This window comes from Eurosta solidaginis, chromosome 5, assembly GCF_040869045.1.
Source record: "Eurosta solidaginis isolate ZX-2024a chromosome 5, ASM4086904v1, whole genome shotgun sequence".
NCBI lineage: Eukaryota > Metazoa > Arthropoda > Insecta > Diptera > Tephritidae > Eurosta > Eurosta solidaginis.
This window is the reverse complement of record NC_090323.1, coordinates 246767462-246839382: the sequence shown is the minus strand read 5'-3', so window position 1 is coordinate 246839382 and position 71921 is coordinate 246767462. Positions and strand designations below refer to the sequence as shown.

General features: G+C 36.4%; 1 protein-coding gene across 1 annotated transcript; it reads left to right on the top strand.

Moving 5' to 3' along the window:
- Nucleotides 1–47870: 47870 nt before the first annotated feature.
- Cpr62Bb (Cuticular protein 62Bb) lies at nucleotides 47871–69027 on the top strand. Its single transcript, XM_067789385.1, has 5 exons — nucleotides 47871–48005; nucleotides 48122–48322; nucleotides 54470–54566; nucleotides 55718–55918; nucleotides 68367–69027. Exons 2-5 carry the CDS (start codon nucleotides 48233–48235, stop codon nucleotides 68543–68545), a joined length of 567 nt encoding a protein of 188 aa, XP_067645486.1. The 5' UTR covers nucleotides 47871–48005; nucleotides 48122–48232; the 3' UTR covers nucleotides 68546–69027.
- Nucleotides 69028–71921: the final 2894 nt, after the last annotated feature.

The following is a 71921-nucleotide window of genomic DNA, read 5'->3' as shown; positions in this document are numbered from 1 at the left end:
CCGGTGTGACCATCCCTTACACGTGACACACTGACAAGAGTGTGACCGTCCTAAAGATATTCTTTTCCGGCAAACGCAGATAAACAATTTCTCTGAACCGGGATCAGGTAGAGGCTTGGGTCCGATACCTTCCCGGAGCACGAGAATATGGTGCAGTTTCGCGGCAAGGATGACAATTTGTAGGAGGGACGCAACAAATTAAATGGGGTTACACTGAAATGACAGCCCTTGGTGGGGAAAAATCTGGAGTCGCTCCGGTACATAGAACCAGCTGCCTTGGGAAGCGTGCCCCTCCTCATATTATTGCTCTGTAACTCTAGCAGAAGACTATAGAGACAATATAACAATAGCCTGCTATTTTAGGAAACCTTAGAAGGAATTTCGTTACCATGTCGGAATAGGCGCACTTGTCAACACCGGAAACCAACGAACCGTTTAAATGCTACATATATAATGCAACAAAAACAGAAAACAATAAAAAGTTATGTGAAATTGCTACGTTGAACCGAAAGATCGAAATTGTTAATTCGCGCACTTAAGTGTTTGGATATCTAAATATTTTTGGTGTTTTCCTCCTACTCACACTCATTTCAAGTTTTCACAAAGCTGGTGTATATGTATGTGCCTTTAATTATTTTGTATGCCACGAACTAGAGAGCATTCATACACACAACCCTAGATATTTGTTACAGCCCAACATTTAAAGGTCAGTGGTAAGATAAGTTTGCTAATTCACTTACGAGAGTTTTTTGTTTTTTACTTTGGCACAAACCATTGTTTATGCAAATTTACATAAAATGGAGCGCTGATATTCTTTTCCGGATGCAAATCATATATAAAATCTGTCGGAAGGAAGCAAAATGAAAATGATATATGTATATACCTCGTATATATTAATTTACCAAATACTTACTACATAAAAATATGAGTTCAAAAATAATTAAATTAACTGCATCTACTAACAAAAAAGAATCATCAAAACTAAAATTTTAACTAAAAAATTTATCTAATTATTATTTTAAGATTTTCATACTCGTGTTCAATAGGCCAGAGCGCAGGTGTCTTTGGCCAATCAGTTAAAATGATCAGCCATTGTAAAGGTTTAAGGGCCAATTAAACTTCCTTAACCCTAACGCCATAGTCGTAACCGTACCCATATCCATAACCATCTCCAATGTGATCGATTAATGGTGCCTTAACCTAAAAATTGTGAAAATTTCATTTGTATGTTAAATTTCTATATGGATCCCTGTCCATTGGAACGTGAGGCCAACTAGCTTTTTTTTTTGTGGAGGCTATTCGCCAGCGTTGTTCTGCTTTGGTATAAAATAGTGTATTAGCTGCAGTACTGTGTTTTGCGAATAACTTTTGAACGGGTAGAAGAACTTTACTTCCGTGGATTCTCAATGCTGACATAACTACGCGTCTTTGGATACCACATTCTACGCATTTTGTAATATTTTCGATACTGCACTATACATATATTCCATACTTAAATTATTCCAAAAATTTCACCATCATAGCAACCCATATCTGAAGTTCCGTTCCTTTTTTCTCTAACTATTGCATACCTGCATCGATCCCGATGGTAGCAAACCCGGCAATTCAATGTCAAACTCTCGTTCCACGTTGGTTTGATACTTCGGTCAGTGTCCAACGGCAGTGTTTAGAAAGAGAAGGAAATATACATGTCTTCCTTGTAAACCTATAAATGAGATTAGCCTCCACCTGGTGGAGGACCTAAAGGATTTGGGCTGATCGACCTCGCCAGTGTCCGACACGTGGTCTTATCCAGCATCAGATTTAAACACAAAAGGTACCATCAAGTTAAATGTGTGTCCCTCATTCAAAATAAACACACAGATCGTTGACGTTGAGTTAGACGAACGGCATGGCTTCGCTGTTTCAGACTAGCGTACGATTACAGGTTTTAACATTTAGTCGGACCACTGTTGTTGTTGTAGCGATAAAGTTACTCCCCGAAGGCTTTGGGGAGTGTTATCGATGTGATGGTCCTTTGCCGGATACGTATTTGGTATGCTCCGGTAACACAGCACCAATAAGGTGCTAGCCCGACCATATCGGGAATGATTTATATGGCTACATTAAACCTTCATGCCATCCCTCCCTCCCCACCCCCAAGTTCCATGAGGAGCTTGGGGTCGTCAGAGCCTCGCCTATTAGTGAAAAGGGATTCGCCGCTCGAAGGTGAGGTTGACAATTGGGTTGGAGAAGCTATATATTGCGCTACACAACCCCGGATCACTATCTCGACGCAGTGTCACCAGTTTGGTCGCCTGATATTAAAGCACACACTGGAAAAGGTTACAGGCCTGCCAAAACACTGCACTCAGAACTGCCAAGGGATGTCTGTCTATGACCCTTAAATATAACCTGCACAAAATGCTAATCAGACAGTTTTTTCTTATTTATCACAAACCTGGACATCCTAGCAAAGAACTGCTTAATATATTCCCGGCTCCAAGAGAGTTAAGAGAACATCTCCATAAGCACTATGATGAGATCCTGCACCTGCCAACACAGCCGTTTGATTCAGCACGCATTAAGAGGCTGTAGGAAATATTCACGCAGAATCGGTAAACACTTTTGTCCCGTTATCAATAAACATCATCCTACTCTTGAAGACCCGTACTCTTGCTTGCCCAAAATCAACCCCGACATACGTAATGTATGTCCTGCATACGATGTGTTCCCACATGACATCAATCATCTTTTCAATAGTAATTTGCAACCTATACCTCTAACACAAACTGCTAATTTCCTTGGACTCCCGTTAGAGGATTTTAATGTGTCTGGTCGCAGCCACTGAATGGCCGGAAGCACTGCTAGCAACAATACAAGCTAGACGTAATTTTTCCCGTCATGACCGAAAAACTCACCGTTTTCGCGGTTAAAGTTTGCCACTTTTGAAAAACACTTCAAGACATTTAAGGCTGGTTTTCTCGAAAACAGTTGAAAAACATGCACGAGTTCGTGCAACGAGGCATGTAGAATAGAAACTCTATGCTAAATAGGTTAAGGTGTAGTTTCTGAAATCTTAACAGTGGAATTTTGTACGCTAATCCCTCTTCTCTTGGCCCAGATTCGTGAATACCGACCTCCTCCTCCATGACATAAATTAAGAATTGTGAAATAGATGAACTATACGAGTATATCTATATAAACAAAAACAAAAAAAAAACATTTAAGGAAGGCTAAGTTCGGGTGTAACCGAACATTACATACTCAGCTGAGAGCTTAACTGCGTTTACTTCATCGGTTTTTCTTAGATGGTTTATAAGTGGTTTTTATTTCCATATCACATACGTTTGGGAAATATGGACCAAATTTTAGACCCAGGGTGACGTTTTTTGGACGATTTTCCATGAGCCAAATATACTTTTTCGGAAAGGGGAGAAAAAATAAAAATACACGTGTATCGGCGATTTTCATTTACACGTCAGGATTTTTTTATGTATAAAGTATAAAGCTCGTAGTGTCCGTCTGTCTGTCATAAACAGTTTAGTGTTAGAAAGTTACTATTGATAAACTACAAAATTTTTTTTTTTCAGAACGCTTTAGTAGTTTAAAAATTTTAAGTCCCTTCGAGTTATTTATGTCATTTATTTATTTATTTTATTTATTTATTTATTTATTTAGAATTATAAGACTAAGTCTTTTAAAGTACAATACAAAAGTGGAAATTCAAAAATTTCTAAAACTTAGGTCTATTACAATTCGCAAGTAACTTACAACATAAACGTAGTATTTTAAATTCAAAACTGATTTGATATTAATATTATATTTGTAATTTTAAAGTTAGAATTTGAAAAATTTAATAAAAGGAAAAAGAAAGGAAGGAAATATGTATAGAGCAAGTCAGATCGCAATCACTTTCACACTGTAGAAATAAAATAATTGTGAATTACCCTTCCGTAGTAAAATCTACCCATAACAGCTTTGACATCTTCTGGAATTGAATTCCAGAGCCTAGCAGCATTAACGAAGAAAAGCCGTGAAGAGGACAGGTATTTATATTTAGGGATTATCAGAGTTTGATGCCTTCTGCATCTTGTTAGTAGTAATTTAACGTAACGTTATGCCGAAAAAGTGAAAAAAAAAAAATAAAAAAAAAAAATTCCGGAAAAGCTGAGAATTAATAAAAATCTATTTTTTTAAAAAATTTGATACAGACATTTCCACGAGTCTGCCTCCAAAAATTCAGCTTAAAAACCCATCCAAAGTTTTTCACACAGGCGGACAGACGGACACTACGAGCTTTATAATTTATACATAAAAAAAAAATTCTGACGTGTACATAAAAATCGCCTATACACGTGTACTTTTATTTTTTCTCCCCTTTCCGAAAAAGTATATTTGGTTCATAGGACAGAATGTGTGTAACTAGGTGTTATTGATCGATTACATCAAAAAAAAATTTTGTCACATCAACTAAATGATTTTTGGACTAAGAGCTGAAAATAGATTTAACACAGAATATTTACTATCTATACTATTTTATTGTAACGTAGAAATAAAATTCTCTTTTAACAGCCACATATTGTTTCAAACAATCTTTTTTAGTTATTTGGTAACATTTTAATACATTTCTGATAAATTTAATGATGACTATAAATTTTAATTATTCAATATAGAAGGTTCGCATATCAAAGAGTGGCTTTACTTGCTTTTTTCGCTGGAAAATTTTTATAATAATATCAAAATTTAACTGTCTTGCCAAAACAGATTCAACACAAAGCGTGGCAAGTCCTGAAACTCGCTCTTGAGATGAACACGATCTATGAAAGTTTTTGATTCTTGAATGGACGCTGAAGGAACGTTCTGCACTAGCTACAGTGACAGGTATAGTGCAAAAACACAAATGTTGTGGAAAATCGTATACAGATTTTGATTATTATGTAGATTATTATGTAGATGGCATTTAGCAATTCCAATGGTGACAGACCTTTATCAAAATTTGCTTCGTAAATGTGTTTCAAGTGAATTATTTCGCATTCTAAGCTTTGAGAAATGTCCGACTTATATTTTTCGACAAATTTTGCTGCGCTCGCCCCAACCGTAGTTTCATCCATGTCTGCAAATTGCCACACAAATGAAAATGTCTCTCTCAAATTTCTCATAGCTGCAAATCTTTCAGTAATGCCAGTGATTACCGAATCAACGATCACCAGGAATGTATTGTTTTTAAAATCAGACTCTGAATCATCCGTAATCATCTCATTTAAATTATCTTCAGAACGTCTTTTGGGTTTTCTCTTTCGAAATTCCGGAAACTTTGGCGAGATGTTCAATTGAATAGCAACTGTTTTGCATTCGTTGAAAATTGTTTCCCATTGGTTCCTGATCAACTTCAAATCAGGTAATGAGGCATCTAGATGTCGGACCTCAACATCTATGGTGGCGTCTCTAGCTTTGAGGACCACATTTCTTTCATTAATGGTAGTCAGTATTTTGAACCAAATTGTGGACAGCCAGATACATTCGTACTTGTTGATGTACTTGAGAATGCCGGTAATATCGCCGTATGCTTGCGCAGTCAAATTTGGCTTTTGGCTGAAAGACTATGAAGAGAGCACGGTACATTTTTTTTGAGGATGCCCCATCCTTGTGGAGTGCTGCTGAAAATAGTAAAACATTTTTGTACAACTCCGAAGAAAGTAATTGCAGCCGTACAACATTCTGCAGCATTAACACCACATAAATTGAGACTGTGGTTTGCACAAGGCGAGTAATTCGAGTTTTTGTCGAGAATGTGACGTAGTGTTCCGTTATAAGCTCCTTTCATATTGGCGCCGTTATCGTACCCTTGTGAACGACAATATTTTAATGGGATTTCATGCTTACCTAGAGTATGGCAAATTAGGTCAGCGATTTTCTGACCAGTTTTTTAGTTACAATTCACGAAAGCCAAAAACCGTTCTTGAATTTTAAAATTTGGTGCTTTCGAATTGAAATGGAGTTAGCGCAAAATGAACGTAGTCAACGTGACTAGTATCAGTCATAGCATCAACGATAATAGCAAAATACTTGGCTTTTTTGCCTTGATCTAATATAGTTTCCCTCACGTGCTTTGCGCAAATTTCTATAAACTCGTTCTGAATGTCTGGAGAAAGATTGTGAGCTTGTAAACGTTTGTGCTGCTGTTGTGAAATCTTAACTTTCTAAAAATGATCTCTAAGTATCAGATCATATAGGCTTATAAGATTTTAGATGCTCAAAAAATGTCCATCGTTTTTCGTTCACCAAGATATATACTTTCGCCTTTGAAAGCTGGGCCTCTTTCACCCAAAAATAAAATAGTGTCCAAAATTCTATATAAAATTTCTTTCCACTTTTGAGTATCAGTGATTAGCTGCTCATTGATAAGTGTATCAATTATAGCCTCCTTTTCATTTAGATTTTGTAAAGATCGCCATTGAATATAACATGTAATGTGATCTTTAGTACTTTCTTGTGATGGCAGTTTTTCGTATAGCTACTTGCATACCTGGAATTTCGAATATCCGCCAGGACAACAAATTTTAGATCGGCTTAACAGACGACATGATAGGCAATAAAAGGCATTGCTACTCACTCGCACTCCACACTAACCAGCCACGCTCCACTTTCTCTCCATTTGGAAAGATTCTGTTTAACAAGGAGGTAGGAAGGCCGTCGGTTCTATGTACCGGAGCGACTCGGGATTTTCCCGACCAGGACTGCCATTTCAGTGTAACCCCATTTAATTAGTTGCGTCCCTCCCACAAATTGTCATCCTCCCAGCAGCTCCTTGCAGTGGGACTGATCCATATTCTCTTGCTCCGGGAAGGTATCTAACCCAATCCGGGTCCGTCTCCTGAACCCGGTCCTGAGAAATGGTTTTGCTGCATCTGCCGGAAAAGAATCTTTTTAGGACGGTCATACTCTTGTCAGTGTGTCTCGTGTAAGGGATGGTTGCATCGGACAGGTTGTTCTGGGCTAGACCCCAAAACCAGACGTCCACGTAACTTCTATAAATATTTTGTGGCTCCTTGCTGTTCACGCCCTAGGACGTCCCGTAGTCTGCACCTTAGCGCCGATTCAAGAGGCTAAACTCACAGCAAGATCTGCATTGCGGACCTGTTCTGGGTATAATTTCCACAGAAAAGATCGCGAGAGCGGAAATGGAGGCGGCCTCGCGTTTATCATGCACCACACTGTGCAATATCATATATTTGATCCCGACATCGGCGGCAGGGACAGTGTCTTAGAACGTCAAGGATTATCTGTCCGGTCGGGCGATGCAAATCTAGAAATCATCAACTTCTACATCCCTCCTGTCACCTGTTGCCGCAGTGGATACCGCCCTGATATCAGCGGCGTACTCACTAGAAACAATCGCATTATCTTAGGCGATTTCAATGCCCATCACGATCTATGGCATTCAAACTTGCGGGTGGACAATAGGGGTGAGGTGTTAACGGATCAAATAGAAGAAACGACGTTCCGCACAATAAACGGAGACACCTTCACGTATGGTAGGAAGCTGTCAAAGTTCGCCGGATATTTCAATCGTGAGCGCAGAACTTGTAAACTGCGTCAACTGGCAGCCGATGGTAACATTGGCATCCGACCACCTGCTAATACTTATTTCGCTCGAGCGTTCCGCCAACTTCATCGTCGCAGAAAAAACGCACTTTCATTAACTTAAAAAAGGAAAGTGGGACGAATACAAATCCTTTACAGACAACCGCTTTGCTGCCCTCCCTATCCCAACTGATGCCCGCCAAGGGGAGCGTGCATTCCGCAAGGTCATTGAATCCGCCTCGGTTCGTTTCATTCCCGCCGATAGAATTCCCGAAATTCGGCCCCACTTCCCGGCAGAGGCCGCAAATTTAACGAGAGAACGTGACCTTATAAGACAGCTCGATCCCGGCGACCCCCAAATAAGGGAGATAAACCAACGCATCAGATTGCTTGTGGATGAACACAAGCGGGCGAAATGGGAGGAGCACCTAAGCGGTTGTAACCTCTCTTCCGGTGTAGGCATACTTTGTTCCACTGTAAAGTCCCTATCGAATCCGTCTAGGCACAATGACAAAGTTTCCATCGCCTTTGGCGACAAAGTGCTGTCGGATGCGAAAAAGTGGGCGAGCGCTTTCTGCCGACAATATATAATGCATTCTACGGTCGACAAAAATAAACGGAGGACCAACAGACACGCACGTAAACATAAGTTCAGCGCGTCACCAATTACCATCACCGCCAAAGAGGTTGAGGATGCCATCGGTCATGCTAAATCATCCAAAGCAGTGGGCCCATACGGCATAGCCATGCCGATGCTTAAAAGCCTAGGGAAAGAGGGTTTCAAATATTTAGCATATGTCTTCAACCTGTCTCTTTCCACCTTTGTCATACCCGAAAAATGGAAAATGGCCAAAGTGGTCCCGCTACTAAAGCCTGGGAAACCAGCTAACATAGGAGAGTCATATCGCCCGATATCTCTCCTATTGCCAGTAGCCTAGACGCTTGAAGTCATTTTGCTCCCCTAATTCAAAGCAAATTTGCAGCTAGCCTGTCATCAGCATGGCTATAGAAAACTCAATAGCACCACCACCGCGCTAAATGCCATTAGCACCCAGATAAATTGGGGCTTAAATCAGAAGCCCCACCATAGAACAGCACTCGTAGCGCTAGACCTATCAAAAGCTTTTGAAACCATCAACCATGACACGTTACTGCAAGACTTGGAAGGGTCTACCCTTCCCCCATGTCTTAAAAGGTGGACTGCAAATTATCTGTGTGGTCGGCATGCATCGGTGCAATTCAGAAACGAAACATCAAAGCCAAGAAGAATTAAACAAGGGGTGCCACAGGGTGGTGTCCTATCCCCACTTTTGTTTAATATTTACATATCAAAACTACCTTCGCCACCGGAAGGAGTTACTATCGTTTCTTACGCCGATGACTGCACAATAATAGCCACAGGCCCGGGCCCACAGATTGATGAGCTTTGCAACAGAATAAACGGCTTCCTTCCTGATCTCTCCAGTTTTTTTCGCCTCGCGAAACATGGCATTATCACCAACTAAATCATCCGCGACCTTATTTACAACTTGGACGTCCCAAATGTCGACCATTTTGAACATCCACGTCGATGGCACTACGCTACCGACTGTCCTACACCCCAAAATCTTGGGTGTGACCTTTGATTAGGATCTACATTTTGGTGAGCACGGAGCCGCAATTTTTCCGAAAATCCAGAGCCGTAATAAAATCCTCAAATCCCTTGCTTGCAGTACTTGGGGAAAACACAAAGAAACGCTCATTACCACATACAAAGCAATTGGCCAGCCGTTTGCGTGCTATGCGTCCCCTATATGGTCGCCAAGCCTAAAAACTACCCACTGTAATAAGCTACAGGCCTGCCAAAATACTGCGCTCAGAACCGCCACGGGCTGTCTTCTTATGTCCCCAGAACACCATCTACATAATGAGGCGAGAATACTCCCCATCAGGGAGAGAAGTGAGATGCTAACCAAACAGTTCCTGTTGAATACCCAAAAAACTGGGCATCCCAACAGACATCTGATTGATGAGCCAACACCGCCTAGGGACTTAAGGAGTCATCTCCGTAAGCATTTTGAGGATATACGGCACCTGAGAACTCAGCCGTATGAAGCAAAAAAGCACAAGCAGGTCCTTGGTGAACTCTACAATCAGACGTCGGACCTTTATGCCGGGAATTGCCCGGTGAATCCAGTACTCAGGGAACAGTACCCAAAACTTTCGGAAGAGGAACGCATACTCCCCATGGAAACACGAGTCATTCTGGCTCAAATTCGTTCTGGATACTGTAACAGGTTAAACTCTTACATATCCAGAATCAACCCCGACATACAAAATGTATGCCCCGCTTGCAATGTGTCCTCACATGACACCAACCATCTCTTTAATTGTAATGTGGAACCAACGCCTCTAACACCCCTTTCATTATGGCCCACCCCTGTCGAAACAGCAAGTTTCCTTGGACTCCCGTTAGAGGATATTAATGAAAATTTGTGATCGGTCGCAGCTATTAGGTGGGGCGAAACATTGCTACAACAAAAACAACAACAAATGCCTCGTCATGACAATCACGTGGAAAAATAACAGGACACTTTTGGTGAGCCGACGAATTATTTCGTTGACTTATTTAGATCGCAAAAACTCATTATTCACGGTACCGATATCGAAGTCGTTTAAATAATCTGGACTTTGATACAGAGTTGGTGGTATTGTTGGAAGACTTTTTCAGAATAAAAAGGTGAATACACCCTGTGTAGCAGGACCACATAAGGTAGGTAGGTTGAACTGGCCGGTCCATGAGGACCTCACATAGACTGATTGAGTCCGTAGTGTTACCAGAAGTTTGTTTTAACGACCAAACTGAAAAACCCTATCAAAAACCAGGACCTATGTTATAAAATAACTCCGTCCTCTTGGCAAATACTAGAAGCTTCCTAGGACTTAAGCCACTTGCTGCTTCTAGATCTGACAGCTGTATCACTCCTAATAGCTGGAGTCTTAGCCTGGCAAGTGCAGGGCACGAGCACAGAACGTGCTCGATCGTTTCCTCCTCCAACCCGCACTCCCTACATCTGCTATCACTGACCAAGCCTAGTTTAAAGGCATGTGACGCCAGAAGGCAGTGTCCAGTCAGAATACCCGTCATGAGTCTACAGTCCTCTCTTTTTAATGAGAGGACCAACTGTGTTAGTCCAAGGTTGTAAGACCTACACATAATCTTCGACACTTTACAGCCCCGCGCTTGAACCCACGCCTTTCCCGCATGCTGTGTTGTGGAGAGCAGCTTTTCATCCACGTTGGACTTTATGTACACATCTATCAGCCTCTCAAAGGTTTTGAGCAAAAGTGATGTTAAGCTAATGGGTCTATAGTCTTTGGAATACATGCGACCGATCTTCCCCGCCTTTGGTAGAAAAGCCACACGAGCAGTTATCCAAGAGTGCGGTACATGATTCAGTCGTATGCACCCATCGAATATTATTTTAAGCCATTCCACGACCGCCCTACTTGAGACTTGTAGCATGGCCGGGAATATACCATCTGAGCCCGGCGATTTAAACTTAGAAAACGTCTTCACTGCCCACTCGATCTTGGTATCGCACCAAGCCCGGCACTACTAGCTCCGTGATCGAAGTGTGAGTGATGTCTGCTGGCTCCTCTAAACCGTCTCCCGATGGGAAATGTGTATCGAGAAGCACCTCAAGGGATTCCTCACTATTACGTGACCATTCCCCGTTCTCTTTCTTTATTAGTCCCTGGACTATGTTTCCCTTTGCTAGGACTTTTTCAACCGTGCTGTTTCGCTGGAGCACTCTATGTCCGTACAGAAACTTTTCCATGAGTTTCTCTTCGCCCTGGTAATTTCGCGCTTGTAGATCCTCAGTAGATCCCTGTACTCGTCCCGACACGCTTCGCTTTCCGCGGACCACATAAAAGCTTAACTCTTCTATCAAAATTAAGGCCGGAATATAAAGTTCTAAGACAATGAGTCATGTTCTCTTACTTTTTTTTGTCAGTTCATTGCGGCTGCTGAGTATAGTATCACCGCATGTCAGCTGCCTGTTCAAATCGTCCTATCTCAAAAATTTTTTCAAAAATTTCCGATTTCAGAATTTGTCACAAAAACGCCCTATATTAGAATTAGATTGAAGAAGCCACGCCCATTTTGAAATTTTCTTTTATTTTTGTTTTTTGTTGCACCATATCATTGCTGGAGTTGAATGTTGACATAATTTACTTATATACTGTAAAGATATTAAATTTTTGTTAAAATTTTACTTTGAATTTTTTTTAAAGTGGGCGTGTTCGTCATTTGATTTTGCTAAGTTTTATTTAGAACGCATACAGTAATAGGAGTAACTTTCCTGCCAAAATTCATCATGATATCTTCAACGACTGCCAAATTACAGCTTGCAAAACTTTTAAATTACCTTCTTTTAAAAGTGGGCGGTGCCACGCCCATTGTCCAAAATTTTACTAATTTTCTATTCTGCGTCACAGGGTCAACCCAGCTACCAAGTTTCATGGCTTTATCCGTCTTTGGTAATGAATTATCGCACTTTTTCTGTTTTTCGAAATTTTCGATATCGAAAAAGTGGGCGTGGTTATAGTCCGATTTCGTTCATATTAAATAGTAATATGAGATGAGTGCCGAGGAACCTACATACCAAATTTCATTAATATACCCCAAATTTACTCAAGTTATCGTGTTTAAGGACGGACGGACGGACGTGGCTAAATGATTTTCTTTTTTCGCCCAGATCATTTTGATATATAGAAGTCTATATATATATCGATTAGTTTATACCGTTACGGGGTACCGTTATGCGAACAAAATTAAAAAAAAATCGCAGCCTATTGAGAGCAATTATTGCATATATTGTGCTTACTCATTTGAAATATGACTCGAATACTAAAATATAATTTAGTGCAGAAGATCTTTTTTGCTACACATGTAGGTATAAGAATGTGGTTTTTTATGTATGAACAAGTGAATCTGAAATTGATGATACTCGGTTACTGTGCGCATGCTCATTCAATAATCACCAACTTTTCACGCAAATCAAGCAACGATGGACTCTGGTTACAAGAGCTTTGCCAATTACGTTGGTTATTGTTGGTCTAGCTTCTAACCTAAAGCGTTGGTCATTCCGCTGGCATTTCTGCATCAATACTTTCGGTTTTCAAAGTCAACTACAATAACCAATCAAACGATGCACTCACAATAAATGTCAACGATTTTTAAATAGCCTTTAATACATAACGATCAGTCCAATTATAACATTTTTCTTTTTTCTAGTTCTTAATGTCGTTTAATTAAACTGGTATTTAGCAATGTGCTCTAGATACGGTTGAGTGGAATGAAAAGGAAGTTCGCTGAATTTCAAGAAGAATCGTATCTTTATACATACAATAAAAAGTGAATACTCAGCAATCCTACAAGTTGTCTTCAGTTCTGTCTTCTTAACAAAAGCCAATACCTAGCAAGACTTTCTAGGACTGCTCGGTGTTTGGCAAACCAAAAAGAGCAAAAAATGGAGCAAAATACCTATCAGCTAGATTCAGTGCCTCATCAGACAGCAAGCAGAAGTGCAGCGCTGTGCTAGGGTTCTCGGCTATGAGCACCGGAGGGCTGACTGCTGTAAGTCGTGGTAAAACGGTCATAAAGCTTCGGTATGCACCGAATACCCAAAATGCTAGCTGTGTAGATCACAGAAGCTCAACCATGTTCTGTGTATGGAGAATGCAGCATGCTCAGAGCGGTACTAGCTGTTGGTAAGGCCAAAATATCAATTCAACGATGATTAGTTTAATTCAAGGCAACAAGAGCAGGCTTCCTGATGAGCTACTACAGCCCTTGACTATAAAGCCAACTATGTAATCACCGGCGAAGCTTTTCGAGACAAGAATTATTGGCATATCGATAACACCAACGCCTGCGTAATCTTGATGGCGCACAATGCTACCTCCGTGTAATAGCGACTACTACAACAATTGTTATGTACTACTTGGCCGAACGACAATGGACAAGCTTGAAGGTATTGAAAATCATCTGAGGGACCTAACTGATAACCTGATTGTAGCGGGAGACTTCAACGTAAGAGCCGTCGAATTGGGAATACCGCTGAATAGCACACGGTGAAAGCTTGGTCTTGAGATGACAGCCAGATTCGGTCTGACCATACTCAAACCTAGCACGTCCGCAAGATACTGAAGGCCGAGCTTTGGATACTCTATTCATAATATAACCCTAGAAAGCTTTCTGTTGAACGCTACTGGATAGAGAGTTATGGAGAACCAACACATACAATTACAACACTTCCCGCCTCAACGATTCTGGTCATATGAAGATACCGAACGGGTCACGCAAAACTTTGGCATGTGAAGCATTCAAGGTTGACGCTGCCATATTTTCCGCATCGGTAATGGAGCATGACCAACGGATAGACAATAGTGTCAATGCGGCGAATGAGGCCGTTGAATATAAAATGCTCTGTCTGCGCCACGCTTGCAAATATCTCTATGCCATGGAAAGGAACATGGAGGGGAAAGAAGCAAGTATACTATACAGAAATCACAGAATTGCGGGAAATATGCCACAGGAGACAGTGGCTGACAATTCGCGCGAATATATAACTCGTGCGTGGCTGTCATGAGGCTATGAAATGTCGAAAAAACGGGCGATGTGAGATGTCAACTTCTACCTCACAAAATGTCTAACCGGTTAAGATTACTTCCGTAAATACCTCGACAGAACGAGGAAGGTTGAAACCCCGAACTGTTTGCCTATTGCCATTTAACATACTTCTCGCCAAACACGTTGTTGGCGGCCTAGCCAATCAGTGGAGCTCACTAGCGTCCATCTGTGGATTAGGTGGAACTGAGAATAGCGCGAGCCGTGGCAGGTTAGTTTTTAGTGGGTAGTCTTAAAAAAAAAGGGTGTTCTACACTCGACAGTCTCGCAGTGCATAACCGGCTTTTAGAGCGTATTAAATAGCGAAAGTGATGATGTCTTCCTTCATTCCACCTTTCCGGCTAAGTGAATATAATATTCCAGCACCAAAAAATGGTGGAGTGAATACCTTCCGATTGCAGCATCGAAAATAACTTCTAATCTAAGATGAAATATTGTTTGAAAGACCGGACGCCATGGCGGCTTCAGTCTTGGCTGAGGATGGACCAGATTTAATAATACAAGGAATGAAGTCAATGACCCGCCAGAGTTTTATACTTCGTATTTGAAATGGGAAATTAGTTAAGAAAATATAAAGATAACACGCCAGAAGTATCTTATCGTACTCTTCATATCTGCACAACATAATGGACGCTGCCTTGGAGTATAAGAACGTTTTCTGGTAGATTTGTTGGTCAAGCCGAGAATTGAAGATTATTTTACGATGAGCTGTATGAACTTTATGCTGTCACCCAGGCTCAGATGATATTACTTGATAGTAATATCCAGGCCCGACGAGGGGGGAGGGGAATGGGGGGATTCCGCCCGGGCCCGGGGTTTCTCAAGGGGGCCGCGAGTTAGAGGTACTAAGACATTTTAATTCAGGAGAGTCGTTAGTTGTTCCATGCGCAAATTTTAAGCCAAATTTCAAAAGCAACGAATATTGATATTGATTTTTTGCCTGGGCCTTCGAACAGTGAGGAGACAATAAACACATCAAACAAAAATGTATGTTTACATGAATCCGGAATCGCAAAGTTTTCGTGGTGATACTGATGAGGGTTCATCTTCAAAAAGTCTTCTAACAATACCACCAACTCTGTATTAAAGTCCAGATTATTTAAACGACTTCGTTATCGGTACCATGAATAATCAGTTTCTGCGATCTGAAGAAGACGACAAAATAATTCGTCGAGGTCATCAAAAGTATCCTGTTATTTTTCCACGTGATTGTCATGACGAGGCATTTCATACCTCGTTGTTAAACAGAATCTTGCCAAATGGAGAGAAACTGGAGCGTAACTGGTTAGTGTGGAGTGCCAGTAGCAATGCATTTTATTGCCTACCATGTCGTCTCTTAAGCACCAATACTTTAAATCGACCTAAAATTTGTTGTCCTGGCGGATATTCGAAATTCCAGGTATGGAAGAAGCTATACGATAAACTGCCAGCATACGAAAATACTCAAGATCACATTAAAGGTTATATTCAATGGCGATCTTTACAAAATCTAAATGAAAAGGAGGCTATAATTGATACACTTATCAATGAACAGCTAATCACTGAAACTCAAGAGTGGAATAACATTTTATATAGAATTTTGGACACTATTTTATTTTTGGGTGGAAGAGGCCTAGCTTTCACAGCGAAAGTATATATCTTGGTGAACGAAGCAATGGACATTTTTTGGCCATCTAAGATCTCATAAGCCCTTATGATCCGATACTTAGAGCAACAAATTTTACAATTCAAGAACGGTTTTTGGCTTTCGTGAATTGTAACCAAAAAACTGGTCAGAAAGTCGCTGATCTAATTTGCCATACTCTAGGTAAACATGAAATCCCATTAAAATATTGTCGTTCACAAGGGTACCATAACGGCGACAATATGAAAGGAGCTTACAACGGAGCACTACGTGACATTCTCGATTACTGCTGATTACTCGCCTTGTGCAACCCACAGTCTCAATTTATGTGGTGTTGATGCTGCAGAATGTTGTACGGCTGCAATTACTTTCTTCGGAGTTGTACAAAAATGTTTTACTATTTTCAGCAGCACTCCACAAGGATGGGGCATCCTCAAAAAAATGTCCCGTGCTCTCTTCATAGTCTTTCAGCTGAAAGCCAAATATGACTGCGAAAGCATACGGAGATGTTACCGGCATTCTCAAGTACATCAACAAGTTCGAATGTATCTTGCTGTACTCAATTTGGTTTAAAATACTGACTACCATTAATGAAAGAAATGTGGTCCTCAAAGCTAGAGACGCCACCATAGATGTTGAGGTCCGACATCTAGATGCCTCATTACCTGATTTGAAGTTGATCAGGAACCAATGGGAAACAATTTTCAACGAATGCAAAACAGTTGCTATTCAATTGAACATCTCGCCAAAGTTTCCGGAATTTCGAAAGAGAAAACCCAAAAGACGTTCTGAAGATAATTTAAATGAGATGATTACGGATGATTCAGAGTCTGATTTTAAAAACAATACATTCCTGGTGATCGTTGATTCGGTAATCACTGGCATTACTGAAAGATTTGCAGCTATGAGAAATTTGAGAGAGACATTTTCATTTTTGTGGCAATTTGCAGACATGGATGAAACTACGGTTGGGACGAGCGCAGCAAAATTTGTCGAAAAATATAAGTCGGACATTTCTCAAAGCTTAGAATGCGAAATAATTCACTTGAAACACATTTACGAAGCAAATTTTGATAAAGGTCTGTCACCATTGGAATTGCTAAATGCCATCTACATAATAATCTACATAATAATCAAAATCTGTATACGATTTTCCACAACATTTGTGTTTTTGCACTATACCTGTCACTGTAGCTAGTGCAGAACGTTCCTTCAGCGTTCTTTCAAGAATCGAAAACTTTCATAGATCGTGTTCATCTAAAAGGCGAGTTTTAGGACTTGCCACGCTTTGTGTTGAATCCGTTTTAGCAAGACAGTTTTTTTTTGATATTATTATAAAAACTTTTGCAGCGAAAGAAGCAAGAAAAGCCACCCTTTGATATCCGAACCTTCTATATTGAATAACTAAAACTTATAATCATCATTAAATTTATCAGAAATGTATTAAAATGTTCCCAAATAACTAGAAAATATTATTTGAAACAATATGTGGCTGTTAAAAGAGAATTTTATTTCTACGTTACAATAAAATAGTAAATATTCTGTGTTAATTTTATTTTCAGCTCTTAGTCCAAAAATCATTTAGTTGATGTGGCAGACATTGTTTTTGATGTAATCCATCAATAATGATTCATGAATGAGACGTCATTAATTCAAATTAATCAAATGTATTAATGGATTTTTTATAGCGGGCCCGTAAATTGGTTAGTCCCGGGCCCGGATTTTCTCTCAACGGCCCTGGTAATACCCATCTGTGGCAGGTAAGGAAAGGTGAAAATAAATACTGGTTGATTTGATCCCCCTTGTTGTTTATAGTTGTCATGAATTTTTGTAAAAAATATATGACTTGTTTGATTGAAACGGCCAAAACCGCCTAAGTAATAAGGCAGTGTTCTTATGTTTTTTATGCTAAAATCGAAGCAGACTGTGATGAGTTGATTTCTCAAAATTCGAATTTGAATTTGTATAAACCTCGAATTCATAAGCCTAAATAAAGCAAAGTCTTCCGATTCATATCTAGAGCAATGTAAGAACATTATTATATATTATAATATGTCCTTTACGGCGGGTCGATTTAAAAATCACTCATTGCTCTGTGAAAATCGTATTCTAGGGTCAAAATATGAAACTTTGCCGAAGGAAACATACCTCTAAAACGAATTCTGATGTTCCCCCTTTGGGTCGAACTTTTGGGTAGGGGCAATTTCAATTCTACCTGCCGTGTCTTGTGGTGGCTTAAAAAAAACAACACAAGCAATTTTACGATCTGCAATTGTGTCACAGTGATGCCTTGGTTTTAAAAGGGGGTTGTAAAAACGCTAATTTCTAATAATTTTTTTGTAAATTCGTTTCTATTACTAAGTTAAATTCATTTTTATACTCAGTTGAGCAGAGCTCACAGAGTATATTAAGTTTGATTGGATAACGGTTGGTTGTACATATATAAAGGAATCGAGCGAGATATAGGCTTCCATATATCAAAATAATCAGGATCGAAAAAAAATTTGATTGAGCCATGTCCGTCCGTCCGTCCGTCCGTTAACACGATAACTTGAGTAAATTTTGAGGTATCTTAATGAAATTTGGTATGTAGGTTCCTGAGCACTCATCTCAGATCGCTATTTAAAATGAACGATATCGGACTATAACCACGCCCACTTTTTCGATATCGAAAATTTCGAAAAACGGAAAAATTGCGATAATTCATTACAAAAGACAGATAAAGCGACGAAACTTGGTAGATGAGTTGAACTTATGACGCAGAATAGAAAATTAGTAAAATTTTGGACAATGGGCGTGGCACCGCCCACTTTTGAAAGAAGGTAATTTAAAATTTTGCAAGCTGTAATTTGGCAGTCGTTGAAGATATCATGATGAAATTTGGCAGGAACGTTACTCCTATTACTATATGTACGCTTAATAAAAATTAGCAAAATCGGAGAAGGACCACGCCCACTTTTAAAAAAAAATTTTTTTAAAGTAAAATTTTAACAAAAAATTTAATATCTTTACAGTATATAAGTAAATTATGTCAACATTCAACTCCAGTAATGATATGGTGCAACAAAATACAAAAATAAAAGAAAATTTCAACATGGGCGTGGCTCCGCCCTTTTTCATTTAATTTGTCTAAGATACTTTTAACGCCATAAGTCGAACAAAAATTAACCAATCCTTTTGAAATTTGGTAGTGGCATAGATTTTATGACGCTAACTATTTTCTGTGAAAATGGGCGAAATCGGTTGATGCCACGCCCAGTTTTTATACACAGTCGTCCGTCTGTCCTTCCGCATGGCCGTTAACACGATAACTTGAGCAAAAATCGACATATCTTTAATGAAGTTAGTTCACGTGCTTACTTGAACTCACTTTATCTTGGTATGAAAAATGAACGAAATCCGACTATGACCACGCCCACTTTTTCGATATCGAAAATTACGAAAAATGAAAAAAATTCCATAATTCTATACCAAATACGAAAAAAGGGATGAAACATGGTAAGGTAATTGGATTGTTTTATTGAAGCGAAATATAACTTTAGAAAAAACTTTATAAAATGGTTGTGACACCTACCATATTAAGTAGAAGAAAATGAAAAAGTTCTGCAGGGCGAAATAAAAAACCCTTAAAATCTTGGCAGGTATTACATATATAAATAAATTAGCGGTATACAACAGATGATGTTCTGGGTCACCCTGGTCCACATTTTGGTCGATATCTGGAAAACGCCTTCACATATACAACTACCACCACTCCCTTTTAAAACTCTCATTAATACCTTTAATTTGATACCCATATCATACAAACTCATTCTAGAGTCACCCCTGGTCCACCTTTATGGCGATATCTCGAAAAGGCGTCCACCTATAGAACTAAGGCCCACTCCCTTTTAAAATACTCATTAACTCCTTTCGTTTGATACCCATATTGCACAAACGAATTCTAGAGTCACCCCTGGCCCACCTTTATGGCGATATCTCGAAACGGCGTCCATCTATGGAAGGTTAAGTTCGGGTGTAACCGAACATTACATACTCAGTTGAGAGCTATGGTGACAACATAAGGGAAAATAACCACGTAAGAAAATGAACCGAGGGAAACCCTGGAATGTGTTTGTATGACATGTGTATCAACCGAAAGGCATTAAAGAGTATTTTATGAGGGAGTGGGCCATAGTTGTATAGGTGGACGCCATTTAGGGATATCGCCATAAAGGTGGATCAGGGTTGACTCCAGAATTTGTTTGTACGATATGGGTATCAAATGAAAGGTATTAATGAGTATTTTAAAAGGGAGTAATACTTAGTTCCATAGGTGGCCGCCGTTTCGAGATATCTCCATAAAGGTGGACCAGGGGTGACCCTAGAATTTGTTTGTACAATATGGGTATCAAAAAAAGGTGCTAATGAGTATTTTAAGAGGGAGTGATCCTTAGTTCCATAGGTGGACATCGTTTCGAGATATCGCCATAAAGGTGGACCAGGAGTGACCCTATAATTTCTTTGCACAATATGGGTATCAAACGAAAGGTGTTAATGAGTATTTTAAAAGGGAGTGGGCCTTAGTTCTATAGGTGGACGCCGTTTCGAAATATCGCCATAAAGGTGGACCAGGGGTGACTCTAGAATACGTTTGTACAATATGGGTATCAAACGAGAGGTGTTAGTGAGTTTTTTAAAAGGGCGTGGGGGTTAGTTCTATAGGTGGACGCCTTTTCGAGGTATCGCAATAAAGGTGGACCAGGGGTGACTCTAGACTTTGTTTGTACGATATTGGTATCAAATTAAAGGTGTTAATGAGTATTTTAAAAGGGCGTGGGGGTTAGTTCTGTAGGTGGACGCCTTTTCGAGATATCGCCATAAAGGTGGACCAGGGGTGACTCTAGAATGTGTTTGTACGATATTGGTATCAAATTAAAGGTATTAATGAGAGTTTTAAAAGGGAGTGGTGGTAGTTGTATATGTGAGGGTGTTTTCCAGATATCGATCAAAATGTGGACCAGGGTGACCCAGAACATCATCTGTTGTAGACCGCTAATTTATTTATATATGTAATACCTGCCAAGATTTCAAGGGGTTTTTATTTCGCCCTCCAGAACCTTTTCATTTTCTTCTACTTAATATGGCAGGTGTCACAACCATTTTACAAAGTTTTTTCTAAAGTTATATTTCGCGTCAATAAACCAATCCAATTACCACGTTTCATCCCTTTTTTCGTATTTGGTATAGAATTATGGCATTTTTTTAATTTTTCGTAATTTTCGATATCGAAAAAGTCGGCGTGGTCATAGTCGGATTTCGTTCATTTTTTACACCAAGATAAAGTGCGATCAGATAAGTACGTGAACTAAGTTCAGTAAAGATATGTCGATTTTTGCTCTAGTTATCATGTTAACGGCCATGCGGAAGAACAGACGGAAGACTGTGTATAAAAACTGGGCGTGACTTCAATCGATTTCGCCCATTTTCACAGAAAACAGTTAACGTCATAAAATCTATTCCCCTGCCAAATTTCAAAAGGATTGGTAAATTTTTGTTCGACTTATGGCATTAAAAGTAGCCTAGACAAATTAAATGAAAAAGGGCTGAGCCACGCCCGTTTTGAAAATTTCTTTTATTTTTGTATTTTGTTGCACCATATCATTACTGGAGTTGAATGTTGACATAATTTACTTATATACTGTAAAGATGTTAAATTTTTTGTTAAAATTTTACTTAAAAAAATTTTTTTTTTAAAGTGGGCGTGGTCCTTCTCCGATTTTGCTAATTTTTATTAGGCGTACATGTAGTAATAGGAGTAAGGTTCCTGCCAAATTTCATCATGATATCTTCAATGACTGCTAAATTACAGCTTGCAAAATTTTAAAATACCTTCTTTTAAAAGTGGGCGGTGCCACGCCCATTGTCCAAAATTTTACTAATTTTCTATTCAGCATCATAAGTTCAACTCACCTACCAAATTTCATTGCTTTATCTGTCTTTGGTAATGAATTATTGCATTTTTTCGGTTTTTCGAAATTTTCGATATCGAAAAAGTGGGCGTGGTTATAGTCCGATATCGTTCATTTTAAATGGCGATGTGAGATGAGTGCTCAGCAACCTACGTACCAAATTTCATCAAGATTCCTCAAAATTTACTCAAGTTATCGTGTTAATGGACGGACGGACGGACGGACATGGCTCAATAAATTTTTTTTTCGATCCTGATGATTTTGATATATGGAAGTCTATATCTATCTCGATTCCTTTATACCTGTACAACCAACCGTTATCCAATCAAACTTAATATACTCTGTGAGCTCTGCTCAACTGAGTATAAAAACATGGGCATTTCAAAGTGGGATTTTTCAAAATTTGCCCCTACGACCCAAAGGGGGGGGGGGGGGGGAGGGACATCAGAATTCGTTTTAGAGGTATGGTTCCTTCGGCAAAGTTTTTTACCTTGATCTCTAGAATATGATTTTCACAGAGCAATGGGCGATTTTTTTGCCTCCCCACAAATCGACCCGGCCTAATGTACTTATATCATTTTAACCAGGCATGCTTAACGAACGAAACGATATCATTTCGTTACGATAATCAACGCTAATAAACGAAACGAAGTCACTTCGTCACTTCGTTTCGTTTATTAACGTTAAGATCGTCAAATTAACGTTAATTTGACGTTCTTAACGTTAATAAACGAAACGAAATGACTTCGTTTCGTTTATTAGCGTTGATTATCGTAACGAAATGATATCGTTTCGTTCGTTAAGCATGCCTGATTTTAACGCAAATAACTACATTAATTCATACAAAATGTATGTGTGTGTTATCGCTCATTATATAACTTAACATTGGTCAGTTTATTATCTCACGAATAAAAATCACGTAAAACAAGTCGTTAAATGCATGCAACCCTTTGCCCCTTAGTGACATCATAACCATATTTGAAGCAAAGTTTAAATAGCAAAAATGTACATTTGTATTGCCTAAAACTCTCTATATTACTGTCATTACTCGAAAATAACTGTAACTATTTAATTTTATTAGATTAAACCTGATACTTGTCAAAGCTACAAACGCCAACTGGAACTAATTAATTTGAAATTATAATGCAAAGAAAACGCGAAAGAGGGAACTGTGTACATTTTTTCATTGCGCGTTTGTTTCACTTTCCGTTAAACTTTTTAACTTATGTTGGTCAGCGTAGTCAACAACCACCCGATCACATGAGTTTGATAAATAGGAGTTTCGCTTGAACTTCTGCAGGATACATTCATCAAATTAGGGACATTAAGAAAAAGCTCCATAATGGAAAGTGACTGAAAAATAAGTGCAGCTAATAAAAGATCAAAAGCTTCGCTGCCTAGGTCATTGACATCCGTATGTGAAAGCAAAAGAAGGAAAGCCTATCAAATTTATAAATGCCTCCTTCAATATTGTGATGTCCTACCAAATGTTCTTCCTTGAATACCTTTTGTGTGCGTTCAGGTTCAGTCGTAGGTAGTTCTGAAATAGTCGCTGTCTTTGAGTAATTAATTTAAATTCATATAACTCAGACTTAAGCCCTGTTGGTATATGTGTTGAAAACAACTATTTCGTTCTGCACAAGATTAGCACCAGTTCGGACGTATCCATTAAGCCTTTAATTCGTAACTGGTACTTTGCGTGACTGTGTTCCATTTTTGTCACAGGATCGTTTGAAGAAAATCCTGCCTCAAAATATTTTTCAAAATCGGCGTCTCAGATTTTTGTGTGCTCTATTAACGAAGTTTCGCTTACGATAACGATTGTGATATTCATTAAATTAGTTTTAGTAAGACTAACGAGGTTTCCATTATTATAAGTTCAATTGGAAGAATAATGCAACTCCAGCTAATTCCGTTGACAATCTTAAAAGTTATCTCTTATGATTTAGCGATAATGACTGATAAAAGTTTAGAGAATATCGATAAAACGTGGTTATCGAATACCAAAATCCGTTATTGATTCGCCAATATATTTATCACGAAAATCGTTAAAAGAGTTAGTGAGTTCCAATACTGGTTTCCTACTTGTGGTCAAAATTAGGTATCTTTAGCTTTAATTGACAGGTATCTCTTTAAAAATTATGCTTAGGCGCTGCCACCAGTTTCGATAGCTCATATGTATTTCATTACACTGGTCGACACAGATTCGTTGCGTACGGTTTTGTGCATGATTGTTGAGTACTTTTTACTCTTATTTCAAATGTAGAAGCCATTTTTTTCTAGGAGCTCCATTTTCCGAAATTTTTTATAAAGTTTTTGGTAATATATTTTTTTTTGAATAAATAAACTTTATTAATATCAATTACAGTGAGTTAAATTTTCTTTTAAGAAATTTTCTTTTATGAGTTGATACTACTCTGAATGCTAAGACAGTAATCAGCTAACATGTGTGCATTTGGATACTCATGTTTACACCCAGATGTTGTAGTTAGCATCAGTTGGTCTACACGATCAGAGAATTTAGATAACTTTTCGTTTCATAAAATGTCTTTTACGACCCAAACAAACTCGTTCCATGCAAATTTTTCAAGTACTTTTATGCGGCTAACTCTGGAACACAATTAAGTTCTCATAATCCGTGGGCCATCGAAAATACCAGCTTTCACCTTTTCAGAACTCAATTTATATTGTGCGGTATCAGTCAGTCGGTTTAGGATAAATCCATTTAGAGTGATTTCGGCGGTTTATTCCCGTATGTCTATCAATAAGAAATAACAGTCGCTGTAATGGTCCTGTGATTCACGACATATCACAGGAGTTTGGTACCTGAAATTAGGTCTTTTTTAATTTACCTATAAGGGTAATTACACAAAACAACTTTTACGTAAAATACTTCGAGTTCAGGGTTTGTAATTAAATCCATATGGGGAACTTCTTTGAATATATACGCGCCACAAATAAAACAAAAAAGTTTGGATTATTTACACACATTTTCCGTGATAAACTCATAATAAATAACGCATTCCATTACAGTAGTTACCTCACTTACTATGGCAATATGTGAACTGAGAACTGTTTTTAAACGGTTTTATTTAATATGAAAAAAAACTCCAATAGGTGGCGCATGGATCGAGATATTCAAAAAAATCGTGTTTGTGGTCCGATTTGGCTCATATTTGGAACACAATACATAGGTGAATAGAAAGCGACATATGAACAAGTAAGGAGGTTAAGTTCGGGTGTAACCGAACATTACATACTCAGTTGAGAGCTATGGAGACAAAATAAGGGAAAATAACCATGTAGGAAAATGAACCGAGGGAAACCCTGGAATGTGTTTGTATGACATGTGTATCAAATGAAAGTCATTAAAGAGTATTTTATGAGGGAGTGGGCCATAGTTCTATAGGTGGACGCCATTTAGGGATATAGCCATAAAGTTGGATCAGGGTTGACTCTAGAATGCGTTTGTACGATATGGGTATCAAATGAAAGGTGTTAATGAGTATTTTAAAAGAGAGTAATCCTTAGTTCCATAGGTGGACGCCGTTTCGAGATATCGCCACAAAGGTGGACCAGGGGTGACCCTAGAATTTGTCTGTACAATATGGGTATCAAAAGAAATGTGTTAATGAGTATTTTAAAAGGGAGTAATCCTTAGTTCCATAGCTGGACGCCGTTTCGAGATATCGCCACAAAGGTGGACCAGGGGTGACTCTAGAATGTGTTTGAACCATATGGGTATCAAATTAAAGGTATTAATGAGAGTTTTAAAAGGGAGTGGTGGTTGTTGTATAGGTGGTCGCCTTTTCGAGATATCGCCATAAAGGTGGACCAGGGGTGACTCTAGAATGCGTTTGTACGATATGGGTATCAAATGAAAGGTGTTAATGAGTATTTTAAAAGCGAGTAATCCTTAGTTCCATAGGTGGACGCCGTTTCGAGACATCGCCATAAAGGTGGACCAGGGGTGACCCTAGAATTTGTTTGTACAATATGGGCATCAAACGAAAGGTGTTAATGAGTATTTTAAAAGGGAGTGGGCCTTAGTTCTATAGGTGGACGCCGTTTCGAAATATCGCCATAAAGGTGGACCAGGGGTGACTCTAGAATATGTTTGTATGATATGGGTATCAAATTAAAGGTATTAATTAGGGTTTTAAAAGGGAGTGGTGGTTGTTGTATAGGTGGTCGCATTTTCGAGATATCGCCATAAAGGTGGACCAGGGGTGACCCTAGAATTTGTTTGTGCAATATGGGTATCAAAAGAAAGGTGTTAATGAGTATTTTAAAAGGGAGTAATCCTTAGTTCCATAGGTGGACGCCGTTTCGAGATATCGCCATAAAGGTGGAGCAGGGGTGACCCTAGAATTTGTTTGTACAATATGGGTATCAAAAGAAAGGTGTTAATGAGTATTTTAAAAGGGAGTAATCCTTAGTTCCATCGGTGGACGCCGTTTCGAGATACCGCCATAAAGGTGGACCAGGGGTGACTCTAGAATTCGTTTGTGCAATATGGGTATCAAACGAAAGGTCTTAATGAGTATTTTAAAAGGGAGGAGGCCTTAGTTCTATAGGTGGACGCCTTTTCGAGGTATCGCAATAAAGGTGGACCAGGGGTGACTCTAGACTTTGTTTGTACGATATGGGTATCAAATGAAAGGTGTTAATGAGTATTTTTAAAAGGGAGTGGACCTTCGTTCTATAGGTGTTCGCCTTTTCGAGATATCGCCATAAAGGTGGACCAGGGGTGACTTTAGAATATGTTTGTACGATATGGGTATCAAATGAAAGGTGTTAATGAGTATTTTAAAAGGGCGTGGGGCTTAGTTCTATAGGTGGACGCCTTTTCGAGATATCGCCATAAAGTTGGACCAGGGGTGACTCTAGAATGTGTTTGTACGATATGGGTATCAAATTAAAGGTATTAATGAGAGTTTTAAAAGGGAGTGGTGGTAGTTGTATATGTGAAGGCGTTTTCCAGATATCGACCAAAATGTGGACCAGGGTGACCCAGAACATCATCTGTTGGATACCGCTAATTTATTTATATATGTAATACCTGTCAAGAATTTAAGGGTTTTTTATTTCGCCCTGCAGAACGTTTTCATTTTCTTCTACTTAATATGGTAGGTGTCAAACCATTTTATAAAGTTTTTTCTAAAGTTATATTTCGCGTCAATAAACCAATCCAATTACCTCACCATGTTTCATCCCTTTTTTCGTATTTGGTATAGAATTATGGCATTTTTTTTATTTTTCGTAATTTTCGATATCGAAAAAGTGGGCGTGGTCATAGTCGGATTTCGTTCATTTTTCACACCAAGATAAAGTGAATTCAATTAAGTACGTGAACTAAGTTCATTAAAGATATGTCGATTTTTGCTCAAGTTATCGTGTTAACCGCCATGCGGAAGGACAGACGAACGACTGTGTATAAAAACTGGGCGTGGCATCAACCGATTTCGCCCGTTTTCACAGAAAACAGTTAACATCATAAAATCTATGCCCCTACCAAATTTCAAAAGGAATGGTTAATTTTTGTTCGACTTATGGCGTTAAAAGTATTCTAGACAAATTAAATGAAAAAGGGCGGAGCCACGCCCATATTGAAATTTTCTTTTATTTTTGTATTTTGTTGCACCATATCATTACTGGAGTTTAATGTTGACATAATTTTCTTATATACTGTAAAGATATTAAATTTTTTGTTAAAATTTTACTTAAAAAAATTTTTTTTTTAAAGTGGGCGTGGTCCTTCTCCGATTTTGCTAATTTTTATTAGGCGTACATGTAGTATTAGGAGTAACGTCCCTGCCAAATTTCATCATGATATCTTCAACGACTGACAAATTACAGCTTGCAAAAGTTTTAAATATCCTTCTTTTAAAAGTGGGCGGTGCCACGCCCATTGTCCAAAATTTTACTAATTTTCTATTCTGCGTCATAAATTCAACTCATTTACCAAGTTTCGTCGCTTTATCTGTATTTGGTAATGAATTATCGCACTTTATCGAAATTTTCGATATCGAAAAAGTGGGCGTGGTTATTGTCCGATATCGTTAATTTTAAATAGCGATCTGAGATGAGTGCTCGGGAACCTACGTACCAAATTTCATCAAGATACCTCAAAATTTACTCAAGTTATCGTGTTAACGGACGGACTGACGGACGGACATGGCTCAATCAAATTTTTTTTCGATCCTGATTATTTTGATATATGGAAGTCTATATCTATCTCGATTCCTTTATATATGTACAACCAACCGTTATCCAATCAAACTTAATATAGTCTGTGAGCTCTGCTCAACTGAGTATAAAAAAAATCGTATTTGTGGTTCGATTAGGCTCCTATTTGGAACACAGGCGACATATGAAAAAAATCACCACCAGGTGGCGCAAGGATGGATATATTAAAAAAAATCGTATTTGTAGTCCGATTAGGCTCATATTTGGAACACATATTACATACATGAATAGAAAGCGACATATGAATAAAAAATCGCCGTTAGGTGGCGCAAGGATCGAGATATTCAAAAAAATCGTGTTTTTGTTCCGATTTGGCTCATATTTGGAACACATATTACACACAGAAATAGAAATCACTTAATGAAAAAAAAAACCCGCTAGCAGTGGCAAGGATCGAGGTATTAAAAAATTCGTACTTGTGGTCCGCTTTGGCTCACATTTGGAACAAATATTCCATACAGTCCGGTAGAAGTGACATCAAAATATTTTGGAGTTCGAGGAGGGACAAGCATATGTGACTAGTACCTAGGACCTACCGAATTATTTTCTAGCTTTAGTATTATTATTATCATGTAAGAATTGTTTTCAATAAAACCGTTTAACATAAATTTTTTTATTATTTTATTTGTATGATAATCGTATTTCAAAAACTTGAGCTGCTAGAAGAAATTTGAGGGCATATTTGAAATTAGCTACCCCAAATTAGTGGGAAAAAAAAGAAAAAACAAGGGACAGAAGTGCTATTTTGTCCATCAGTGTAATTATTAAGCTCCAAAAGCATTTTTATTATTTGCGATGAACTTGAGTGGCATTTTAAGATATTTTTGGGTAATTCTTGGAAGGTTTCGGGTAATTAAAAAAATTTTAAGCGACAACGCTTCCAAAAGTTTTTCTTGGAACTAATTAAGCAATTAAGAAGCAAACTCCTCTATTGAGCTCTATTTAAAGAAGTGTTTTCATCTTTATTTCTTTTTTATATAAAATATATATAAGAAAAATTATTTATTTTAATTTATTGACCTTAAACTGATTGCTAAATAGCCAACTTTACAATTTATATCGGAACATTTTTCATTCTAACCATCAAATAGTCAATACCTCAATCGTAAAAAATCGTAGTATTGCTAAAACGAATTTCAAATTATCAGTAATATAATAACAAAGTAGCTAAACAATAATAATCGAATTATAATTCCCGCACTTTTTTCAAAGTGACTCCATTTAAGTTTTTTGATGGCTGTCAAAACTTACAAAACCTAAATTGTTCAATCAAATAACTTGACTTAAGTAATGTAAATGCCACAATTTATTGACAATGAAATATTTGAAAATAAATGGACAATTTTTCACAATGCCATATATTTCAAAATGAATTGCTCCAGAACTAATTCGTTCGTGCCAATATCGTGCGTTTTGTTATTTTTCTTGTTTAAAATTATAGTGTTGATCAACAAGCAAAGTAAAACGTGTTGTAAAATTTTTGTATCTATGAACTCACATTAAGTAGGGTGACTTGGCGTTATTCGGACACACTCAATTAATGAGAAGGTGCACCATTATAATAAGTGACTATGTAGCATGATATCGAATTTACTAGCAAAACTAGGCGAAGTAGTTCTGTTTTTCAAATTTATGGATTTTCTTATGTAACCGCGACCGCCTTGATGCGACCCTCATGAGCCTGAGTGATGCCCTCATGAGACTCGTAGAGCTTCGCAAATTTATTCAGCTTCATGTCATGTGAGCGCAGCGACTTTCGTTTGTAGAAGAAAAATCTCATGCGTAAGTTCTATGCTCAACATTTTTCCATTCTCCTTGTACACGCATATTACTACAACAATTTTTGCTTTTGTGTTCGAAGCTCTGTTGGCTTTGTGCACCGCTGGTGTAGAGCTAATGTGCTGGCCCAAAAAACAAAACTTATGTACATTGAAAGTTTTTCTAAAACCGGTACGCCGCTCGGCAGTGATTTCGCAAGCCCATGGAGTTTTCTTCTGCAAACCTTCTCAGCATAAAACATATTAGTAGGTTTTCTATGTCAATCCGGTTTTTGAAAGTCGCCAGATGCTGGTTGGTTGGCTGGTTGGAGTGGCGAGTCCCAATTGACTCCTATTAGCGCTCATGCGCCGTTTTGTTACCACAAGCTCGTGAGTTAACCAATGAAAGGGTGTTGTAAGAAGACTAATAAACATTTTCATACGCCTCAGGGAAAACCCGTCCCCTATGTCCATCCCGTGGAGTTTATAAATTTGAGAAGCTCTCCCGGCTTAACATCCTTGAGTTCTGGGAGGCTTTCGAAAAAGGGCTTTCCAAGAAACTTTATTCTGCTTCGACAGTGTGATGGGCATTCGGACAGCAGATGCTCAACCGTTCCCTCCGCCTCCGAATGCTTGCAGCTTCGACAGGAGGTATTGTGTACCAGTCCCATCCGTGCTGCAGGTACGCCAATTGTCGAATGCCCCGTCAGCACCGCAACTACTCTGGATATATCCCTTCTGTCCATCTGAAGGACAGTTACAGATCGTTTTTTTTTATATAGTGGCCACAAGCTCTTAGAAACTCGACAGGTCCGCAACCGATGCCATCTGTTGTTGGCCTCACTCAATCAGTGCTGGAAGATGCGACCCTTGAGGAGTCCTAGGGGTGCATGGACCTCCTTCGCTCCTGAGACATTAAGAGCCGCTCCACGCCGTGCCAACTCATCCGCCATCTCGTTACCCTCTGTATGTTTCGGTGCACCGGCACCCATAGCAGGGTAACGATCTGCCGGCTCGCCAGATTCATGGCGTTCTCCCTACACTGCCCAACCAGGTCTGATGATATCGTCTCTGACCCAGGGCCCCAAAGCCTCCTGGCTATCGAAGAAAATGGCTACCCTGTTACCGTTACCATTGCTATCCATTAAGGCTTTACAGGCCTCTTAGATAGCGAAAATCTCAGCTTAAAACACGCTTGCCGAATCGGGAAGCTGCATACATAAGGACGTGGTCGGGACAGTCGCAAATACTCCCGCTCCCACTCCCCAAGCCATTTTAGATCCGTCGCCAGATGCTACAGCCGCATAAGCACGAGGAGTGACTCAAAAGAAGTGACAATCGGTTATTACTGGCCCACACAAAAATAAAAATATATTCCAATTGTATCTTTTAACCTGGAAAAATTGCTTGAATTGGTGAAGATTTACTAGATCTTTATTCATTTGAATAGGAACTTCCAAGGAAAGAACATCGAAGAAGAAAAAAATTTAATGTGATATGAAAAAAAAGAAGTCGTCAAATACCTTGACTTTTAAAATATTTCCACCAAAGTCTACACAATGGCTTAGTGCTAACTTTAGGGGACTGCTCTCTTCCATACTCCACAGTTACACGCTGCATCAAGGAATTTCGGCTGGATAAAATTGTTGGAAGACGTACATCGCGCAGGGCACATATACAAGATAACGTGAATTAATTGAAAAAATTGTATTGGCCAATGTAAGAGTGACTATCAGGCATGTAGCATATGCAGGGAGAAACATCTCGGCATTTCAAAAGGGAATATCGAAAATATCCAAGAAGACAAGGAGAATTTGTGTGACATGTTGGCCGCCGTTGTGTGGACTGCTAAAAAACAATCGTTTGTAGCAAACGATCCGATGAACCGAAATCTAAGAAATTCAAAGTTTTAAGTAAGAGCCACTCTTGCGGGAGGTTAGGTTAGGTTGAACTGACTGGCTGTGAGAACCCCACATAGAAGAAACCAGTCCCGTATGGAACTACTATCAGAAGTTTGCTCAATCACCATCCCTTGAAGCTTGCTCCGTAGGCGTCCCAATTATATTGGGCGAGATTAAGAGAAGACGTGAGGTGCACATGTTCGACCAAGCGGGAAAGGCGTGGTTTCAAGCGCGGGGCTGTAAAGTATCGAAGATTATGTGTAGGTCTTACAACCTTAGACTAATAAAGTTGCTTCTATTATTAAAAAGAGAGAACTGTAGGCTCATGACTGTTATTCTGACTGGACACTGCCCTTTGGTATCACGTGTATTTATATTAGGCTTGGTAATTGATAGCAGATGTAGGAAGTGCGGGTTGGAGGAGGAAACGATCGAGCACGTTTTGTGCTCATGCCCTGCGCTTGCCTGGCTAAGACTCCAGCAATTAGTAGTAATACAGCTGTCAAATCTAGAAGCAGCAAGTGGCTTAAGTCCTAGGAAGCTTCTAGTATGGGCCAAGAAGGCGAAGTAATTTTATAACATAGGTCCTGCTTTTTTGATAGGGGTTTTCAGTTTGGTCGTTAAAATAAACTTCTGGTAACCTAACCTAACGTAACCTAACCTAACCTTGTTCAATGACCCAATTGCAAAACATTATCAGAAATATAGACCTATGTTATTAAAAACTCCGTCTTCTTGGGAAATACTAGACGCTTTCTAGAACCCAGGCAACTTGCTGCTTCGATATCTGATAGCTGCTTCGATATCTGATAGCTGTGCCACTCCTAATCTCTGAAGTCTTAGTCTGGTGAGCGCAGATCACGAACACAAAACATGCTCGATCGTTTCCTCCTTCATCCGTGAGGCTTTCAAGCAGAACATTTGCGACAAATTGCGGTCTCACCAAGACAGCGCACAGACATACAAACTGCAATGCAATGGCTGCTGTTGAAGAAGCAGGCTTTGAATTCGTGGAACAGACTCGACTCACTATTCGCCTGATCTAGCCACCGGTGACTTCTATCTCTTTTCTAGGCTCAAGGAACACGTCCGAGCAGGACATTTACTACGACAGCGTGGTGATCACCGCTGCTAGGGATTTTTTTGAGAGGCATGATTGGCCATTTTTCTAAAGCAATTTTTAGTTTACAAAAGAAATGGACTAACTGTGTAGACTTTTAAGGAGACGATGTAAATGAGTTATTACTACCACAATAGTTTTTGTGTTTATAATTGGCGATTAATACTTTTGATCACCCCTTGTGTATGGGCATCCATTTGCATGTGATTTAAAATCGGCAAAGAAATGCTTATATCGACTAGCAAATATTTGGTTGATAGTGGGCTTGACACGTCTGAGCACATCGATAAGATCCATTCATCTCTTTGGCTTTGGGGTTCAGTCTTTCCCATAACATGCTAGGTGGAAACATACACATATGCGATATTTAGGAGATTGGTACAGAGAAAACTGGCATGGGTAGGTGCTAATGCATGCTCATTAAAAACTTTTAATCCCCATACTCGATTGGCTTCGCGGACAATATTTCATTTGCTGCTTTTGAGTGGGGGAATTGAGATTAAAAGCGACAAATACAGTCTCCGAAGCTTTTGGGGTATTTTACCGATATTGATGGTCCATTGCCAGATTTGATCTGGTCAGTTCTGAAAACAGTAACATTAAGTTACTAGCCTGACCACCTCGGGAAAGTTTTTATATACATACCCAAATCAGCCTCTCTTAACATACAAGATTCGCCGTGGGTAGATGAGTTTGGCATTTGGGTTGCAGTTGCTGTAAATTAGGCTAGCAACCTCATGAAAGGGTTACGCTACACAATACCTTGAACCCCTTTGAATCACTCTCTTCATAATATCTTAAGTTGGACAATGAGACCTTTCTTTCTCGGTGGTATTTTAAAGTACAAAACAGGTCCAATTAATAACTTAGCTCGAAAATCATACCAAATATCTACCATTTCAACCTGACTCGTGTGTGTTTCGCCATTCTGCTTCTAACAAGGATAATTCTTTTGCCTCTTCATCTCACGATACCGCCCGCTTTCACAGCGCATTGTTCTTGCGATTTTGTTGCTAACGCAGCAGAGTAATATGCCGCCGTTGCTTCATTATATATAGTAGGATTGAATAATTCCATCAGAGTAATCAGCTGTATGTTGCATGTACAACAGGCTTTCCTTGCAATCGCCTTCTCCCCACTTTCCCGCACTGTTGGCTGTGAAATCGTTGAGGAGCGCGTCGATTTCTAAATCTGGGCTGGTGCGCTTAATTGGAGAAAACTGAAGCAATTCCAACAACAAAATTCAAGGAATGTCTTCGAAATCGCAAATGAAGTAAAAAAAAATTTGTTTCGTCGCACCGCAAGCGGACTTAAGTTACATTGCATTCACGTATGAATACACTCAATTCTTCACAACAATTAATTGATATATCCAATCAAGAACGCTCATACGTCACTAGGTTAATGTGTATGACAAAACGATTTAAGAACTTTTTAAATTACTTAAGTAAGCTTGAGTAACATTGAAAATTACACCTCAACATACCACATCACCAATTTGCGACACAGAAACTAATCTTAGCATATATAGCCATACCATATCATGATACGAATACCTTGAACCTTCACCGTGGGAGTTAAAACAGAAACCACACAGGAGCGCCCATGAAGACCTACTTGTAATGCTTAAACCCTCTATTAAATACAAAGCGAACTAGGTATGTAAAGCCGCAAAAATTCTATAATACACTGAAAGGAAAAGACTGGTAAAATCGCATGTAGAGTTGCCACACTTTGTTGTTTCGAACAAAAAAAAGGATGTTTTTTATTATCTTATTAGATTCGTTCGCGTGAGTGAAAATTCGTAAAACCTTGAATAAAATGTTACTAACTTTGGAAAAATCCTGTTCGTTCAAACAAAACTTGTGCAACAAGAGGGTGCAATTTTGCATTTCGCTTGGAGGAGAAGTTTCAAAATTGTACCCCATATATAGGTGTCCCGGTATCGCAAAATTTTTTGCAGTGTTATGCACAGTAAATTCAAAAAAGGTTTTTTTCGTTTTGTATTGATAACTGAAAACTAGTTTTTTGTTGTTTTCCTAATTTGTGTGTTTTTTAGATTTGGTGGTTTTCTTAGTTTGGTGTTCTTTTTTTAACAAGTGGCACCATCGTCATAAGTACAAAGTAGAGAGCGCAGTGAGCATAAAATTCTCTTTAAAATTTGCTCATGCATTGACTGTTGTTCGCTGTTGAAATGACCAGTGAGATCAATTGTGTTAACAGAAAAATTAGTTAGATTGGTTAGGAATCTTTCAAGTTTACAGAATTTTGTTAACTTGAGAGCAAAAATTTCTCTTTTATTGAAATAATTAACTAATTTGTTCGCTTGACAAAGAACTCGGTCGAATTAACCATAATTCGATCAATTTCATCGAATCTCCGTTAAGTCAAGAACAACAGAATCGATTTGTTGATTTTACTAGCACCATTTCTTTCAGTGTAATAGCATACACAAAGTAACATATTTATATACTTACAAATATATGTACATATCAAGGTATTGTGATACACAAATATCGCTGCTAAAACCATTGCTGAGAGTTCAAGGGAGAAAAAAACACAAAGCCTTTTTAATTTTAAACTAAATTGATTCACACTCTTTACAAATTGCTTACCATAAAATAAGAAGGGCATGTGATATTGTTTTTATGCTTCAAATAATTGCAAACATGAATATATGTACATGCAATGAATCTATATATATAGAAGGAGCTTTAGAATTAACTTTGGGAAAAAGGTCGATCAGAAACTTGCTTTTCATTCATCGTCCGTATGAGTTTTAACTGAATATTGGCACCTGTGCAAGCTGGTCATAATTCAAATTAAGTTTATTTAAGGCAAAGGCATTATACTTTTTGCATGTGTATATTAGTGTGGTCCTTATAAACCAAATAAACCAGTTTTTTCAGTCCATCTTTTCAGACTGTAATATCTAGGTCAAAAATATCACATATACATTTTGGTCCTCATTATAGAATGAATGTAATGTGTCGATGTTTATCTGGAGACTTGGAAAATCGATAATTCTGTAGTTGGTTCCAATAAGAAACCGCCAAAGTGTGACGCTCAGTGATTAAAGTTTAGATTTAGTTATATTGAGTCTTCGAAGGGCAATTTGTGCTTGAACCCCTGTAGAAGACAGAAAAATTAATCTCTGTTATCACCAACTATAGTTTTATGGATTTTGAGTATTTAAAATCAAAAAGTACTTTTAACTTTTTTTGAGTCTACATAGAAAAATCATAACTATCTATATTAGACTGGGGCGATTTATTAACCGATTTTCGAGCCTGCGAAATTTTATTTTTTTGCCTTTTTTCGACTTTGATTTTTAAGGGTTTTTCATGACACACTAAAAAAATTTCATTTGATTGTAAAATTTTCATGTACACCCTGTCCGACTTAAAAATGTCCGCTAAAAACATTGTCGATAACAGATTTGTCAAAAAAAAAATTTTTTTTTTTTGGGTCGGACAGGGTATACATATGAACATTTTTTTAGTAGGTTATGAAAAAAACCTTAAAAGTTAAAGTCGAAAAAAAGTAAAAAAAAAAGGAAATTTCACAGGCTCGGTGTTTGGGTATGCGTAGTGGAACTTTTTTCCTTAGCCCAAATCCTATCGAAAAATCGATGGCGCGATATCGGTTAACTTTCGTCCATACAAATCGTCCCACCCTAATCTATATAATAAAATTAAAATTATGTATGTATGTATGTATGTATAGATCCTAAACAGATCGACCCATGACAATCAAATTTGAAACACCCACTAGAAACCTTTCAAGAACGGTCATTGGCTAAAAATAATTTCCATACATAAACGGGACGTGGCATCCTCCATACGAATGGAATCTTCGATAATGCATGGTAGAACATTAAAATTCAGTAAAGTGTTATATAAAGTCAATCCCCAACACCACTAAACGTGGAGTGAGAAAGAAGAGGGCGTGGTACTTGTTATTACTTATGGACGTTTAGTAATCTTTTGGGGGTTGTATCTTAAGAGTTAGAATTTTTGAATGAGCCAGAAGGAACCAGAAAAACATTTCTGTTAAATTTGATATTAGCTAGTGCTTAGCAAATTTAGAAATGGCTGTGGCAGTTGCTTCCTCAGGAATCGTGGATATTCTTTTCATGATGGACGTGCGGCTCACTCCGCATTTGAATTACCAATGGGATGAGTGCACCACGGCTCATAAACAGTCGCTGAAAGCTTTAGCCTGAGCACTTAAGGACTTGAGGGGTAATGCTCATACAATGGGTGGCACTTTCCTCTAACTTTCTGGAGATTTCCCTCAGATATAAGTAAGAGCATTGGCAGTCACCTTACGGTTGTTGTCACAATAACTTCGTGATTGTGAAGCAGTGCGGCTACCTAGGATAACTATATTAACAGAAGAAATCTTGCCGGCAAGTGCCACTTTGATCCGTGTAGTTAATTGAAAAGAAATATTTTCTATCGACGAATAAAAGTCACACCCTACAAGTTGCTCATCATACATTCCGGTTGATAATTCCATCAAGGACGGTGTCCAGAGAAGATGAGATAGCCCTTGGATTGTTCAAGAAAAAAGTGTTCTGAAAAGTTTTTCGTCATGTCCGTGATGTTGAGGGTAAGTATCGAATGAGGTACAATGATGAACTGTATGAGCTTTACGCAGATATGAAGCTATTGCATCGAATAGAAACCCAAAGGCTTCCCTGGCTAGGCCATGTTATGCAAATGGACGAAGATGCTCTGGACAAAAAATTTGAAGGTGAAGCAAGCGGCAGATCTTCACTGAGTTGGAAGAGGTAGGTGAACGAAAATTTTATCTCCATCGATGCTACGCAAAAATCGCTCAGCGCGGTTAAGTAACAATGATGATAAAGACAGATATACATTTTGCAAACTAGTTTTAATATCCCACTTTCATGTTTTGCGTGCAAGCTTTTGCATTCAAGTCTGTAAATTTTCATACGAAGGCCACTCTAATGTACATACATAGGTAAATTACATTCAGATTTAAGTAAAATACAAAGAATTGGTTAATAAAGTTAGAAAGTGAACTTTGGTAAATAGCTACTTCAGTAAATATATGCATTTTAATTTCCGCATTCAGTTTTACCCAATAATTTAGAACATTGCCATAGAAGTTTGTGTCTTAAGTCTTTCGTTATTAAGAATGCTATTAATCATGAATTGAGTCAGCAGCAATTGCATAATAGCTTTGCAATATTACAAACAGCTGTCATGGAATAATATTTTTTGCAATAATCGCCTGAGTTTCGATTACTAAATGGCAAGAAATGTAAAAAAAAATGTTTGATCTACAAATGAAATTCAAGCCAACTTGAAAAGAAATGATTTGCAAATAATTTACCATATACTTACAAATTTTCTTTATTAAGGACATAAAAAAGCTTTGGGTGAAAAAGTTATTCGCGTAATCTTGACTCAAAATAAATTTTCCCTTTACAATAAATCTTTAACTTGACTAACTAAAGCAACCGCCAGCACTATAGTCTTATCAGATTTTTTTGAGTAGATCAAGCAAGTATAAATATCCGGAATTATATTTAAGTGTATCTAGGTTAATAAACGAAATTATAGCAAAGAAAGTAGCAGAAATTCTGGAACACGCTACAGTGGCGAGAATATATATTCTGGCGGCGATTAAGGCAATAATCTCATATAGTACTCTATCAAGAAGTGTCCTTTATTTATCAATGGAAAAACTTCGCTCAGATCTGACCTGGATTCCCGGTCATAGGTAGAAGGTAAGAAAAAGACCTATGAGTTGACGAAGGGGGATGGACCACTCGCCGAATCGACGGTAGACGTTCCAATCCGTTTGGGAGAAATCAAAAGGATATAGGAGTTACAGATGACACATCAAGCAGAAAAGACGAGGACAGAAGCACAGGACTGCACAATTTCTATGATCATATGCAACTTCTACGATACTAGATTGACAAAGTGGTTCTTATCTCTGAAGAGAGGAGACTCAAGGCTAACGAGGAGTATACTAACTGGACACTGCCTTCTGGCGACACATGCATATAAGTTAGGCCTTGCCAGCAGATGTAGGAAGTCTGAGTTGCAGAAAGAAGTATTTGGCCACGTTCTTTGTTCATTTCCTGCGCTCACCAGCTCAAGGGTTCAGCTATTAGGGGCGGCAAAGTTGCCATATCTCGAGGCAGCAATTAACCAAGGTCTTAGAAAACTTCTCGTATTTGCCAACAGAACCGATATATTCTATAACATAATGGCACCTCTCATTAGGTCATCAATTAAATTATGGTAACACTATGGGCACATTCAGTCTATGTGAGGTCTTTATAGACCAGCCAGTTGAGTTAACCTAACGTAGGGAAAAATAGGCAATGCGAGTATAGTCATGCGTAGAAATTTCTATCCAAACAGTATACAGATTGATATAGAAAAGGTTATGGTAGGTTTGTATGGTTAGCTATGTTGAATATTAAAAAGTCACGCTAGTGTCTTCCGAAATAGAGTAAGTCCAGGCTCTAGAAATTTTTATAGTTTCAATTAAAACACAGCGACTACTGGCTACGACCCAGAGGATGTTCTTGTTATCACGCGCCTGCATTGGGAAGGGATAGCCCAAACTCTTTTGGATGGACCAGCTGGGAGATGGCTTGCGCTCTTTTGGTGTTTCGTCTTTTGGCCAGATATTGCAGCAGAGAAGCGTTTATGCTGTAAATGATATGAAAATTCTATATACATAAATTCCTTTAGTGCTTTGTAAAAATTATTTACTTAAGATACTGAACTCAATAGGGGAGTTTTTATATTTAAACAAAAAATTCGAATTATTCTGTAAAACAAAGCTGATTACTCAGCTTGCGCCGCTTTTATACTCTCCGTCGCTTCATTCGCATATTTCTACTGAAGTCTAGGCGTTTCGCCTTCTGCTGTATCTCCTGCTTGGTAATTGAGCTACATATATGCGTGTGCATTTGTAAGAACCAACTTCGGCTGATGGCTACATGTGTTTGTGAGTATCTCGTCGTTGCCTTGCATGTATGTGTATAAATGATGATTGGTTTGATGTACACAAGAGTGCCTGATTGCTTTATTGTTGCTGTGCTTTTATTTACTTAGTCTCAGCTTATTGATTCTAATATTCGTCACATTATTCTCGATTCATTCAGTTGTAGTTGGTTTTGAAATAGGTGCACACTTTGATTAATATATATATACATATATAGCACCAGATTTAATCGCGGTTTAGACAAGTATGTCCATCAACTGTCCCGCTTTGAATCCAACTAGTACCAGTTCGAAGGTATTCATTTAACTTGTAGTTCGAAATTGTCGCTTTGTGTGACTGCCTCTCATTTTCTCTGCAGTGGTTATAAAAAAATCAAAACCATTACAAAACCTTAAAACTACAAATATAATTACATCCATATGTATGTACGTGTGTAACCTTTCGAAACTTTTTATATTTTTGTGCGAAGGTATGTACAAAATATGCTGTGGCCTATAAAACTTTCGGAAACCTTAAAAGTGTCAATTCATTGAAATGGACAGTAGGTCAATATGTTACATTCATATTACCGTAAAATCAACAGATCGTAGAGCGGAAACCTTTCAACAGTATCCTAAAGCGCGTGCTATTTCAGAGTTACATTTTAAGTAGATTCAGGGTGTATAATTTAATTATTTAAGCATTCACACTCTCATTAGGATGGGACAGGCATAGTGCTGCATAGAGATCCCTCTTCAATAGAGATCCCTTCAATTGAAAACCAAAAATGGAAGAACACACATTAAACCGAAAAATCACGTTCGTCGGACAATTACTTAGATTAGAAGTTGGGACACCTATTTGCTTGTAGTTACAACGTTTTGTTCTGAAAATTTATTTATTCCGTTTTTGTTCGAATTATTTTGGATTTATGGCGTTTTGTTTTGAAGTCGTTGGATTTTGTGCATTTGGGTCTGATCAGTATTTGATATTTAAAGAAGATAGGGTTTGGTACCATTATTTCAGTGATCGTGAAAAAATGGTTAGTTCGCATGTACCAGTTTTGTTATATTAGTTCCACAAAGTTCAGCTCCAGCTCTGGCTTTGCTTGTGAATAGTGTATTAAGTATCTTTTTGGAAAGTTTTCATCCAGAGGTGTTCGATAGAGTACTCTGAAGGTGGAGTTGGTGATTCTGGCCTTGGACATTGCAAAGTAAAGTAGATTTAATTTTTTATACTCGTATACTCCTTAAATATTGTTAAGAATTTTCGGAAATATTCCGCTTATTTTAAACTTTCTGCTAACGTTCGAATCGCTGAACTGTCGAATAAATAACTCCAATATTCAGTATTACAAAATGGTCTTCATTTAGAGTATTTGGAGTAGTACTTAACAACTAATAGCGTGTTTAAATCAAAATTTATTGAGTATCGCTTGCATTGCGCTGCTTTTATGCTCTCAGTTAGCCTCGTTCACCTATTTCTCCTGAGGTCTAGACTTTTCACGAACAGTTGGAAAAATTGTATCTCATACTTGGTTATTTAGCTAAATACATGTATGTGTGAGTAACAATTTCTGCTCTTAGCTGATGACTACATATGTGTATGTCAGACATTCTTCGTCGCCTTCTATGTAGTGGGTAAATGGCTTACTTTGATGTGTACATGTACACAAGTGTGGCTGCTTGCCTTATTGTTGTTGTGCATTTATTTAGTAGCACCATAGTTATGTATAGAACTGCTAATATTCGGCACAATATCATACGAGTAGTGCACAACTTATTTTCGTTTATACAATCAAACAAAATTTTTAAATTAAAAATTCAAAAATAGTTTGAAATTATTGCGGTTTGCTATGATACGAATTTTTGGAATGTTGCAGAAGGGCTAATTTTTTTGGTTTTTAAAAAAAAAAAAATAAATGTAAGGCGCGATAACCTCCGAAGAGATCTAAGGCCGAGCTTCTCTTCCAATTTGCGTCGTGCTCCTCTTGATTTTTCCCTACAAATTGGCCGGACGGGACCTACATGTTTTATGCCGACTCCGAACGGCATCTGCAAGGCAGATGAGTTTTCACTGAGAGCTTTTCATGGCAGAAATACAATCGGAGCGCTTGCCAGACACTGCCGAGGGGCGACCCCGCTTAGAAAAATTTTCTTCTAATTGAAAAATCTTATTTCTAAAATTTTGATGTTGCTTTGCCCGGGAGTTGAACCCAGGGCATACGGTGTGATAGGCGGAGCACGCTACCATCACACCACGGTGGTTTTTTACTCCTCATAAAGATTGTTACGTAGGCTTCAGAAAGTGAAGCTAAATCCCATTCATATCTTTCTGCGTTTTAGTTTGGAACTCCTCATATACTTAAGTTGATTTATAGCGCCTTTAATTAATAGAAAATTTTGCTTCAAATCTGATACAACTTAGCGCTGGTAAAATGGAATAATATATTTTGCATAAATGTAAAAATGAATTATGACTTACATATGTACGTTTGTTCAAAATGTAATTTGAGAAGTTCTCCTACCACTTGAAAAATTGTGATGGAGCTAGTGGAGAATGTGATTGAAGCATGCTTTTTTATCCGCATTAGTAATGGTTGAGTTGTTTTAGAAAGGATATAAATAATCGTTATATTTTCTAACGAAGTAATTTTTTTTAATAATAAGTAATAAATGGGGATATAAACTTTCTATTTTCAGATGAAAAAAAATTTGTCCAAAATGTCTGAATTTTTGAAAATCCCGACAGCATAGGCGTTCCAAAATACTGCTATTTAGAGCTCGTGGGAAATCCTGTCTTTTTAGCAAGGCGAAGTTCTGGCCACCGCAAACGCCTCATTGAAGGAGGAGGCTGAATGACCTTGCATTTAAATAATGCAAAATTTGCAAAAAATTTTACAACTATATTTAGATAAACGCATAGGCAAAAGAGAAAAATGGCTTCCTTGCTTTCTTTTATGTTACCATTAGTTGTACAAATTACTTAGCCTATGCAAATTCTTAGCCGATTGTTGTTGTTATTATTGTAATTAAATAATAAAATCACTTCACCTTTCGATACTAGACCGACCACCGCGAGGCAATTTTTTTGACTCCTCAAACCTTCGAGTCAGAGGATTTTATTATCCGCTAACGCGAGTTATGCCTTACCGCAGGAGTATTTTAGGCCATATGAACCTTCCAATTTAAACACAAGCCTTTTCTCAAAAATGGGAATGATACTGGTAATATCATCAAATCCGGGCAAAGGTTTTGTTCTTTTTCTAAGGTAGGACAGAATTGTTAATGTCACTCAAGGGTACTGAATTGACCAAAGCTCTTTTATTTCAAAGATTTTTAAAAGGGTCGTGCACGAATAAAATAAGTTATATCTTTGCAAAAAAGAACTTTATATCAATGGTATTTCATTTCATAGGAAAAAATCTTCAAATTTAAAAAAAAGGGCGTCGCACTTCCCCTTTTATTAATAAGCAATTTTCTATTTTTCGGAAGCCATAACTCGAAGAAAAATTAGTTCAGAATAGTACCATATGAGGTATTCCATATGAAAAGGTAGGTCTACCTCTCCGATTTTCTTCAAATTCGGAAGACATGTAGTATTTGACGTCTAGAATAGTGTGTGAAAATATTTTTAAACAATTTTGAATATTTTGGATTTTGTTGACAGTTGAAAATTTTTGAAAGCTTTTCTTTGAGTTAAAATATCTTTTAAAATATTAATTTTAGAAAAAAATCTTTTACTACAAAAAGTCTTTAAAATTATTGTAGTTTATAAAAAAATTTTATGTTCTCAAAATTTTGAAAAATAATATGATTGAAAAATAAAATAAATTTTTTTTCAGTGTAAAGTAATGAAGGATAGCACCGATTCTCTATAAAAAAACTGAAAGAAACTTGAATATGTTCTTAACCTACCCTTAAAATTTAAAAGAGTGGTTTTTTTTGTTTTCGAGAAAAAAAATTTTAAAATTTTATGTTGAATAAATCTATGATTTTTACGCACAGTAAGTTTGTGATACAAAAATTTTTACACTATATAACACTTCGAAATGGCATCCATATTGTTAACAGATGTTTTCTACATATATATTTACCTTCTTATTCATAGAAAATAAAAAAAATTGGTCAAACCTATTTTATTTGCTATGAATAAGGCCGTTAATTAATATATAATACGAAGTCGGGGTAATTCTATCAAAATTACGACACACATGCATACATACGCGTTTAAAATTCTCTGCAGTTTGACAAACAACACATTTTATAACTAATGTAAATACAAAAATGAACAGATAAGCTGTTTAATAACGCCATCTGTATTGAATTCAACTTATTAATAACGGGAACATGAACTTCAGTTATTTTTTGTTTATTCTATTGCACTGTCAATAAAATCCAAAATATCCAAAATTTAAAAAAAATAGTTTCACGCACTATTTTAGACGTCAAATACTACATGTCTTCCGAATTTGAAGAAAATCGAAGAGGTCGACCTATCTTTTCATATGGAATGCCTTATATGTATATGGGGTATTCCATCCCATTTCGACCAATTTTGAACCCGACCCCTTTAGAATTGGCTGAAAGTTTTTCTTCTTTTTCTAGCTTACGAAAGACGTTTTTCAGAAGTTTTTCAAATGTTTTCATCCAACTCAAAAAAAGTAATGAATTTAAAAAAAACACCGTTTTTGTTTTCAAAATGCTATAACTTTTTCAAAAATTGACCGCTTGGGATCATTTTTTTTTTCTAAATATGTTTTTAAAAGTACTTTACGGAAAAAATTCAAAAAATTTTTTTGTTTTTTTTTGTAATTTTTCAGTTTTTCGAGATTTTTCGAATTTCGCCCTTTTTTTCTCATAAAAAACTTCAATCAATTCTGCAATCGTCCCCACTAATCCCGGAGTGGGCCGAGAATTTTTTTATTTAATTGAAAAAAAAAAACTTTAAAATTTTTTTTGTATTTTTTCCGAAAAGTACATTTAAAAACATATTTAAAAAAAAAATTGATCCCAAACGGTCAATTTTTGAAAAATTTATAGCATTTTGAAAACAAAAACGGTGTTTTTTTAAAATTCATTACTTTGTTTGAGTTGGATGAAAAAATTTGAAAAACTCCTGAAAAACGTAAGCTAGAAAAAGAAGAAAAACTTTCAGCCAATTCTAAAGGGGTCGGGTTCAAAATTGGTCGAAATGGGATGGAATACCCCATATGTATTATTTTGCAGCCTTGTAACAGTATTAAGCACACAAAACAAACAACAAAAGCTTTTCAAGTGTGCAGCTGGGTATGTAATGTTCGGTTTCAAACTTAGACTTCCTTACTGGTTTTCCTTATATCTCCAATCAACATAGAGTTGTCTCTCAAATTTACTGACTCTTTGTGAATATCGGTGATAAAAAGCAGTCCACCAACCTATTGGAGGGAAGAGGGAGGACTTAAGGAATGTATTAGGTAAAATGTAGATGGGTTTATTGAACTTTTGGACCAATTCCATACTTACCGAGCTGTATACCTGATTTACTAATACTTATGCCATGGGGAGACATGCTGTTTTTGAGTTGATTGCTGTTTTTGTTTAATTTGCAAACGTTTTAAACGCATTCTTTACTCCTTCAATCATAGACAGCTCTGAAATAGCCTCAAACTTTGATTAATTGATTTAAATACATTTAGCTCATTGTGTGTAGTGCAATTAGTGTTTTTAATGTGTAGGGATAAACCATGAAACGAATTTGGTAGGCAAACCACAACATAACAGTTTTTCCCGAATAACTTGGTTATAAGCATGCAACTGACGGCCGCCGTGATATGAAGGTAGAGCGTTTGCCCAACAAACCGAAGGCCCCAAGTGCTTCGACAAGAAAACCGTATCGTTCTATAGATATTCTATAGCAAAAAATTGTATGTAAAGACATATAAAATTTTCAATGTCCCCAAAATTTAAAAACTAAGTAATACAAATTCTTACAACACGACTTGGGCGATCTTGTCATTCAGACAAAGCTACCCGTTAAATATTGGAGCATACCTATTTATGACAATAAAACTTTATCATAACTTTAAATAAAATATTTGTAGCAATATTGGTCTCATACAGTCGCTGACTCTTCCGCTACGTACGAATATCGTAATAAATATTGCAGCAACAGCAATGTCAGCAGAGCAAATGAAGCAAGCGCAAATGGCAGCAGCAAAAAATCGAATAACAAACAAGTAAGGAAGGCTAAGTTCGGGTGTAACCGAACATTACATACTCAGCTGAGAGCTTTGGAGACAAAATAAGGGAAAATCACCATGAAGGAAAATTAATCTAGGGTAACCCTGGAATGTGTTTGTATGACATGGGTATCAAATGAAAGGTGTTAATGAGTATTTTAAAAGTGAGTGGGCCTTAGTTCTATAGGTGGACGCCTTTTCGAGATATCGCCATAAAGGTGGACCACGGGTGACTCTAGAATGTGTTTGTACGATATGGGTATCAAATTAAAGGTATTAATGAGGGTTTTAAAAGGGAGTGGCCCTTAGTTGTATATGTGAAGGCGTTTTAGAGATATCGACCAAAATGGTGACTAGGGTGACCCAGAACATCATATGTCGGGTACCGCTAATTTATTTATATATGTAAAACTACGAAGAGTATTCCTGCCAAGATTCCAAGGGCTTTTGATTTCTCCCTGCAGAACTTTTTCATTTTATTATATTTAATATGGTAGGTTTCACACCCATTTTACAAAGCTTTTTCCAAAGTTCTATTTTGCGTCAAAAAAGCAATCCAATCACCATGTTTCATCCATTTTTTCGTATTTGGTATAGAATTATGGCATTTTTTGCATTTTTCGATATCGAAAAAGTGGGCGTGGTCATAGTCGGATTTCGGCCATTTTCTATACCAAAATAAAGTCAGTTCAGATAAGCACGTGATCTAAGTTTCGTAAAGATATATCGATTTTTGCTCAAGTTATCATGTTAACGGCCGAGCGAAAAGGGCGGAGCCACGCCCATTTTGAAGTTCTCTTTTATTTTTATATTTTGTTGCACCATATCATTACTGGAGTTGAATGTTGACATAATTTACTAATATACTGTAAATATAATCAAGTTTTTGTTAAAATTTTACTTTTAAAAGTGTTTTTTTTAAGTGGGCGTATTCGTCATCCGATTTCTCTAATTTTTATTTAGTGCACATGTGGTAATAGGAATAACGTTCCTGCCAAATTTCATCATGATATCTTCAACGAATGCCAAATTACAGCTTGTAAAACTTTTAAATTACCTTCTTTTAAAAGTGGGCGGTGCCACGCCCTTTGTCCAAAATTTTATTAATTTTCTATTTCGCGTCATAAAGTCAACCCACCTACCAAGTTTCATCGCTTTATCCGTCTTTGGTAATGAATTATCGCACTTTTTCGGTTTTGCGTGGTTATAGTCCGATTTCGTCCATTTTAAATAGCGATCTGAGATGAGTGCCCGGGAACTTACATACTATTACATATCATTAAGATACCTCAAAATTTACTCAAGTTATCGTGTTTACGAACAGACGGACGGACGGACGGACATGGCAAAATTAATTTTTTTTCGCCCAGATCATTTTGATATATAGAAGTCTATATCTATCTCGATTAGTTTTTGCCGTTACGGATTACCGTTATGCGAATAAAATCAATATACTCTGTGAGTTCTGCTCAGCTGAGTATAAAAAACTTGAAACTCACCACCTTAGTGTGGTGAAAAAAGCTTCAAGCTCCAAGCGAAACTGCTAAAACTGAGAGAGTATCTGGTTAGGCTTGAGTGCATAACAAATGGGCAGCGTCAACGAAGCGTACCGATATACAATTGTTTAGCGGTAGCAGAGCCAGCGGCAATACCGGCATGTGAACAATAGAACGCGCGCTCAAAATGCCCAAAAGCAAATGAAGCGATGCCTATGTAAACGAAGTCAGCGTTAGCCGCGAGCGTTACTAGTGCAGCAGCTGTTGGTTGGGCTTTTGGCGCTCTTGATGCTTGACGTCTCGCTGGCTGGTCGATGATTGTATGTTGTTTTCTTAGCTGTTGGCGCATTTTCTTTGCAATTGTGCGTTTGTTTTGCGTATTTAATAGAAACTTGATCTTAGAATTGGCACAGTATTCTGGGCCACTTAGCAGCGTGCAAATCAGCAGTGCCGTCGAAATACTAAAAGTGCGAATTATTTATTTCCAATATTTTTCTTACACAAATAAATAAAAATATTAACGGTGCTAATTAATGCTATAAATAAATATTAATAAAAATCATTTCTAATTTTTCCTTTATAGAAAATTCTTAAGAAATTCTAAAAAAGGAGTTCCTTGCGAAATTTCTGTGTAATTCTGGTGGAACACAGTGTTGGTGAAAAAAAGAAAACAAACATAATACATAAATCTACAATGGCTAGCCTGAAGTGCATACTTATTCTAACAATCACATTCTACGCGAGCGCTGTGTTGGCGCGGCCAGGATATGCAGTGGATTACTATGTGAGTGGTTTGAATAAGAACTAATGAGAAATTGTGTTACGTATACGCAGTGGCAGTTTGAAAATGGACAAATACTTAAGACAATTTCACAAATCTAAATAATTATTATTGGGTCCAAATTTAACAATTTTCAATAATTCTGATGAATCAATATTTATGTGATAAAACTTATAACTGCTGAAATTATAAAGAAATAGAAGACAAATTTCTAAAAACCGTTCCAACTTTCCTGCAATCTTGAAGGCTAATACTTCACGACAAAACAAATTATGGAACCAGCAAGATATCTTCAAATGCTATTTTGTGCTTAAGTTTAGACCTAAACCCAGCATTAAGACTTATTTTTCAAAATGTTAAATATAAAATGCGTCGGAAAGCTTGCAAAAGGTCATGTATTTTAAAACGTCTCAAGGACTACTTGTACCATAAACTAGTATATTAACTGGCATGGTGCTGATACAGAGACCGGCAATTGATATTTCGTAGGACATCGCCGTGTTAAAAATACCAGTTGCGACCGCCGTCGTGTGGTGGTAGGGTGCTCCACCTACCACACCGAATATCCTTGGTTCACGCCACGGGAAAAGCAACATCAAAACTTTAGAAACAAATTTTTTCAATTAGAAGAACATTTTTCTAAACGGGGTCGCCCCTTGGCAGGGATTTGGCAAGTAGTCCGAGTGTACTTCTCCCATGAAAACCTTATCATCTGCCTTTAAGATGCTGTTTGGAGTCAGCATAAAACGGGACCTACATGTTTTGTAGGAAAAATTAGAAGTAGAAGTTCGGCCCAAAATCTTTTTGGATTTTTTTTTTTAATATGGAAAAGAGACAACTCAAACTAGATGGGACCTTTAACAAACTAGTATTATTATATTTTATTATTCTTATTCCGTGGAAGACGACTTTCGATTGACATCCAAAAACTTAACTTTTTTGCTCTTGGTTGAAATTTTGCCCAAAAAAGTCAATTTATAAAGACTAGATGCCAACCGCATTTAAAAACGTCGCAAAGTTCCCTGTAGTTCTGCAGATCCGCCACCAGCATGAGAATTCTCGTACCCCGGGCAGGGGCAACCTAGTGAAGATACATTATAAGCCCTTTTAACATTGGCATGTAATTGGAGGTTTTGTCTTCCCTCGCTCTTACAGCAAGAGCTTCCTGCCACACACTGTAGACTTTTGGGTATCCTTTTTCTCAACATCCCCCACACATAGCATACTAAATGCTTTGAGGAATATCAACCAAAATGACTTGGTAATGAGCATCGTAAACGAGGCATGAGAAAGTGCTTGTCGAATTAGGTATCTTGCCACTGCAAGAACAACAAAGAATTTTGATTTGAATGATGTGAATATCCACATATATATGCAACATTCACATCATAAATACTTTTGAAAAAATTTGCAAAGTTTATTACCATTGATCCTAACCAAAAGTGTTTTTTTATGTATTGATTAAGTTTGGCTTAGTAAACATAAAATGAAGAAGTTACTTGTATTTAAAATTAATGTGTCCCTTTGGCCATTAGAAGCTATGTATAAATGTAAATGTAATGTTTTAATATGAACCGTCATACAAATTTTTCTCAAAATAATATTTAAAAATTTTATTAAAATATAACAACCTTAACACTATGAAATAATACAGGCTATGCGAGGTCCTCATGACCCAGCCAATTCAATTTAAAAAAAATAAAAAATTAATGCAAGGCGTGATAACCTCCGAAGAGATTTTCGGCTGAGCTTCTCCTGCAATTTGCGTCGTGCTCTTTTTTGGCTTTTCTTACAAATTGGCAGGACGGTACATATTAGAGTTGCCACGAATATTCGGCAACTATTCGGTATATTCGGCCACTTTTTTTGCTATTCGGTATTCGGACGAATAGTACGTATTATTCGGCCGAATACCGAATACCAAATCATGTATAAAAAAGACACGCTAAGTATATTACTCAAAAGTATGTACTTATTTGCAAATAACAACACTTTAGTATTTAAAATTGCTCAGTGGTAAGTTATGTTAGATAAAAATAAGCTTTTCATCATTTTTGGGTAGTAAACGATTATGCTTTTCATCGTGAATGTTACCAGCATCAGAAAATAAGGTCTCACTATACTCGCTACTTCCAGGAGAAGAAAGATATACTTTATCAAACTTTTAAACTTTGCCACAGCATTCTTCTCCACGTCCTCCTCATTATTAGCATTTCGCATATTATCTGTAGCGACTTCCTCAAAGCAGTTCCAGAAACTGTCGTGTATTTCAGTAGTCCTATCATTTTCATTCAGGTTTCTTTTCTTACGAATTGGAGAAGAATCGTCATCGGTACTATTTTCAGAGCTTCTAGAAGAATTTTTTTTCTTGCTCTTTCTGCTTGAACCAATCTTAGGAAACACGGTATGAAGCAGAAAAGCAGCTGAATCGCCTTTCAAACTTGCTTTGCAGTGAAGATCTCATTGTTACTAAATTTGGTACTTTCTCAGCTGTCTCTGCTTTTCCCAGATATTTTAATAAATTTACTGCATGTGGAATCATTTCAGAGATGCAACAGATACCTCAGCTCCTTATTTTTGTAATCTCTTCGAATTGTTTGAGGAGTTTGATACATTGTTCCAATAGTCCCCATTGTCAGATTTATTAAAGTTTCATGATCTGTTATGTACAAGCAGGAAAACAGGTGTCCACTTGTCTTAATCCAGCTAACGCGCCCCGACAAGCATGTATTTCGTGCCGAATATTCGGCGCTTCGGCCGACAGCGTTGCCGAATATTCGGTATTCGGGCAATTCACTATTCGTGGCATCTCTAGTACATATATGTTTTACGCCGACTCCGAACGGCATCTGCAAGGCAGATGAATTTTCACTGAGAAGATTTTCATGACAGAAATACACTCGGAGGGCTTGCCAATTCACTTCCGAGGGGCGACCTTGCTTAGAAAAACTTTGTTATAGTTAAAAAACTTGTTTCTAAAATTTTGATGCTGTCTTGCACGCTACCACCACAACACAGTCTTAATAAATTAACGAAAAACTTTCTTTTGCCTCTTGCGAAAAATTCCTCCAATGTTTACATTCCGAGGAAGTTTTATTTTTGAGTGTTTATTTCATAGTTGGCACTTTGGCAGCCGCGAATACAATAGTGGGTTGAATATTAAAATCTCGACTGGGTACTTCATCGCTGCCTCCGTTTAAGAGCACACCACTATACGAACATTGGGTAACAGGTCGCGCTTCTCGTAATTTGATCGGTGCCTGAAGCCTTCCGTCTTACGGCGAAAATGTTACCCGTTTCGATATATAGAATGCTCCCCCTACAGAGCATATCTATATGGATCTTTCAATGCTTAAACTTTCAACTGGATATGACAATATTTCGGACAAGTTGATAGCCCTCAAAACATTAATTAAAATATGAAAAGGCTACGCATATACAATTTTTTTAAGAATAAACATTTCATAGCCGGATATATAGGAAAAACCCTACAGATCGCAAATATATAGAAAGTAGGCGTGGTAATCAACATATTTTGTGATTATTGTAAACGGCAAAGGGTTTTTTTTAATCAAATACGAATTTTAAATAATCGTTACAAATTTTTTCCTAAAATTATACTCAAATTTGTAGATTTGCTAATTAAAGAAATATTACTTAACCTTCATGTGCCCGTGTTATAAAACTTAAGTAGGGTACCGGAAATCTACAATTTGTAATAAGCATGCTACTGCTTATAAAACTAAGAGGATCTTTTAAAAAATACTTGTATGTTAATTGTTTTACTCGTACGTGCGTACTATTAAAGTTTTTATTTAAAAATGGAATTTAACTTTAATGTGAGTTTTTTCAGTGTGAGTTTAAGTTAACCTTACCACTTTGGCTATTTGCTTTAATTTTATTTCTCATTTTCATTAATACGTTGGCTGCCACGTCGCACGTTTTCGTGCGACACCTAAGTGTTACCCTGAGGCCACGTTGCACATCTTCGTACATTTTAATATGGAATTTTACATGGAATTTGGATTCTCTGGCCTGTGGTGAACAGTTTGGTGTATTTTCGATGGCCGCTGTGTATTTTAATGGTTTTTTTTTGGGTAATAAAAAAGTTGGAAATAAAATTTTTTTTTTATAAAATGTTTTCCTTCTGTTATGGGTTCTGGAGACATGAAGTCCAACAAAGCATTTGAAATTTCCTGCCGAAACTTGGTTATTGAAATTTGTTTGTTTGTAGCCTTTTTATATATTATAAAGGCATTTACGACATACATTCCAAGTAACAGTTCAAAAGCCACTTTGCGGTACCACTTAACACCTCTTCTGAGAGTGGTGGCGTAGGAGGTAATTTGATCGGATATATCAACACCTAATTTAGCTTTATTGTAATTAATAACAGCACGGGGTTTTTCAATAGCTCGTTGTCTTCGCTTCCTGGTGGATGGTGGATTGTTGGTACTGGTGGATGGTTCATTACTGTCTACATTTGGATAGCTCGGCGTGGCTACCATTACAGGGGGGTGTTTTGTCGAAAGAATCCTAACATCTCTGGTGTCTTTCAAATTTAACACAACCACTCCATTTTCCTCCTCACGGGCTACCATCTCGCCTCTTTTCATATTAGCTTTCATAACTTCAGCCGGACAAGTATTTTTGTTGACCCAAAAGGGTGTCTATTTTTATTTATTTTTATTATTTTTGTTCTTTTTATTTCTTAGTGCCAAAAAATAAGTTTTGACTAATCGCACTTTATTTTGGTCCCTAATTTTGCAGTTATAACGGTTTTTTTGTGTCGCACATTTTCGTGCGACGTGGCCCCACAACATGTTTTATGTTCTCCCAGGCCATTTCGCACGAAAATGTGCGACACAAAAAACAGTCATAACTGCAAAATTAGGGATGAAAATAAAGTCGCGAGTAGTCAAAACTTATTTTTAGGCACTAAGAAACAAAAAAGAATAAAAACAAGTTGTTGGCCTCAGGTGACCAAAATGGTTAAATGATATTGCCACTGAACGATCAAAATTCTAAAATGGGGTTGGCAGCCAACGTGTTAAAGCAACTTTGGTCCGCGATAAACACGAGTTATCTCAAACAGTTCACAAAGTGGGCAAGACTTTTGCCCTCCTAATTGGTAGAACTGCGTAGGAACTCGGTTATACCATCACACCATCGCCAAGTTGCTTACCCTAGTGAAAACTTTGAGTAACCTATTAGCAACAACTGGTGAAAAATTCATGACAAGCTGAAGTCAACAATATGAGGAAATTTTCCATACATTTTATACGTTGCCTACAAATTTAGGCTACCAGCTTTAAGATAGTGTTTTTTTTTCAATTAGGACCCAGGGGCTAGGAAAATAACAGTTTTAATGATTTAAGTGCATAAAATACATTATAAAAAAGCTATTAAAAACCTCTGGCCTTGAATTATCAAGGAATTAAATTTTATTTCAAAATAATATTTGATATATTAAAACGGAGAGTGATTGAATTCCTATTATGCATACTTTTAGCAAAAGTCTCAGTCGCGGCTGCCATGGTGTGATGGTAGAATGCTCCGCCTTAGATCTTGGGCTCACGCCCAATAAAGCAACATCAAAAATTTAGAAACAACTTGTTTCAATTAGCAGAAAGTTTTTCTAATCATGGTCTTCCCTTGGCAGTGATTTGGCAAAAACCCCGAGTGAATTTCTGCCAAGAAAAGCTTATCAGTTAAAACTCATCTTCCTTGCAGATGTCGTTCGGAGCCTGGGTCCCGTCCCTCCAGTTTGTAGAAAAGGCTTAAAAAAGGAGCACGAAGCAAATTTATTGATTTATTTCTTAGTCGTGGTCAGAAGAAGTAGTATGTTGTATTTCATCACAATAACAAAAAAAACATGTGAGGACGACTCCTTGGGCGGATATTTGTTTTTGGCTGACTTAAATCGGCTATTGAAAACAATCGTTAGACCTTTCCATCGATGAATTCGATAGAGGCTACCGAAAAAATCGAACTTGTTTTTTTGTGAATATAGCCAAATATTGGATTTTGGTTCTTAAATTTATTGCTGGTTGTTTTAACTTGGCCAGTTACAAAGTAATTTAGTATAATTATTAATGATGGATTAAAAAAACAAATATTTATACGATTCACTTTAATTCTCTTTTAAAGGATCACCCGAAATATGCTTTCAATTATGGTGTAGCGGATCACACAACTGGCGACGTGAAATCACAACACGAATCGCGAGATGGTGATGTTGTTAAAGGTATTTACCCTTTTATACTGTAATTTGATGTATTAGAGAAAAATGACAAAGTTATGGTTACTAGGACATGTTTCTAAATTTCACTTCTTCGTCAGATAACTTCTCGGGAGCTTAGTATTAAACTCGAAATCTTGAACATTTATAGTGCATACTAGTGTAAAGACTGATCCCTTTAGCCATATGAATGCCCCGCTGTAATTTTTTTTTTTTTTGTAATTTTTCTCTAACATTAATAACAAAAAAAAAAAAAAAACAAGTAAGGCGGGACCTTTCATGAATGGGACTGAACAATAATCTTATCCCATTCGAAATATCCAAATAATCGGCTGTATAAGATATGAAATATATAATGAATAGATGTATATACCTAAGCTATTTTTAAGATAAATATAAAAAAAGGTAGGTACTTTGAGGAGGATGCAAAATTTCACGTTTTTGGTGGTGTGCACGAAATAGCTATGACCATGAATCCACTTATTATTTAATGAAATTTGAAGCTTCTAACCGTTAAAAATGGGCAGAAATGACAGTTTATATGGGATATATGCTATATATACGACCGATCTCTTCCATTTTTCCAGACAACAATATTTGCTATATACGAAAGCATATGGTGAAATTTGAAGGTTCTAGCTGTTAAAATAGGCCATTTTTATCTGAACAATCGGTTTTTGGGGATATAAGCTATGTATATTGCCGATCTCATCCATTTTTGCAGACAACAATATGTGCAATATACTAAGGCATATGGTGAAGTTTAAAGCTTCAATCTGATAAATTGAGGAAGATATGACAAAAATCCCCTTTTCTGAAAAATCGGTTGTATATGCTATAGTGGTCCGATCCGGCCGGTTCCGACAAATGTCTAATCAGACACCTAATTATACCCGCTCCCCCAGATATCCCAAAAATTGAGGGACTAGTTTGCATACAAACAGATATACGGACATGGCTAAATCTTATTCGTGGGTCTATCTTTTCTCCTTTAAAGACTTACAATTTTGAGGTTCGTGACAAACTTAATATACCATTTCATTTTCCTGAAAGGTATAAAAAGGTATAAAGCCATATGAGCATGTCTCGCTAATTAAATACAGATAATAAATAAAAATTACCTTTTATAAAATTATACATTTTCACTTCTATTGCAGGCCAATATTCACTTGTGGAGCCAGATGGCTCTGTTCGCACTGTAGACTACACTGCTGATTCCATACATGGTTTCAATGCAGTCGTAACAAAATCAGGACCCACAGTACATGCGCAAGCCTTAGTTCCTGGTGCACATTACGAACCAGCACCTTTGGTCAAACATATAGCGCCTGCGGTAGTAGCCGGACCAGCGCCGTACGGTAAGTACAAATAATAATAAAATACGGAATAAAATAAAAAACAGAGAACAGTTTAACTGAAATCCACTATAAAATTTAGCCTTCCCTATATAGTTTAGTTAATACAAAACGTGACGTAGACCATTATATACCATTTTACACGTTTTTTTGGTTTGAACATCCCCAAATTTAGTTCTCGTTCAGTTCCCTTCCCTGAATTTTCTAGCTGTTTTGATAATAAATTGCGTTATTACCTTTTTAGTTATTATTTATTACTTTATATTATCGTTCATTATCAAGCCCTATTCCTCAACTATCGTGAAGAATTTGCGGTTCATGATTATAATTACTAATATGGATTGAGTACAAATGCACTAAAACACCTACGTGAAAGTAATTTCATTTAATCCACTTTACATAATCATACATTACATTTACATTAGGGCGGACAAATATTTTTACGATATCTAACTCTATTTATTTATTTATTATGTATATTAAGAAAGAGGTCCGTTAAAAAATGTACAATCATCCAAAGTTTTTTTTTTTTTTTGTTGATTTTAATTGACACTGCATTCGTATGCGTCGAATGGCAAGGTGCTTAAGAGAGCCCCTAAAATGCCAGGTTGTCTTAATTTTATTCAAAATCAATTTGTCGTTTCATTTTACCATGTTCCTACGTTATTCACAGTAGCTTCTTTATACAATTCCTTTATTTACCGAAAAGTTCACTTTTTGTTTTTAAATGGCACCACGCCAAGCACAGAGTTCATAGTAATTTGGTTGTTTAATGGCCCACGCCAGGCACAAAATCAGTAATATATATTTCAGGATCCGATATGTGGCTTGTTGCCATGTTCTTTCCACTGTCCCTTTATGTTTCGTTACGTATATAAACAGCGTTTGGTTTTTAAATGGCACCACGCCAGATTTTAATTTTCACTGATTCCTGTTTTTTTTGGCAAAAGTTCAAAATTGTTGAGATATTCGTGTCTTAAAGCTTCGAAGTGGTACATGTTACGTGTTTATACGTTTATATGCTTTATTATTCAATATATTTATAATATTTGCCTTTAATATCATTTTTCAAAAACCTCAAATTTCTTGGGAACTATATGTGTCCGTTTTGTAGAAAATTTAACACTTGCACTGAAAGAAAATACTAGGTAAAATCAATCGAATTATGCATCACAAAAACACTTTCCACAAATGGTTCACCGAGCATTTTTTTATTATAAAAAGAAAAAATGGACAAAAACACAATTTTTTTGTGACATCTTAAAATAATTTATGTATATAAAAAACCTAAATCTTGTGCTTTAAGAGCGCAGGAAACTCATATATAGAGATGCACCCTAACCAAAGCGGCATGTCCCAATTTTACTAACTTTGGGGACTACCACAAAACGAGGTGACATGGACAATTTTTAATCCCAGGTTCATATTCAAAGTAAAATATTAAAAAAAAAATCGTTTTGCATTATTTGCGTAAAAGCTACTGGGCAGGGCGATTAGTGCATGAGGTTTGAACAAATTATTGAAATAAGTTTAAGCTTTTTGAATTTTTGTTGGAAATATTTTTGGGCAAAATGAATTTTTTTGACGACCAACGGCAGGGTTAAAGCGAGATATTTCGCAGAGCAGCTAGATTTTACTTGAAACGGATTTCGACATTTGGCTGATCATGAATCATACCTCATTTTTAGTTTTTGGCGTTATTTTTTAGACATTTTCATGATAGCAGACGAGTGTGTCAAACGAAGTAGCATTTTAAGATTTTGATGTCATTTTCGTGAACTATATGCCTTTTATTTGGAGTGGGTATTTCGCATATAAAAACGCGAACAACTAGGCTTTCAGTTCAAACAGATTTTTGATTATATAGCCTCCAGTGAGGTGATGCTTTCTGTTTCAGTGTCCTTTTTCCGCCAGCCCATCGGACTTGAGGCATACTGACTTTTGATCCACAATTTTATCTAGAACCTTTCACAAAATAAACTTTGCACAAAATTCAATTCCGACCGGATTTTTTGTATTTCCTTAATTAATACTCCTATATAACCATAGATCACATTATTTTACGTACATAAATATATTTGCATAAAAGCTTTTAATTTTATTGTATGTGTGTAGACTGACATTTACATTACTCATTTTTAATTGCTTAATTAGAATAGAAATAAAATTGGTCTAATTGTTTAGTCAGACATTTACTTCGATTTTAGCTAAAAAAAAGTACATATAGTTATCAGATTAAGCCAGGTGTATGTTGCGGTTGAATAATTTAATATGACAAATGTCAGCCATTTAAGCGTCTTAAAGTTTATCGATCAAATAATTATAATAACAGATTTGCATACAAGCGAATATTTAATTGAATAATTTTAACTGCTAAATCATACATTGATTTAGTTACAGTTCAAGGTATAAATATTGCATAGTTAAATATTTTTTTATTTATGGAAAACCGAACTATGTTTTTCTTTCCCTCTCAAAAGCTGTGTCATAGCTAAAAGTAAAAAAAAAGGCATGAGTACCAAGTACTCGTCAAATTCAACGAGTTAACATTCAGGCGTACGTTTAAGAACTAGTGATCGAAGTTTATTCAAAACAGATGTAACTTTACCAGAAACAAATAGTTCCGGACGTTTCATTTATTTTATTTTCTTTTGGTTCATTTTATTCTATTTTATTTAATTTTATTTATTGGCGGCCACCGTGGTGTGATGGGTAGCGTGCTCCGCCTATCACACCGTATGCCCTGGGTTCAACTCCCGGGCAAAGCAACATCAAAATTTTAGAAATAAGATTTTTCAATTAGAAGAAAATTTTTCTAAGCGGGGTCGCCCCTCGGCAGTGTTTGGCAAGCACTCCGGGTGTATTTCTGCCATGAAAAGCTCTCAGTGAAAACTCATCTGCTTTGCAGATGCCGTTCGGAGTCGGCATAAAACATGTAGGTCCCGTCCGGCCAATTTGTAGGGCAAATTGGAAGAGAAGCTCGGCCTTAGATCTCTTCGGAGGTTATCGCGCCTTACATTTATTTTTTTATTTTATTTATTTAATTTTATTCCATTGTTTTGAAATTTGCTCTTTTTTATTTGAGCTTATTTTATTTTATTTTTTTTTTTTTTTATTTTATTTGATCTCACTTGAATTTATTTATGGATTTCAACTTTATTCAATTTCGTTTAATTTAATTTTATTTTATTTAATTTTATTTTATTTTATATTATTTTATTTTATTTTATTCTATTTTATTATTTTATTTTACTTTAGTATTTTTTAGATAATTTTATTTTATTTGTTGTCATTTAATTTAATGATTCTAAGTTCAATTTAATTTAATTTAATTTAATTTTATTTCATTATATTTTTTTAATTTAATTTAATTCTATTTCATTTTAATTTATTTTATTTCATTTTATTTTATTTTTTATTTAATTTAATTTAATTTAATTTTCTTCTTTTCATTTTACTTTATTTTATTTAATTTCATTATTTTTTATATGATTTTATTTTATTTAGTTTTACTTTATTTAATTTTATTTTATTTTATTTTATTTCATATTATTTTATTTTTTTCTTTTCATTTTACTTTATTTTATTTAATTTCATTATTTTTTATATGATTTTATTTTATTTAGTTTTACTTTATTTAATTTTATTTTATTTCATTTTATTTTATTTCATCTTATTTTATTTTTTATTTTATTTAATTTAATTTAATTTTTTTCTTTTCATTTTACTTTATTTTATTTAATTTCATTATTTTTTATATGATTTTATTTTATTTAGTTTTACTTTATTTAATTTGATTTTATTCCATTATATTTTTTTAATTTAATTTTATTTTATTTTTTCATTAAATTTAATTTAATTTAATTTGATTTGATTTAATTTAATTTATTTCAACTTAATTTAATTTCATTTAAATATTTTGGTTTCATTTAATTTAATTTAATTTAATTTAATTTTACTTTTTTTAATGTAATTTAATTTTATTTTATTTCATTTCATTTTCTTTTACTTTATTTTATTTTATATTTTTTTATTTTATTTAATTTTATTTAATTGTTTTTAGATCATTTTATTTTATTTAGTATTATTTAATTTAATTTTATTTAATTTAATTTTATTTTTTTAATTTAATAATTTTATATCATTTCGTTTCATTTTATTTTATTTTATTTTCTTATTTTATTTTACTTAATTAATTTAATTTCATTTTATGTTATTTTATTTTTGTTGATTTAATTTAATTAAATTTCTCTTCTTACATCGTTTTTAATTTTTATTTATTTTATTTTATTATGTTTTTTTTGTTTTATTCTATTTATTTTTTTTATTTCGTTTCGTTAAATTTTATAATTTCAATTATTTTTTTCTCTTTGTGCATTTATTATTTCACATAAATCCAATTCAATAATGTATAATATATAAATCCAATCTAATAATGTTACAACGAACAAAACCATGAAACAAAACAAATTTCAGCGTAAACATGAATAACTAACTAGGTACTTTCTTTGTAAACATTTTTTGTATTAGTAATAAAAATCAAGCATTTGCTCATGTTTGCGCTGGCTCTTTATTTCCAACAAAACAGAAGTGTATACATCGTTCGAGCTCTTGCATGAACAAACTGGTTTATGCTCAGCTCTACGTTGCTGTGTGATTTCACTCATATCAACTGTTTCCACATTGCGCTACAGTTTAATGACCACAATTACGCTCTCACTATTTATTACTCTATGTATCATACTAATATGTACAACTCGCCACAGCTAATCTAACACATTCTGTAGTACTCCATACAGTACCAATACCCATATCACACACATTACGCATGCATTTACATATTATATACATATTTATATCTTATAATTACAAAGAGTACTATTATGCCTACACTCACACCTTACGATTGCGTTCAGGATTCCCCCATACCGTGAGCAAAGATGTCAAAAAGTCAAAGACATCAAAAATTCCTCAGTTTCTTCATTTACATTCAAAATTTAGGTTTAAGTCCCTGAATCGGATAAAATCAATCCTATTTTAGAGGCTATGCTTTATAACGTTTATATAACCGCCCAAAAAACTATATTAGCTAGGGCCTTTCTTACACCAGCAATTCAGTCCAAAGACTGATATGTACTTACATTTATATACAAACATTTGTACAAGCTTACCGTTCACCCACATTACCTCATGTTATTATGTTTTCTGCATTTGCAAAATACTATATATTCATTTCCCATATTAACATAAAAGAAAAATATTTAATTAACAACAACTAGTAATTCGTAAATCCACTAAATAATGAACGCACAACTATGCCATAAAAAGCTTGAAGACTGAGTATAAAAACAAAAACCAAAATAATTTGGCAGCCACAGTTGATGTTAATCTTATGTATATTTTTCAAATCAACAAAAGCTTTTCACACAACCTGTTTACCATAACATATGGCAGAACAATGAGCTACATATGACATATTTATTCTTTGGTTTATGGTATTTTTTTTATATTTCTGCACTTACGACAGAGGAGGGAGTTACTAAATTCTTTTTGTCTTTACTTCACGCATTCATAGCACATTTTTTCACATATTTGAAATACGCATGCATATTAAGACACATATTCGTTTTCGAAACTTTAAGATGGCTAAATAAATCTAGGTACTAGCCCTGTCTACGTTTATTTCGTTCACCCTACGCAGCTGTCACATTTCATTTATTTCATATCACCAAAATTTCAATTATATTCTTACAAAAAAATTTTTTTTTGAAGTCATTAAGGTCTTTTTCTCATGCAAAAGTATTTAGTGCATATGATTTATATGGGGCAGAATTTCCCAAGTGTACCAACCAAAATATTCTATATACTATTGCTAAAAACAAGACCTAAAAACAACTGTTTTTCAAAATTTTTCCTTAGTTTTCAAATAATACCAGTGATACTCGAAAAAAATTGTTCATCGAAAATTTTGTTACATATTATTTTTCTCAAAAAACTTAATTTTAATATTTCGTCGACGCCGTGTTAAAGACTGCTAACACCATCCAACCAAATATGGCATGAAAATTTCATTTGAATAAAATTGTTGGAATTTCAAAATGTATTGATTGATGTATGTATTTAGCAGGTAGTTTTATACTCAGTGTTCTTTGCAAACAGACGGTTACTCGTAATGGCATAAACAAATCTAAATAAATATAGACTTCTATCATATCAGGATAACTTGAGTAAATATTGGGATAACTTATTGAAACTTGGTATATGGGTTCCTTGGCACTATCTCCCATCGCTGTTCAAAATCAGCGAAATCGGATGCTAACCACGCCCATTTTTATACACATACAATTTTGGGAAACACAATAAACCTGATTATTTAGTAAATAATAAACCTCGAATGTTGAAATTTGACTTGTGGATTGATATTGAGGCTTTTGATAAAAATATGAAAACATTTGTGAAAATAGGCGTCGCATCGCCCAATTGTGATAAAATCAATTTTAAAATATTATTAATCAATAATTAAAAACCGTTAAACCTATTATAACAAAATTTGGCTCTGAAGTCGACTTTTACTATAAGGAATGCTTCGAAGTAAAATTAACAAAATCGGTCAAGGACTACGCCCCCTTTTATATTAGATGAATTTCATATTAAAACCTATAAAAAAGGCACATTTTGAACCCGATCCCGTCAGATTTTGATGAAATTTTGCACAGAAGTACACTTTACCTCTACAAGGACAACCTCATTTTTAGAAATTGCATTTTTGAAAAATTGTGGGCGTGGCAAAGTGTCAAAGTTGTGAAAATGCGTAAAAAATGACGGTAATAGGTAATTTTGAGCTGTGATAAATACAGAACGACTTAACCGATTTCAAAAATCTTAGTACCATTGGAAAAGTATTCGGATTAGCTTTCGAAAATATACACTGTAAAATTTTTTTTTCAAAAATAAATTTTTAAACTTGGAAAAAACTTCAAAGACCAAGCTTTTTAAAATAAAGCATGTTTTTAGATAGGTCCATTTAATATATATAACATATCCAAAAACTAAAATGGCGTATTTTTCTTTTTTTTTTTTAATTTTTAATTAAATCCATCTTTTTATATTTTGATATCATGGAGGATCTTGGTACCATTGGAAAGATATTCAAATCGGATTTCGAAAACATATACCGAAAAAATGTTTGTTACACTAAAAAAAAATTTTACTTGTAAAAAACTTCAAAGATCAAGCATTCTTTTGTAATTCGAATAGAATACTCTATGCAAAATTTCATCAAAATCTGAGGTGGTCGGGTTCAACGCACATATGTTTTGATATGAAATGCATCATAAAAGATTTGTAAAAGGGGCATGGGCGTATAAAATAAGCTATGTCTTTGCAAAAAAGAGCTTTTTATCAATAGTATTTCTCTCCTCAAGTAGAATTATAACAAGAAATAGCAAAAAAATTTAAATTTTTGAAAATAGGCGTGGTACCGCCACTTTCAGGGCTATATTTTTTGGAAGCAGTACCTCAAAGAAAAATTAAGGGATCGTAATAAGATTGGGTACACAAATTTTTCTCATAGGAGGAAATATTTCTAAAAAACATAGACGAGATCATTAAGGACCATGCCCACATTTATATAAAAGATTTTTAAAAAGTTCGTAGACTAATATAACAAGGTATAACTTTGCGAAAATGAGCTTAATATCAATAGTATTTTACTTTATAAATTGAATTATAACAAAAAGTAAGAAAACATCAACATTTTTGAAAATCGTCGTGGCACTGCCCCTTTTTTGAGTAAAAAATTGTCTATGTTTCGGGAGCCATAACTCGAAGAAAAATGAACATATCGTAATAAAATTTGGGAACACATAATTCCCTAAAGCAGGAAATATTTCTAGTAAAAATGAACGGGATCGGTAAAGGACCACACCCACACATGGCTAAATCAATTCCTTTTTTCATACTGAGCATTTTGATATTTGGAAGTCTATATTTATCTCGATTCGTCTATGCTGTTACGATCAACCGTTATGTTACCGAAGTTCATAATATTGTAAACAAGCAGCAGCATAAATCCAACTTCGGTTACACCCGAACTTAGGCTCCCTTACTTTCTTGGGAATAGTTTGCGTATAAAATATGCCTCAGTAGGATCATAAAACTAATTTATCTGAAATGAATTGTATAATTGAAATGCACGCTGAGTAGTTAATGTTCAGTTACACCCGAACTTAGACACCCTTACTTGTTTAGTAGTTTTTTTTCATTTGAACTCATGTCCAAATATTGTCCCACATGCCATCATTATCAAAAACTCGTTTTAAGTGAAAGGTGGAGCTGTCAGTTCTTACTAGCTGAAGAGGAAGCTTAAATATTATTACGGAATGGAAGAATCGGTGGTATGATACACTTGGTAAATGTTACCCCTCGTATAAAGATAGCCTTGCAAATGTTACGTATCACCTTTTTAGACGTTAATGGAAAATGACTCGGCAATTCCGCAGTTTAGAAGAGTATTTTCTTACAACAGGAAGTTTCTTAAAAATATTTCACAAAACGAATATTTTGATCCGTGCGCCAATTAGTGGAACATTTTTCCCTTTTTGTTGCATTGTCTCGGCGTTCTCAATAAGTGTCAAGTTTGAAATTTGTGGCTGAACGCAGGACACCACCTATCGGATTCTCCGCCCTTCGCCACCCACTCTTGCTTCATGTATTGCTATAAGTTCGCAACGACAGATGTAGTATTCCGTTTGTATCTCAATGAGAACATTTTTAAAAACTTATCGCAAGTGTTCCTTCGATCCGTACATTAAATTTTTTAGCTAACTGGGAAGGTACTTTAAAGCTTTGCAAACATTAAAAATTGTGTATGAATTCTCTTTTGTTGCATAGTGTCGGTACTCGCAAGTACATAGGTGTAAGGTTTCAAGTTTCCAGCTCAATGGAAAGTTACTGAAAAATCGATTGCATGATCTCCCTTTTCCGCATACGTTTTTTACGAACTCTAAGTATTTCTATACAGGCCCTGCCAAGAAGAATATTTTAACATAAACTGTGCATTTTATAGGGCTTAAATATCTTAAATATCAAGCGTCAAACTCCAAAATTCGAACGTGGGTTTTAAATATCACGAGCCTTTCATCATTTAGCGGAAGTTTTCCCCCTCATGTTACAATTTCACGGAATGAACCACCAATGAAATATGGTCCGAGTGTCTGGACTCTAGCTCCACGGAAAGTTACTCAAAAATCGATTGGATTTCTCTATTCTATACTGAAATTCTTAAGCAACTGTAAAAAACTTTGACAACTAATAATCGAGCTACGAGGGAGATTTACAATATTGATTTATTCAAGATTTGTGCGTGAGAAAACATGGTCTAAACAAGATCGCCCTGTGGCAGTGGGTTGGCAAACACTTGTATTTCTGGTATAATACAGATGCCGTTCGGAGTTGGTAGAAAACATGCAGACTCCGTTCTGTGAATTTGTAAGAAATATTAAATGTGGCGCACCATAAATTGCAAGAGTATTTTTGTCTTCATCTTATTAATATTTCCACACCTCAAAAAAGAAAGATTACATATCGCACACCTAAATCAATAGGGAGCTAACTTAAAAATCTGAAATTTCAAAGTTGCGACTACACCCGGACTTCTCAAATCAATGCCTACCAAACAGTTTACTCAATTTAATAATACCTTAACTAAACAACGAGAAAACACTTTGTAAAAAATGCAAATGCACTGCATTGGTGCACAAAGGGGACGTAGGCAGTTTTCCCCGTTTTTTAACATTGCGATTTTTTGAGTTGGTTGCAATGTTTTGTGCGATATGAAAACTGTAAAACAAAAAAATCAATAAAAGTGCCGACATTTCATTCATGAAATCTCATATTAATAAATGCGGGTATAATATTCCATATTTCAGCTCAAGTTGCTAGGAGACGGCCGCACATGAGCGATTTCCATTGCAGCAGGCGTCGTTTGAGAAAGGCTACACTTTTTTTTGTTGTTGTTTTCATTGTTTTCTGTTGCTACTGTAATATTTTCTAATTTTTGTAATTTGCTCCCTCTTATGTCTGCAATTTTTATGTTTTGTGCGTTGTGTCATTAGAAATCTCACGAGCACGGACGACAACACATTTACGCTTGTAAATATTATGTATGTAATTTTTTTATATTTTTTTTTTTTGCATTTTCCCATACGTATCACAATGTGAAATATGTATTATATTTTTCTTCGCAAATTTTCGACATTTTATGTAATACTTACAAAGATTGCGTGTAAACAGTTCGTTTCTTAAGTCTTTCGTTGTCGTAGTAAAATGTACGCTAATTTACGCTCTGCTTTATTTACACGCATCTAAACAGAAAAACTGAATGAAAATCCGACATAGTGGCCATCACGACAATAGAAATAACAGACGTCAAGCTTTGAGTTTAGCGTTACAAAATGCACAACAACAAAACCATAAACTGAGCATTAGCTCAAACATAGACTGCACTTGAAAAGCAGTTTCAGTACGATGTTGCGGTTGCTTTGATTCGTATTTGCGCTTATTTTGATATTGATTGCTTTTACGGGGTTTGTAAGATCGTATTAATATTGCTATAGTTTTTTGTGCTGAGACGACGCAATATGTTTGTATGTCTGTACTGCGACATTTAACTCTTATTCGTAATTTCCAAACTGACCATCATAAATTTGTTAAGTAATAAACATTTGCGTCAATAAAGAAGCGCCATTGCAAAGAAATAATTAACCAATAAATTTCGGATAATGATAGGCTTCATTAATTAAAACTTAGTGGAAAGTGAGGTGGATGTATTTAAAGCAAATCAGTCCAAGATATATATGTACGTATATCATAAAAGCATTACTTAATGATGTTTTGATTTACGTGTCAGTTAAGCTAACCATAGCATGTGGACACTACTCTATGGACAACTGGGAGTCCATGTAATGATACTGAGTCAAAGGTTGGATTCTTGGATGGATAAAAATTTGATAGCGAAAAAACTGGAGCTGCTATCTATAGGCCAAATTTTAGGAAATCCAGAAATCCATAGTATAGAAGTTAGCGGCAGAGAATTTCTACGGAGAGGCTAAATCTCTAGGAGTTTCCTCATTATATCAGACAATCAGGCAGCCTTGCGTACCTTATAGTCATACACAACTTCTTCTTAGCTAGTGGACGAATACTTACTTACTTACTTAATTGGCGCGGTACCGTTTAAACGGTTATGGCCGTCCAGCAAGGCGCGCCTGTCGCTCCTTCTCTCTGCCAACCGGCGCCAATTGGTCACACCAAGGGAGTTTAAATCGTTTTCCAGCTGGTCCTTCCAACGGAGTGGGGGCCGCCCTCTACTTCTGCTTCCATAGGCGGGTTCCGATAAAAACACTTTCTTGGCCGGAGCGTCATCTTTCATTCGCATAACATGGCCTGGCCAGCGCAGCCGCTGCGTTTTAATTCGCTGAACTATGCTGATGTCTGCATATAGCTCGTACAGCTCATCCTTAACTCTTCTTCGGTACTCGCCATCGCCAACGCGTAGAGGTCCATACATCTTTCGAAGAACTTTTCTCTCGAACACCCCAGAGCCGCTTCGTCGGATGTTGTCATGGTCCATGGTTCTGCACCATACAGCAGGACGTGAACGATAAGTGACTTGTAGAGTATGATTTTCGTTTGCCGTGAGAGGACTTTACTTTTCAATTGCCTACCTAGTCCAAGGTAGCATTTATTGGTAAGAGTGGACGAATGGATTCATTCTGGCAGCCAAAAACAAAGTTTTATTACGAGAGTTCCCAGGCATCAGGGAAAATAAGGTTATAAACAGGCATAATACCTAGCCAAGCAGGGTGCTATTGCGGTATTCTACGGTCTAGGGATCTTCTGCAAACTCACAAAGGCTCACATTATCTGCGAATGCGTCGCTCTGGAAAGGCAGACTCCCCCATCTAGGTGCCGTGGCTATCAATCCCCTCGTAATATGAAGTGAAAAGCCTGAAGGGATATTTAGATATATTTAAAGCCAAGGTCAAGGACACTAAATCTTAATAAAGATCGCAGTGCATCGAGACCTAGACATAAAAATAATAACTCTCCAGTTAATAACTAAATTATTGTGAATATGTTTACCATTACAATTCCATTACAATCACCAACGTAGTATAAAAATTGCTATGACCCTTTGGCATAGGCTCTATTTGGTTATATCTGTTTTTTCGCCAGTGTCTTGGCGGGATTCTGAAAGTTGAGTTTATGGGGTGCACACCATCTTAAAACGAGAATTTACTTATTCAAATATATATGAGACATTTAAAGCTGACTGCTGATATTAGATGAACTTCTGTTTTAACTAATATGCAATTGCTCTAAACTTTAAATTGGTTATCTACGAATATATTATTTAATAATGTTTATACAAACTTTTTCCTACTTTCAGCTGGAAAACCTTACGGCACTGCACCCATCCATTACGATTATGATGATTACGGTCATGGTGCTCAATATGAATATGTACCCCAATATGCTGGTCACTATGGCGGCGGGCCTGCTTACAATGGTCATTACGATGGACACTATGGTGGACATCATGGCGGACATTATGGTGGTCACTATTGAAAATAGCCAATGCTCCTTTAGCAAGTGTACAACTCCCCCAGTTTCATTAGAAATGGCATTAAAGCTTTAAACTCATGTATTTTTATTTTGTTCTCTAAACTGCCTTCAATTTACCTGCCAAATGCTTGAAACCCTTTTTTATTAACTTTATAATGTAATCTTAACCGCAACACTGTCCACCTAAAATTAGTATGTATGTTTATATTGTTCTTTGTTTTTGTTTTGTTTATCGGTTGTTGCTCTTTATGAATTGTGAGCAAGCTTTAAGATTCTGTTAAAATTGAAATGAGAAATTTAATGCACGGCATTTTGGCAAATGTGCAAAATTCACCATTTTTATAAAAATATTATTTATAGAAACATATGTATGTAAGTGAAGAAGAAGATGTACCCTAACTATAGCATTTTTTGTAAAATTATTTTATTTCATAAAAGAATGTATTTTGTAATAGCAACAATAAAACAAATACTCAGAAAATAAATCGAGTGTTTTATTACTAAAAAAGGGAAATATGAAAATGTTAAGCATTTCCCTTATATAAATGGACAAAATCAGCAAAAAAAATTATCCCTATATAAAGACATAAAAATATAAAAGTGTAGCGCACATTACTTGGATTGGAAAGTTCGCAGAAAAGGAGTTAACTTATCAATATATAGTCAATTCATTGCGCTCCACCTTTATATTTTTATTTCTTATATATCCTTTCATTGAATCTAGCTGGTTATCGAGCGGCGGCAACGTCAGCCCTACGTCTAAGGGAGTTGTCGTGTTGGAACAACAAAACCACAGGACACTCAAGCATACTAAACAAATACAGTTTTCTTCCTCCTAGCACGGATCGCTGTGCGACCACAACAGTTGCGGAAACCAACTTTAAGATAAACATCCCCAGCAGGGATGACTGGACGGAGTCGGATAGGTGCCTTGCTATTGACAGCAGCACTTCCATATACACGGACGGCTCTAAGCTAAACGGTAGAGTTGAAGGTGGAGTATACTCAAGGGACCTTGACCTCCAGCTCTCCTTCAGACTACCCGACAATTGCAGTTTATTCCAGGTAGAAGTTGCAGCCATAATGGAAGCCGCAGCTAGGATAGGGACACATACCTTCGGGAAAGAAATTTGTATTTTTAGCGACAGCGAAGCTGCCATTAAATCTCTTGGCTCCTACTCGCTCAATTCTGAACTAGCACTAAACTGTCACCGATCTCTTCAAGAGATGGCTCAACAGAACCGTGTATACCTCACATGGGTAGGTAAGCATGCAGAAAGCTTAGTAGCGCCTTATCGTCCATGCTGTAGGAGTTGTAAATAGGATGAGGAGGAGGAAACGTTGGTTCACCTCATTTGCAACTGCCCAGTATTAAGAGGAGCACGGCAGCGCTTTCTGGGTGCTCCATTTCTTGATAATCTGAGCCAGGTTGTGGAGCATGACGTCAAGGACCTGGTAGTTTTCATCAGGTTCTCAAAATGGTTCGAAGAGGAAAGGTAACGGTGCATTTTCGTGGTATCACAACGGGCCTAATACTACTGGCTTAAGTGTGCCCTCGGGTAGCCACCGCAACCTAACCTAACTTATATATTATGTTATATATGGCGGCCGCCGTGGTGTGATGGTAGCGTGTTCCGCCATCCACACCGAAAATCCTGGGTTCACGCCCCGGGAAAAGCAACGTAAAAATTTTAGAAACAAGTTTTTTCAATTAGAATACAAATTTTCTAAGCGGGGTCGCCCCTCGGCAGTGTTTGGCAAGCACTCCGAGTGTATTTCTGCCATGAAAAGCTCTTAGTGAAAACTCATCTGCCTTGCAGATGCCGTTCGGAGTCGGCATAAAACAAGTAGGTCCTGTCACGCCAATTTGTAAATTGGAAGAGAAGCTCGGCCTAAAATGTTTTCGGAGATTATTGCGCCTTATATTTTTATATATCTTTTTTACAATTTCTTTGTTAAAAATTTAAAATCAAAGTTCAGCAAAAATATTTCTTTATATAAGGACTCATTTTTCGCCGATTTTGTCCTTGCTTACAGGACAGGAAATGCTTACAATTTTTTTATTTTCTACTTTTTAGTTCTAGGTGAAAACGAGTAGTGCCTTATTTATTACAAGGTGAAAAACTTACTTTTATTAATTCAGAATGCATAAAATACTTGTATGTATAAAATACAGTACATATCAGAAAACTACATCAAGCTACATTAGTTTTTTAACTACTTGAAAATTGTTCATATATGGCAAGTTTGAATAGCTACAAGTGAGTATGTGGATGAAGTTCAAGATGTAGCTTAATGGTAAGTCTCTTGAAAATTGATCGTACGATTCCCCCCATTCCGTACGATTATTGTATTATGTTTTATACTGTCATCGGCCTCTGAATTAAATTAAATTGAAATTTCAAATCGCTAGTTCATCGAGGAGTTACTTAAAAGCCGGTTTAATTTTCCAAATTCCTATCTAATTATTTCGATCCGTGCGCCACCTAACGGAATTTTTTCCCTTTTGTTCCTTTGTCACGGTGTCTTAACCTATATGTGAAGTTTCATGTTTGTAGCTTAATAAGAAGTTACTTAAAAATCGATTGCGAAATTTGTATTGAAAATGCGTACAAACATTCAATGGACCTAATATAAAGGAAATAATGAAGAGCACAAACAATTCTAAGAAATGAAGAAAATTGCTTTAGTTGAGTATTCCTCGAAAAATGGGTTTAAATTTTATTGAAGAAAATTGCTTTAGTTGAGCATTCCCCCAAAAATAGGTTAAAACACCGTGGAGGAAAGGCTTTTTTGTTGTTGTTTTATTGAAGAAAATTGCTTTAGTTGAGCATTCCCCCAAAAATGGGTTAAAATCCCGTGGAGGAAAGGCTTTGTTGTTGTTGTTTTATTGAAGAAAATTGCTTTACCATTAACCATTGCTCCATTAAGGTACATGCCCGACCATCCCGGAAACGATTTGGTATAACAACATGAAACCTTCTAGGCCATACCGCCCTCACATCCATGAGGCACAATGTACCGGCTGTCATCGAAAAAAGAGTCAGTGCACTTTCGCATTGGCAACAACCCCACATTGGCAGCCATAGTTTCGAAACAGTAAAATACTTAGGTAATTCGGGAACCGACATTAACGCAAACAACATCATCAGCTCTGAAATCCAACGAAGAATCACTCTTGAAAATAAATGCTACATACTTTGAACTACATAGGTACGTGATTGAAGAGTAAAATCCTCTCTTGGCAAACGAAAATTGGCTCTACAAGCAGGGGCGGAAACTGTTATTCCTTTTATAATATAATTCCTTGCAAAATTATTAATTTTGGATTTTTAATATATTTGGATCAAGATAAAAATAATTTTCGGAGTTTTAAAAA

What these genes read in the sequence shown, in the direction of transcription:
- Cpr62Bb (XM_067789385.1), top strand. Translation starts at nt 48,233, where the DNA reads ATGGCTAGCCTGAAGTGCATACTTATTCTAACAATCACATTCTACGCG. An exon ending in GATATGCAGTGGATTACTAT is followed by an intron (nt 48,323 to 54,469) that starts GTGAGTGGTTTG and finishes TCTCTTTTAAAG; the next exon opens with GATCACCCGAAATATGCTTT. An exon ending in AGATGGTGATGTTGTTAAAG is followed by an intron (nt 54,567 to 55,717) that starts GTATTTACCCTT and finishes CTTCTATTGCAG; the next exon opens with GCCAATATTCACTTGTGGAG.